The following is a 72,089-nucleotide window of genomic DNA, read 5'->3' as shown; positions in this document are numbered from 1 at the left end:
GTGGAACCAGGATGCATGGAGTATGGTGTACTATGAGCTTCTTCTAGAATCTTCTTTCTCAATTCCCCATCATTGGGGACACAAAGGAGGCTCCCCTGATAAAGGATTCCATTGTGTGATACCCAAAACTCTGAATTTTCTTCTTTTTGTATCCCTTGCTTGATCTTCTGGATATCTGGATCTTCACTTTGCTTTCTCTGTATATCCTCAAGCAAGGTTGACTCTAAGGTCAATGCAGAGAGTTGCCCATAAACAATTTCAACTCCAAAATCTATCAGTTCCTTTTGCAGTGGCAGTGCTAATGATGACAAGTGCATCAGAGTTGCACTGGACTTTCGACTTAGTGCATCTGCCACTTTGTTAGCTTTACCTGGGTGATAGAGAATTTCACAGTCATAATCTTTGACCAACTCTAGCCACCTACGCTGTCTCATGTTTAAGTCCTTCTGAGTGAAGAAGTACTTAAGACTCTGATGGTCTGTGAAAATTATACACTGAACTCTATACAAGTGGTGTCGCCAGAGTTTCAGCACAAAGACCACAGCTGCCAGCTCAAGATCATGAGTGGGGTAGTTCTTCTTATAGTCTTTGAGTTGCCTGGAAGCATAAGCTATAACTTTTCCTTCTTGCATGAGAACAGCTCCTAGGCCCATCTTAGAAGCATCACTGTAGATATCAAAACTCTTGTCACTCTCTGGAACTGTCAGGATGGGAGCACTGGTCAGTCTCTTCTTTAGCTCTTGGAAACTCTGCTCACATTTGTCTGACCATTCAAATTTCTTGTTCTTCCTAGTGAGGGCTGTCAGTGGAGAGGCTATCCTGGAAAAGTCCTCCACGAATTTCCTGTAGTACCCAGCTAAACCAAGGAAACTTCTGATTTCCCTAGCATTCTTGGATCTACACCAGTTGTTGACCGCTTTTATTTTGGCAGGATCCACCTGGATACCTTCTTTAGAAATGATATGACTTAGAAATGTCACCTGCTCTAACCAGAATTCGCACTTTGAGAATTTAGCATAAAGCTACTTTTGCTGAAGGGTCTACAGTACTATCCTCAAGTGCATGTCATGCTCCTCTGGGGTTCTTGAATAGATCAGAATGTCGTCGATGAACACGATGACAAACTTGTCAAGGTATTCTCTGAACACTCTGTTCATTAAGTTTATGAAGACTACAGGTGCATTAGTCACACCAAAAGGCATGACAACAAACTCGTAGTGTCCATATCTGGTCCTGAAAGCTGTTCTGGGTGTATCGCTTTCTTTCACTTTCAACTGATGGTACCCAGAGCGCAGATCTATCTTAGAGAACACTATTGCCCTCTTTAACTGATCAAATAGATCATCTATTCTGGGAAGAGGGTACTTGTTCTTAATTGTCACTTTATTCAGCGCTCTATAATCTATATACATTTGCATAGATCCGTCTTTCTATTTAACGAACAACACCGGAGCTCCCCATGGTGAGTGACTAGGACGGATGAAACCTTTGTCAAGTAGCTCCTGGAGTTGTTCTTGTAGCTCTTTCAGTTCTGCTGGAGACATCCGATACAGAGCTTTTGAAATTGGACTGGTACCAGGAACCAACTCAATTTCAAACTCTACTTCTTTGTTGGGAGATAGTCCAGGTAGCTCTTCTGGAAATACCTCTGGATACTCACAGACTACCCGAACATCTTCCTGCTTGGGTCCTTCTTGTTCTTCTATATTCACAATGTACACAAGAAAACCAGCACACCCTTTAGCTAACATTTTCTGAGTTGTTAAAGAAGAGAGGAATTTCTGGGTCTTCCTCTTCGGCACTCCCGTAAACTCAAAGGATGGTTCACCTTCTGGGCTGAAAATCACTTTCCTTCTGCGGCAGTCCACCGAAGCACTGTACTTACTGAGGAAATCCATACCTAGAATAACGTCGAAATCTTGCATCGCAAGGACTACTAAATTAACATATAGCTTTCGGTCTGAAATTTTGACTGGTACAGCCCGAAGCCACTGGTTGGACTCCATGACTTCCCCAGAAGGTAGGGTTGTCAAGAACTTAGAGTTCATGCTCTCTGTTACGACCATGGAGGCACTAGTAGCTTCCTCTTTAGTGAGGGAGAATACTCTAGCACTGGCTGGAACTGGTGGGGCTTCCAACCTTCCTTGACTGAGCTGAGGTCCATCCAGAGTTACAGGCATGTAATGTAACTGAGGCTTGTTCCCGTATTGCGCTGCCTGTTGCTGAGGTGCTTTAAGCTTGTTAGAACACGCCTTAGCCAGGTGTCCTTCTTGACCACACGAATAACATCCAGTCATACCCACGAGACAGGCTCCTGGATGTAGTCTCCCACATATAGGGCAGGGAGGGAACTTGGCTTGCTTGTCTACTGGACCTCCCTTTTGGCTGCCTCCTGTATTCCATCGTTTCCTTTTTGTTATCTTTTCCCTTCCAGTTCTGCTTACTTGCCTGGGGCTTCTGACTCCCTGCTGTCTTATCCTCTATCTTGACTAGCTTGAGTTGTGTTTGTTGTGCCTTGATGTTGTTCAGATAGTGCTTAGCGACTAATGCCCTGCTGACCAGCTCTTCACCAGTCTGTGGCCGGTGAGTTCCACTACTCACATTAAGTGCTATTTTTAGCCTTTCAAAGTAAAATATCTTAATTACTTCTTCTTTAAATGCCTTGGCATTTTAACAAACACCTTGTGTGCCAAAATCCCTAAAGTCTTAACTTTGGGATCTACTTAAGGCCTTGGCCTTTTTCTTTATTTTCTTTATCTTTCTTATACTTTTCTTAAACTCAAAATACTGATAGGGTATTTTTCCATATGCATCTATAAGTGAAACTAACTAAGTAACACACAATCATGCATAGAACACAAAAGAAATCTGCACATACAATATTTCTACGACGAGAAATCAACGGAAAACACCTCTTACTACAGGTGAGCAGTACTTCTAAACATTTCTCTATACTGCACATAAATAATAAAGGAAAACATTTATAGAAAGTATAAATACATTTTTACTTGAAGATGGCAAGGCTGATGTTGATGTGTGTGTGATGCTGGAGAATGGGGGCTGCTCTGATACCAACTTGTAACACCCCACCCTACCCTCTACTAGTCTGTGAGGATGGGACGTTATTGTACTACTAACTTGACTTAACTAGAGTTACTCACATGTAAACATCAATACTTAAAAATCTCAAAAATGAGAAACATGCAATTAGTAACAACTTAAACATAATTAACTCATCTTGTCATTCTACTCAAGCATATGTTCACAACTAAAACATATCAGTCTGTATATGCATGCAACAGTGATACAACTCAATTAGTGGAACTAATGTGCATAGCAAATAGAAGGAAGAATTCTAAAACATAAAATATTCAATAAGAAAATCCAGCAACATGAAAGAATAATTCCAACATTCTGAATACAAAATCTTAATGAATTTTTAAACTAAATTCCAAGGCTTCCCATAGTCCAGGCATCACACATCCATCCACACCTCCTTGTCGCCTTCCTTTGCTATAACTTTTCCTTTCCTTTATCTGCAGTAAGAGGAAAATGCAACTATAAGCAGAATGCTTAGTAAGCGCTATCTAACTCACAAAACTCAAATATGCATGTGAATAGGAAGAAATCTAAAAACTGAATGCTTTAAAAGAAATACTACACATGCTCATCTAATAATAAAGGAATCAAACATACTGAAATGCTTAACATGTATAGCTGCTCATCTAATAGTAAATAACAGTAAGCAAAACTAAACAACATGCTAACATAAAAGAAAACTAACTTGCTGATTTTTAAACTTATGTGAAACTTATTTCACTTATTCAAAAACTTATACTTTTTATACTTCAAAATAATAATCTTTTGGGCCTAGGCTTAGTACCATTGCGCGCTCCCTAATAGAAACTGAGGTAGCGAACCACCAGTCCTACAAAGGGTAAAGACCTTGGTCTTACCAGGGTCGAGACCTCGGAAACGGTCACCTGGATTTGTTTAACGACAACCTCGAAAGTCGAGTACTAGCCTTCTCAAGTAAAATACTTATACTTGTTAATACTTCTAATAAAAGAATACCTCATAAATTAAACAGTAAGCTAAAAAAAATATGTTGTTCATATTCATTGATTCAACTCAAAAACTAAATCTGCATTGCAACTAGTAAAGGATTTGCTACTGGAAACCAACAAAAGAACAATAATGATTCCTCATGCTCAGTGCCACGGTAAGGAAACAAAAGAAACCAAAAACGCTACACATAGCCATTCAAAACAAAAACCTGCTGAAGCTTGAAACCTATATAAAACTTATTCAAATCTTATACTTTATAGAACAACAGAAATCAAGACTGCAGGTCTAATTACACTACTAAGGGATCTAACTGAATGCTCCCAAAACCAAAGGTTGTTCATCTTCATTTCATAACACAAAAACCGAAAGCTAGCAGTAAGGAAGAAAACTAACTACATGCTCGAAATTTATCCAAGCTATCTTATGTTCACTGCCTAGTAGTAGCATCCAAAACCTACAAGGCTCTTACTGTTAGGATTTTCGGGCCGCGAAAACTGCTTTTCGCGTCGCGGAAACCCCGAATCTCCCTAGCCAACGGATCCGTTCGAAGAATAAAATTCGAAAAACTTACGAGTACGAGTTTCAAACTCTAGATCTACAGTAGATAAGAGTATTACCCTTCTAGCGAAGCCCTTCGCGTTCCCGCTTGTCCAAAGGGTGTCGAATCTCGAAGTTGTCAACATAGACAACTCTCTATACGTATCCACACGAATATGTAGATGAAAAAATCACACAAAAAGGTGTGCTAGCACCTTTTGATGATTCGGCCAAGTTGAGGAAGTGAGGGAGAGGGAGAGCTAGAGGAAGGAGATGAAGTGAATTGCCTTGAATGAAATGAATCCAATTCATTCCCCATAAGTGGCCGGCCACCTTCACAAGGTGTAACCCCCATCCTCATTAAATGTAGCCATTAAAGAGAATAGCTTTGTAACCCCCATGAGGTGGCACACTTTGATGATGTGGCACATCATCATTAGTCCTCCTAATGCCAAATCACTAATGATGTGGCAAATAGTCAAGTCAAACTTGACTCTTCCTCTTCCTCTCAAGTTAAGTCAAACTAGACTTAATCTCTCTCATGGTTGATCTAATCCAACCATTTAATTCAAGCCAATTTAATATAATGAATCTAATTCATTTAATTAAATTGATTCAATGAGTCATAATCTAAATTAGACTCATTGAACACATGAATTAACTTGAGTACAACTCAATTAGCCCAATTAGGATTACTCGTAATCCAATTTGATTCATCAAATGAATCTAATCCTCTTGGTTCATCATATGAACCTAATCTCCATCTAATTGTCCTAAGTGTGTGACCCTATAGGTTCTTGTAACGTTGGCAATGCCCTAAACCCATTTAGGAGCATAAGTAATGAGCGGTATCTAGCAACACATCATTACTACCCAATGTTACAAGAATGTCGAGATCCAACATCACCTTGTGATTACTAATTGAGACTCCTCACAATTAATAACAAGTGTCCTTCTATCCTAGACATCTACATTGATTAATGTGAGGCATAGACCGTGTCATCCTCTGATCAATCTAAATCCTGAACTCCAAGTAAACTCACTAAATCAAATAAGCTCAATATCTCATATTGACTCATTTGGGCATGGCCATGCACTTCGTGGTCTCACTCTATCAAGAATACCGATGTCTCTCCCGTCATATAGGAGGGATAGATCCCATCTACATCACTCACATCCCTCTGCATAATTCGTTACATACCCAGTAATCACCTTTATAGTCCACCCAGTTACGAGTGACGTTTGACGAAACCAAAGTACATAACTTATTATGTAGGGATCCATGATGACTTCAGGTCTAAGGACTAGTAGTCATACTAATAGCCACATGAGAAAGTATATGACACTCATATAATGATCCATGATACTTTCTCATGGCGGGTCATCAAGTATACATTCTCTAATGCATACCCATGTGTCAACTTGATATCTCTATATCCATGACTTGTGAGATCAAGTCATCGAGTTGATCTACATGCTAGTCTTATTGCATTAACATTGTCCCTGAATGTTAATACTCGACTAGGAATGATTAAGAGTAGTGTTCCCTATATCATCTCACTATCGATTCAACCAATCGATTGATATAGGTAAGAACCTTCTACTCAAGGACGTTATTATACTTAGTTTATTTGGCACCAATACAAGTAAGTATAATAACCAAAACCAAATGCCTTTATTTATATAGAATATGATACAACAAGTCCAAAATACAATCATCAAATGATTGTCTCTAGGGCTCTAGCTAACAATCTCCCACTAGCACTAGTGTCAATCAGTGTAGGCTCTAAGCCCCAATGACCTAGTGTGACCATCATGCTTCCTCTGTGCCAAAGCCTTGGTCAAGGGATCTATGATGTTAGCCTCTGTAGGTACTCTACAAATCTTCACATCTCCTCTCTCGATGATCTCTCGAATGAGATGGAAGCGTCGTAGTATGTGTTTGGTCTGCTGGTGTGAGCGAGGTTCCTTCGCCTGTGCTATAGCTCCATTGTTGTCACAATAGAGCTCAATAGGGTCAGCAATGCTAGGAACCACCCCAAGTTTAATGATGAACTTGCGAATCCAAACTGCCTCCTTTGCTGCCTCTGATGCAGCAATATACTCGTCCTCTGTCGTAGAATCAGCTAATGTGTCCTGCTTCGAATTCTTCCAGCTCACAGCACCACCATTAATGCAAAATACGAACCCCGACTGCGATCTATAGTCATCCTGGTCGGTCTGGAAGCTAGCATCACTGTAACCCTTTGCAGCTAGCTCATCATTGCCTCCATATATCAAGAAATATTCTTTTTTCCTTCTTAAGTACTTAAGAATATTCTTGACCGCTATCCAGTGACTTTCACCTGGATCTGACTAGTATCTGCTCGTCATGCTCAAAGCATACGAGACATCAGGTCGAGTACATAGCATGGCGTACATGATAGATCCTATGGCTGAGGCATAAGGGATCTGATCCATGCGGTCTCTCTCCTCTCTAGAAGAGGGACCTTGAGTCTTCGAAAGAATCATGCCATGTGACATCGGCAGAAATCCCTTCTTGGAGTTCTGCATGGTAAACCGAAGGAGTACCTTGTCAATATATGTACTCTGAATTAGGTCAAGCAATCTCTTAGATCTATCTCTATAGATCTGTATCCCTAGAATACGGGATGCTTCACCTAAGTCCTTCATTGAGAAACATGTCCCTAGCCAAGTCTTGACAGACTTTAGCAAAGGGATGTCTTTTCCAATGAGCAGTATGTCATCCACATACAATATGAGGAAGACAACTATGTCCCCTACAACCTTCTTGTAGACACAAGGCTCATCTTCATTCTTGATGAAACCAAACTGTTTGATTGCATCATCGAATCGAAGATTCCAGCTCCGAGAAGCTTGCTTTAGTCCATAAATGGACCTATGCAGCTTACATACTCTGCTAGTACGCTTTGGATCTACAAAACCCTCAGGTTGTGTCATGTACACATCCTCGAGTAGGTTTCCATTCAGAAACGTGGTTTTGACATCCATCTGCCATATCTCATAGTCATGATAAGCTACAATAGCAAGCATGATCCGAATGAACTTAAACATCGCTACTGGAGAAAAGGTTTCATCACAGTCAATACCATGAATCTGCTTGAAACCTTTAGCTACCAAGTGACCCTTATAGATAAGTCCAGCCATGTCAGTCTTTCGCTTAAAGACCCACTTGCACCCTATGGGTTTTACCCCTTCAGGTGGATCAACCAAAGTCCATACTTGGTTGGTGTACATGGAATCCATTTTGGATCTCATGGCCTCTAGCCATTTCTCGGAATCTGGTCTCATCACAGCTTGCTGATAGGTGATAGGCTCATCCTCTATGAGCACAATGTCATCATGGTTAGACAAGAGAAATGAGTATCTCTCAGACTGACGACGTACCCTATCAGACCTGCGAAGAGGTAGGTCTACTTGAATTGGTTGTTGTTCCTCAACTCTTTGTGGAACAACATCATCCACAACACTTTGTGGTTCCAGTTCAACTTCCATCGAGCCATCAGTGCTATTGTTCGCATCTTGAACTTCTTCAAGATCGAACGTGCTACCACTAGTCTTTCTAGAATCAAAGTCCCTTTCTAGAAAGACCCCAGTCTTTGCCACAACTACCTTGTGCTGACTGGGAATGTAGATGTAATATCCCTTAGTTTCCTTGGGATATAGAAATGAGTTCAAGAGATGAGTCGGAATATCCCTTAATCGAGGAAATGAGTTCAAGTTCATCTCTTCAAGCCTTGTAATATCCCTTAGTTTCCTTAATTAATATCCTTTAATTAAATTAGTTCATTTAATTAAAGAAATCATGATATAACGATGATTAGTTCATTTGTTCGGATGTATATAATAGTATTGATCAATGTTGATTTGATTGGACCATACAAATGATGAGTGAAAATGTAGTTATCACTTGATTTTGTAAACTAATTCAAATTAATATTGAGTCAATCATAAATTGCATGCATGTGAATTGCACTGAATACTAAATAATTTGTTTATTTATGTAAGATCATGATAAATAAGAACATCATAACTTATATCAGGATAACTACAAAATCTGGCAACTCAAGATATAATATGTTCTTGAGGAAAAAAAAGTTCTTAAGGCTATAAAAAAGGTTATGGAAGACCTGTAGATCCCACTACACAGAACAGACGAGATCTCAATGCCTACAGGGCATAAAAAAGGAATGACTCCATTGCTAAGGGAATATTGATTAGTTCAATGATGGATGACTTGGTATTTGGGTATGAGCCATTACCATCGGCTCATACTGTCTAGGTAGCCCTTAGAGAAAAGTACAGTGGAGGAAGTTTGAGCAAGTTTCGAAAGCTAATGATTAAGTTTGACAGCTACATTAAGCGTCTGAATCTTTCAATGGTTCAACACCTCAGGGAGATGTCAAACATGATTCAGGAGCTTAAAACTGTTAGTCATGAGTTGACCGATGAACAACAAGTTCAAGCAGTTATTCGTTCCCTTCTAGATTCTTGAGAGATCATGAAGCAGACCCTAACTCACAGTGAGAGTATTAAGACTTTCATTGACATCTCACGCCATGTAGAATTGGAGGCGGAGAGAGTTGAATCCGCAAGGATTTTTGGACTAGCCTATGTGGCTATTGGTTCTGTTGGATCATCTGGATCCAAGAAAAAGAAATGGTTCAAGAAGGGGAAGGGAAAGAAGAAAGAAGTTGCTATTGTGGGACAAGACCCAATCAAGAAGAAAGGAAAGAATACCAGATTGAAACAATGCAAGTGTGTCTTCTTTTCTTGAGCATTTTGTTGCTAGTCCAGTGTTGTTAGCTGATTCTTATCCTTTGTGGATTATAGATTCAAAAGCAACCAACCATGTAGCTCGGGAGTGAGTTGCATTTATGGAGTATTGTCGGGTACCAGCTGGCAACAAATGGATATATATATAGGAAACAATACAAGAATTGAAGTCAAAGGAATTGACACTTGCAAGCTCAACCTACGTGGTGGGCGTACCCTGTTTTTGTTGGATTGCGGCGACCGGCTAGAAGGGGGGTTGGATAGCCCTGTAAATACAAAAATAAAAACCAACCCTTCTCGAACTCTTAAGCTAATACTTGCATAAATAGATAAACAAAAAATAACTCAAAAAAGTAAAAGGCACACCGAGATTTACTTGGTTACAACCGGGGAGGTTGTTAATCTAAGGAAAGCGTAGCACTAGTATCTCTTTCAGGTGGAGAAGCCTTTTACAGTAATGAAGCGCACAACAGAAGCTAAACTACAGAAACAGCTCACAAGTGTAGAAAAAATACTTGAGTTCTGAATTGTTGAAAAGCTTCTGGACCAAGGCTAAATTTATAGCCTTGGTCGGGGCCCCCTGAGGGTTCCGGGCGCCCTGGGGGATAAAATTTTATCCCCCAACGTTCAGATCGAGTCAAAACTCGATCTGGTCAAAAGTCAACTCCGGGTGCCCCGGTACGGTCCGGGTGCCCCGGTACGGTCCGGGCGCCCCGATACGCTCCGAACGCCCCGGTACACTCCGGGCGACCCGGGTGAGAAAGTCAACCCCGTTGACTTTTTTCAGCCCGGGTCTTCTGCTCCGGTTCCGTTCGCCTCAGACCGAGTCTTTTGCTCGCTTGGGTGATCTCTGCCATCCGGAATAGGGCTCACCCGAACCCAACTTCCGGTCTTCTCGAGCAGACTTCCGCTCCGGCTTCTCGTCCCTCGGAATCGTTGCGTGGTTCCTTCTCGTCAGCCAGCGTGCTCATCCGTAGTCTTCGTCCCTCAGTCTCACCCCGTGCCGACCTTCTCGCTAGCTGCGTCTCTTTCTCCTCGAGCAGTCTTCCGCTCTGGCTTCTCGTCCCTCAAACCACCGCACGCTTCATTCTCGTCCACTAGTGTACTCTTCCGTAGCGCCTCGTCCCTCGGACGCACCGCATGTCGTCCTTCTCGCTATCTGCGTCTTCCGCTCGACTACCTGTGCTCCTAAGCTCCTGCACACTTAGACACAAAGTTAGAAAAACACAGGACCTAACTTAACTTGTTGATCACACCAAAACAACCTTGGGGTTCCAACAATCTCTCCCTTTTTGATGTGAGCAACCCAAGTTAAGTTAGGGTAAAATAGACATAAACATAAATAACTAATTTTGCAATAAGGTGCAAAAAAAGATAGAAAAATTTATTTTTGTCTACCTTCCCCTAGACTTGTACTTTTTCTTCTCCCCCTTTGATCACATAAAAAATGGGGTTCCAAAAAATCTAAGAGTTAAAAAAATATCTAAATAAATTCTAAGTTAGAGAATTTGTAAAAAAAAAAAATCTAACTTAAATTTTGAATTTTCCAAAAAAAATTTACGCACGAAAAATTTTTCTAAGTATAAAGATATTTTTTGAAACAAAATTTTCTAACTTAAAAAGAATTTAAGTAAGAAAATTTTCTAAAAGAAGTTCTAAGTAAAAAATTTGAAAGAAAAATGTTTAAAAGACTTTTTAAAGCATTATTAAATTTCCACCTTAATGCTTTTATCATAAAGTTAATTAAATATTTTTATTTCAATATTTTGGCTTCCAGGTTGTGGCGAGGCACTAGGCCTTCTTGGTTATTGGAGCAACACCCACATTCTTAGACAAAGTCTCATAAAGAATTTCAATGTTTAATTTTCTCGCTGAAAAGCTCTAAGTCTAATCAATAGTTTAATTTAAACAGGACTTGGGAACCCAATATAGGTTCCAACCTACTAGATTGATTAAAAATTTCTTAGGGACATATTTTCTAGAGATATTCCTAATTTGTCCCTGGTGATATCTATAATACCAATTCAAATTTTTTTAATTTTCTAAAATTAGATGAGCATGCATGGTTTTTCAAATTATCTACCTAAATTTTCAGATCTTTATTTTCTGATTTCAATTTCTCATTTTCTAATTTTGATTTGTCTAATTCTTTTAAGGGACAGGACTTAGCTAGAATTACTTTTAAATTTTTATTTTCATTTTCTAATTTGCAGCAATCTTTTGTTAAAAGTTTAACGAACTTAAACATTTTGTCGAGAGGAAGAGATCGTACCTGACTTACCTTATCGATCTCGTTGTCCGTTTCTCCCCCTGAACTGCTGCTTGCTTCCGACGTGGCTCCCCCTTCATCGATGCTCTCGATGCTCATTTCGGAAGAGCTTGACTCACAGTCGTCATCTTGATGACTTGCCATTAGAGCAAGTCCGGAGAATGTCTCGACTTCCGACTCCGACGACGTATCGTCCCACGTCGCCTTTAGGGTCTTTCGCTTTTGGATAGGCTTCTTACCCTTCTCCTTGTCCTTGTTCTTCAGCTTGGGGTAGTTGTCCTTTACGTGCCCTTCTTCGTCGCAGTGGTAGCAACGGATTGTCCTTTTCTTTTTCCCCTCTGAATGGTTAGTAGATCTAGATTTACAAAGTTTCTTGAATCTTCTTACCATCATTATCATTTCCTCATCGTCGAGAGAAGATTCCGACTCAAGTTCATCTCTTGAAGATACCATCATTATCATTTCCGGCTCCTTCATTCCTGCACATCTTGACTCGTGCACTTCAAATGTTGAAAAGAATTCTTCTAATGAAATTTTTTCTAAATCTTTCGAAATGTAAAAGACATCTACTAGTGATACCCATTTTGAATTTCTAGGAAAAGAATTCAGTGTGTATCTGAGCGAATCTCGGTTACTTACCTTTTCTCCGAGATTCAAAAGTCCAGTAATGATTTCTTTTATTCTCGAGTGCAGATGCGCGACTGTCTCATCTTCCCCAAGTCACAGGCTGGTGAGCTGATTGCGAAGCAGATCTCGTCTAGCGAGCTTGGCTTCGGAAATTCCTTCATTCAGCTCGAGGAACTTCTCCCAAAGTTCCTTCGCGAAGTTGTAGTTGCCGATTCGATTGACTTCTTGTGGCAGAAGAACGCTCAACAGATGGTATTCTGCTTTGTCGTTCGTCACGTATTCAACCTGCTCCTTTTTTGTCCATTGATATTTTTCCTTGCCCTCTGGAGCTACAAAGCCAAGTTCTATTGTTAAAATTAATTAAAATCTATTGTGAAAAATACCTGCATTAGTTTTTTCCAGGTAGTGAAATCCCCTTCATATTTCAGCAGGTGGATGCTTGGTCCGGCTATTATCTTTGCTCCGATTGGTGGTTAGTCCTCCTGAAGCACCTCGGCTCTGATACCACCTGTTGGACTATAGCGGCCAACTAGAAGGGGGGGGGGGGTTGGATAGCCCTGTAGATACAAAAACAAAAACCAACCCTTCTCGAACTCTTAAGCTAACACTTGCATAAATAGATAAACAGAAAATAACTCAGAAAAGTAAAAGGCACACCGAGATTTACTTGGTTACAACCGGGGAGGTTGTTAATCTAAGGAAAGAGTAGCACTAGTATCTCCTTCAGGCGGAGAAGCCTTTTACATCAATGAAGCGCACAACAGAAGCTAAACAAAAGAAAAAGCTCACAAGTGTAGAAAAAATTCTTGAGTTCTGAATTATTGAAAAGCTTCTGGACCAAAGCTATATTTATAGCCTTGGTCGGGGCACCCTGGGACGATAAAATTTTATCCCCCAACGTTCAGATCGAGTCAAAACTCGATCTGGTCAAAAGTCAACTCCGGTCGCCCTGGTATGGTCCGAGCGCCCCGGAACGCTACGGGCACCCCGATACAGTCCGGGAGCCCCGGCACGCTCTGAGCGCCCCAGTACGTTGCGGGCGCCCCGGGCAGGAAAGTCAACCCTGTTGACTTTTTTAGCCCTAGTCTTCTGCTCCGGTTCCGTTTGCCTCAGACCGAGTCTTTCACTCGCTTGGGTGATCTCTGCCATCCGGAATAGGGCTCACCCGAACCCAACTTCCGGTCTTCTCGAGCAGGCTTCCGCTCCGGCTTCTCGTCCCTCAGAATCGTCGCGTGGTTCCTTCTCGTCAGCGAACATACTCATCCGTGGTCTTCGTCCCTCAGTCACACCCCGTGCCGACCTTCTCGCTAGCTGCGTCTCTTGCTCCTCGAGCAGTCTTTCGCTCCGGCTTCTCATCCCTCGGAACCACCACCACACACTTCCTTCTCGTCCGCCGGTGTATTCTTCCGCAGCGCCTCATCCCTCGGGCGCACCGCGTGCCGTCCTTCTCGCTAGCTACGTCTTCCGCTAGACTACCTGTGCTCCTATGCTCCTGCACACATAAACATAAGATTAGAAAAACACAGGACCTAACTTAACTTGTTGATCACACCAAAACAACCTTGGGGTTCCAACAGTTTCTACATGATATCTTGTATGCTCCTGAGATTCGACGGAATCTATTTTCCATCATTTATCTTCTTGATTTAGGTTATTGTGTACATTTTTATAACCGTTGTATGGAACTTCGAATTAACTTTGTGTTAATTGGGCATGGTTATGCAACAAATGGTTTTATGGTTCTTGATGTAGAACCAAATAATAATGATGGTTGTTTTTCAAATATTGCTCTTACTAGTAATGCTGATATTAATGATAAAATTTGGCATGCTAGACTAGAACATATAAGATAAGAATGAATGAATAGATTAGCTAAGGAGGGCTTTTTAGGCACTCATGCTAAGATAAGCTTGTCTATATGTGAGCATTGTCTTGTTGGAAAGGCAACTAAGAAATCATTTGGTAAGGTTATTTGGGTTGAATCACCATTGCAATTAAATTATTTGGATTTTTGTGGTCCAATTAATATGAAGGCTAGAAATGGAGTTCTTATTTCATTACATTTATTGATGACTTCACACGTTTTGGTCATGTGTATTTGATTTCACATAAATCTGGAGCATTAGATTGCTTTATTCGTTACTTGAACGAAGCTGAGAATCAATCAGAAAGTAAGGTTAAAATCTTGCGCACTGACTGTAGAGGTGAATATTTGTCTGATCAGGTCAAGACAATATGTAATGAGCAAGGGATTATTAGATAGCTAACTATCCCTGGAACTCCACAGTAAAATAGGGTTGCTAAAAGAAGAAATAGGACTCTTCTTGAAATGGTTAGGTCTATAATGGCGCAGACTAATTTGCCAATCTCCTATTGGGGAGATGTATTACTAGTTGCAACCTATATACTTAACAAAATGTCTTCAAAATCAGTTCCATCTACCCCACATGAACGTTGGACAGGTAGAAAATTGGATTTAAGTAATCTGAGACCTTGGGGGGTAGCTGCCTTCGTCATGATAAGACTCATGAACATGGAAAACTAGGACCCAGAGGTAAGAAGTGTATCTTTATAAAGGTATTCTGAGACTTCTAAGGGTTATGTTTTTATTGGTAAACGACAAAATGGAACCATCTCTGAAATAGAGTTAAGAGATGCTACTTTTCTTGAAACTGAGTTTCCAACATGAGGTGAAGTTGATAAGACAATTCGTCTATATGAGATAGAGAAGTAGGATAATGTTTCATAATGTTCCTCTATAATAATTTTATCATTATATGTTGATGATATGCTAATAGCTAGAAATGACATAAAATGTGTGATAGAAGTCAAATCATGGATTTCATCACAATTTGACATAATAGACATGGGAGAAGAAGAGTACATCTTAGGTGAAGATCATTAGAGATCGTTCAAAAAGGTTTTTGGGTTTGTCTCAAAAAGCTTATATCACTAAAATGCTACAACACTTCAATATGTCAGATTGCAATATCGAATAGACGCCTATAGCGAGAGGTACTATTTTGAGCAAAATTATGTATCCCAACACTCCTGAGGAAATGGCTGAAATGAAGAAAAAACCATATGTCAGTGCTATTGGTAGTTTAATGTACATTATGCAGTGTACTCGTCCAAATATAAGCTATGGTGTTGGCTTAGTTAGTCGTTTCCAGTTAAACCCAAGATCAAGACACTGGAAAGCTATGAATGTTAGAACTTTCGAGCCGCAAAAACCGTTATTTTTTTACGTTGCGGAAACCTCGAAGATAGCCACGAATCCATGTGAAGATAGATAAATAAAATATTCATGTACATGTTTGTCTACACTAGATCTACCTTAGATCTACATGAAAAAGGAAATATTACCCTTGTTGTGATGCCCTTCGCTTATCCCGCTCGTCTAAATGGTTGTCGGATCTCATAGAGTATCAAGTGTACACTCCTCTACACGTATCCACACGGACAAAAGGTGGAGAGAACCACTTAGATGGTGCTAGCACTCTTGAGGGTCTCGGCAATAGAGGAGAAGGAGAGAAAAAGAAGAGAGGAAGAAGAAGAGACCTTAAATAAGCACACCCTTTCTTGTTCATTTTTTTTTTTTTGTGGTCGACCACTTATTAGAGCATTTTATACCTCCATGTAATACCATGAGTCATGGCTCTTGGTCTTCCTTATGAGGTGGCACACAATGATGTAGCCTTGATGATGTGGAATATCATCATTGGTCGGCCCATGCCAAGTCACAATGAGGTGGCATTTAGTCAAGTCAAACTTGACCCTTCATCTTCTCTCTCAAGTCAAGTCAAACTTGACCTCTTATCTCCCATGGTTGATCAAATCTACCCATTGATTCAAATCAATTTAATTTAATGAATCTCTATTCATTGGTTTAAATTGACTCAATGAATCATAGTCTAAATTAGACTCATTCGGCATATGAATTAAATTGAGTCCAACTCAATTAGTCTAATTTGAATTACTCTTAATCCAATTTGGTTCATCACATGAACCTAATCCTCTTGGTCCATCATATGAACCTAATCTCCATCTAACTGCCCTTTGTGTGTGACCCTATAATATCTTGAAACGTTGGCAATGCTCCTAAATCCATTTAGAAACATAAGCAATGAGCGGTATCTAGCAACACATCATTACTACCTAACTTACAAGAATGTTGAGATCCAACATCACCATTGTGACTACTAATTGTGACTCTCACAATATGTGACAATGTCCTTCTATCCTTGACATCTAAATTGATCAATTGAGGCATAGACCGTGTCATCCTCTAATCAATCTATGTCTTGAACTCCAAGTAGACTCACTCTAATCAAATGAGCTCAATATCTCATATTGACTTATTTGGGCATGGTCATGCACTTAGTGGTTTCACTCTATCAAGAATCATGATATCACTCTCGTCATATAGGAGGGATAGATCCCTTCTACATCACTCACATCCCTCCGCATAATTTGTTACATACCCAGTAGTTGCCTTTATAATCCGCCCATTTACGGGTGACGTTTGATGAAGCCAAAATATGCAACTCCTTATATAGGGAATCATGGTGACTTCAGGTCCAAGGACTGATAGTCATACTAATAGTCACATGAGAAAATATATTATACTCATATAACGATCCAAGATACTTTCTCATGGTGGGTCATTCAGTATACATTCTCCAATGCATACCCATGTGTCAACTTGATATCTAATATCCATGAATTGTGAGATCAAGTCATCGAGTTAACCTACATGCTAGTCTCATCGCATTAACATTGTCCCTGAATGTTAATACTTGACTAGGAATGATTAAGAGTAGTGTTCTCTATATCATCTCATTATCAATTCAACCAATCGATTGTTATAGATAAGAACCTTCTACTCAAGGATGCTATTATACTCAGTTATTTGGAACCAATACAAGTAAGTATAATAACTATAAAGAAATGCCTTTATATATATATAGGAATATGATACATCGAGTCCATACAATAATCATCACATGATCGGCTCTAGGGCTCTCACTAACAATCTGCCACTTGCACTAGTGCCAATCAGTGTAGGCTCTAACACCTAATAACCTAGTGTGACCATCATGCTTTCTCTGTGCCAAAGCCTTAGTCAAGGGATCAACGACGTTAGCCTCTGTGGGTACTCTGCAAATTTTCACATCTCCTCTATCGATGATCTTTCGAATGAGATGGAAACGTCGTAGTATGTGTTTGGTCCGCTGGTGTGAGCGAGGTTGCTTATCCTACGCAATTGCTCCATTGTTGTCACAATAGAGCTCTATAGGATCGGCTATGCTAGGAACCACCCCAAGCTCAATAATGAACTTCCGGATCCAAACTACCTCCTTTGCTGCTTCTGATGCAGCAATATACTCGGCATCTATGGTAGAATCAGCAACTGTGTCCTGCTTCGACCTCTTCCAGCTCACAGCACCACCATTCAAGCAAAACACGAACCCAGACTGCGATCTATAATCATCCTGGTTAGTTTGGAAGCTGGCATCACTGTAACCCTTTACAGCTAGCTCGCCATCGCCTCCAAATATCAAGAAATATTCTTTAGTCCTTCTCAAGTACTTAAGAATATTCTTGACCACTATCCGGTGACGCTCACCAGGATATGACTGGTATCTGCTCGTCATGCTCAAAGCATACGAAACATCAAGACGAGTACACAGCATGGCGTACATGATAGATCCTATAGCTGAAGCATAAGGAATCTTATCCATACGGTCTCTCTCCTCTCTAGAAGAGAGACTTTGAGTCTTCGAAAGACTCACACCATGTGACATCGGCAGAAATCCTTTCCTGGAACACTGCATGGCAAACCGTAGTAATACCGTGTCAATATATGTACTTTAACTTAGGCTAAGCAATCTCTTAGATCCATCTCTATAGATCTTTATGCCTAGAATACAGGCTGCTTCACCTAAGTCCTTCATTGAGAAACAATTCCCCAGCCAAGTCTTTACAGACTATAGCAAAGGGATGTCATTTCCAATGAGTAGTATGTCATCCACATACAATACAAGGAAGATAACTATGTTCCCAACAACCTTCTTGTAGACACAGGGTTCATCTTCATTCTTGATGAAACCAAACTGTTTGATTGCATCATCGAATCAAAGATTCCAACTCCGATAAACTTGCTTTAGTCCATAAATGGACTTATGCAGCTTGCATACTCTGCCAGTATGCAGTGGATCTACAAAACCCTTAGGTTGTATCATGTACACATCCTCATGCAAGTTTCCATTCAGAAATGTAGTTTTGACATCCATCTGCCAGATCTCATAATCGTGGTATGCTGCAATAGCAAGCATGATCCGAATGAACTTAAACATCGCTACTGGAGAAAAAGTTTCATCATAGTTAATACTATGAATTTGCTTCAAACCTTTAGCTACCAAACGACTCTTATAGGTATGCATAGGTTCATCCGTGTCAGTCTTTCTCTTAAAGACTCACTTACACCCAATGGGTTTGACGCCTTTAGGTGGATCAACCAAAGTCCATACTTGGTTGGTGTACACGGATTCTATCTCGGATCTCATGGCCTCTAGCTATTTCTCAGAATCTGGTCTCATCACAGCTTCCTGATAGGAGGTAGGCTCATTCTCAATGAGCATAACGTCGTCATGGTCAGATAAGAGAAATGAGTTAGCTTTGGCTAAATTGCCCAAGACTTAGTATGATCGGTAGATAACTAATTACCAATTGCATCTTCAATTGAGTTAACTAGTTATACTCAATCTAATTGAGTTTGTTCTCGCCCAAGCTTTTATAGGAGGGACCAAGATTGTCCCTCCGCACCCTACCAAGATAATATGCGTTGCTCTGCTTTGGCAGATTCAACAACAACAAATGATCGAGGTAGTGATGGGTATCAAAACTTGGTAGGCATTTCGAGCTGATTTGATTAAGATCTAATCTAATCATGAATGAGTATCATATACGCATTAAGGCATTAATTACCCTATATTTGCATGCATCACATACACACAAGCAATGATAGATACATATATATATATATATATATATATATATATATATATATACTGATTAATTAATTTGTGATGAGGTCATGGTCCTACTACGATCTTCTCAAGCCAATGAAAAGATCGGACGGTCAACCTAGGGTTAACGGCTTCTTCATGCGCCTCCTTTTGACCGTCATGTGTTGACAGCACCCTCCTTATAACTCCTTCTTGAGTGGACCTTCCACCGCTTCATTTTGTACATTATAAATATGAAACTCGAGTTACATTCGAGTCTAAAATCTATTTACAACGGGAACATAATAAGGGAGGCTCGACGCACATGTCACATATCATATACAACACGCACAATACTAAAATGGCGCGCAGGCCATATTATGAATTACAACACAATTTTAACCAACCACATTGGGGTTTTGGGCCATGTCCATCATAATATCATACATAATTATAAATTATGTTTTTTAGATAAATTTCTATAATTTTACTACTATTTTATCAATTTTATGATTCACAACTTCTCGACGGTCCTGTTTAGTGATTTTCGGGCGCGATCGCGAGACAATGCCCCTTGCGAGTTAGGGGCAGCGCCCTTTCTCGCGAAATGAATATCGCGAGTGTCCCAAACTGATCTAATAGCGCCTTAAGTCGCTGTCCCAAAAAAATTAATTTTGTTTGCACGAGACCTTGCCGTTTCGGAAGGTTTTTTCTCGGTATTTGAAGCCTACAGTGTCCAAGCACTTGTTGTTTCGCCTCTACAAGAAAAATACTCACAAAATCCATAAAAGTAGAAAAATTAGAGAAACTTACAGATCTGAAACTTTTTTCATAATAACAAATACAAACGTGTACAAGTTTCGCACGTGGCTCTGATACCACTGTAAGAACTTTCGAGCCGCAAAAATCACTATTTTTTTGCATTGCAGAAACGTCGAAGCTAGCTATGGATCCATGCGAAGATAGATAAATAAAATATTCATGTACATGTTTGTCTAGACTAGATCTACCTTAGATCTACATGAAAAAAGAAGTATTACCCTTGTCGCGATGCCCTTCGCTTATCCCGCTAGTCTAAATGATTGCCAGATCTCGTAGAGTGTCAAGTGTACACTCCTCTACACGTATCCACACGGACAAAAGGTGGAGAGAACTACTTAGAGTGTGCTAGCACTCTTGAGAGGTCTCGGCAATGGAGGAGAAGGAGAGAAAGAGAAGAGAGGAAGAAGAAGAGACCTTGAATAAGCACACCCTTTCTTGTTCTTTTTTTTTTTTTGTGGTCGGCCACTTATTAGAGCATTTTATACCTCCATGTAATACCAAGAGTCATGGCTCTTGGTCTTCCTCATGAGGTGGCACACAATGATGTAGCCTTTATGATGTGGAACATCATCATTGGCCGGCCCATGCCAAGTCACAATGAGGTGGCATTTAGTCAAGTCAAACTTGACCCTTCATCTTCTCTCTCAAGCCAAGTCAAACTTGACCCCTTATCTCTCATGGTTGATCAAATCTACCCTTTGATTCAAATCAATTTAATTTAATGAATCTCTATTCATTAGTTTAAATTAACTTAATGAATCATAGTCTAAATTAGACTCATTCGACACATGAATCAAATTGAGTCCAACTCAATTAGTCTAATTTGAATTACTCTTAATCCAATTTGGTTCATCACATGAACCTAATCCTCTTGGTCCATCATATGAACCTAATCTCCATCTAACTGCCCTTTGTGTGTGACCCTATATGTTCTTATAATGTTGGAAATGCTCCTAAACCCATTTAAAAACATAAGCAATGAGCGGTATCTAGCAACACATCATTACTACCCAAGTTACAAGAATGTTGAGATCCAACATCACCATTGTGATTACTTATTGTGACTCTCATAATATGTGACAATGTCCTTCTATCCTTGACATCTAAATTGATCAATTGAGGCATAGATCGTGTCATCCACTAATCAATCTATGTCTTGAACTCCAAGTAGACTCACTCTAATCAAATGAGCTCAATATCTCATATTGACTTATTTGGACATGGTCATGCACTTAGTGGTCTCACTCTATCAAGATTCATGATATCACTCCCGTCATATAAGAGGGATAGATCCCTTCTATATCACTCACATCCCTCCGCATAATTTGTTACATACCCAGTACTCGCCTTTATAGTCCACCCATTTACGAGTGACGTTTGGCGAAGCCAAAATATGCAACTCCTTATGTAGGGAACCATGGTGACTTCAGGTCCAAGAACTGATAGTCATACTAATAGTCACATGAGAAAGTATATGACACTCATATAATGATCCATGATACTTTCTCATGGTGGGTCATTCAGTATAGATTCTCTAATGCATACCCATGTGTCAACTTGATATCTAATATCCATGACTTGTGAGATCAAGTCATCAAGTTGACCTACATGCTAATCTCATCGCATTAACATTATGTTTGAATGTTAATACTTGACTAGGAATGATTAAGAGTAGTGTTCTCTATATCATCTCATTATCAATTCAACCAATCGATTGATATAGATAAGAACCTTCTACTCAAGGACGTTATTATACTCAGTTATTTGACATCAATACAAGTAACTATAATAACCATTAAAAATGCCTTTATAAATAAATAAATAAATATATATATATGATACATCGAGTCCATGCAACAATCATCACATGATCGACTCTAGGGCTCTCACTAACAATGAAGAGAATAATTAAATACCTCAAAAGGCTAACAGATTATGTATATGTTTTTCAAGGATCTAAGATGAGCCTGAGTGACTACACAAATGCAGATTGGGCAGGAGACCTTGATGACAGAAAATCCACATCAGGCTATACCTTCTTACTAAATGGTGGCACCATCTCATGGAATAGCAAAAAGTAGGCTTATATAGCCTTGTCAACATTGGAAGCTATGTGGCTTATGCATTAGTTGTGCAACAATCTGTCTAGTTGAAAAAGGTTTCTAAAGCATTTGAAGATTGTTGAGGACAGTGGGAGTCCTGTTACAGTGCACTGTGACGACCAAGCTAAGGATCCCAAATATCACAGCAAAAGTAAGCATATAGAATTAAGTATAATTTTGTAAGGGATATTGTGGACAAGAAAATGATAATTCTTGAGTATATCCCTACACGTACTATGCTTGTAGATCCTTATACTAAGTCATTGACTAAAGAGTCATTTCAAAGAATAAGAAGTCTTTGTGACTTCATAAAATGTAACACGTTGTAAAATGTCATGATCTATCCAGTGTATAAGTTGTTACATTTTGGATTAAAGTCTCGATGAGCATGTTGGTAGGTTGAGATTGGTCCACTCACATGGGCAATCATCTCTATTTGTTGAGTATAAATAGAGGTAAGATCGTTACTTATGGGACAACTTATGTAGCTGTGAATAGAGACATACCTATAAGTTAAGGTCGCCTTGATAATTATGTCAAGATGAGATCATTTATGTAATGATCGAAGTAAATGAACCCACCATTTACTAAACCTATTGAAAGCCAGATTAGAATTTATATGTTGAATTCAGGATTAGACATTAGGTATGCCTAGATCGAAATCTGTACGATGTTAAAATTTGATAAAAACATACAGTCTTTTTAGTAAAGAGAATAACATCATAGCATGTGATTCATACTACATGTGCTATGGCGACAAGAAGAGTAGTAGGAGAATGGATCCCTGTTTCTCTATTATGTGAGACCTTTGAGATTATAAGTTAATCTCAGATTTTGCCCTTAGTGACTATTTAGCTGTTTACTTGAAGTTTTAATCAGTGTCAGCTACTTTAGCATGTATCATATTATTATGGATGATTCGGTCTATGGAACAGAACTAGGAAAGTGACTGATTGAAATGAATAGATTCTAGCTAAAAAGGAAGATTAAATAGATTTACATCTATGGATGTTATTCACTGGTCGACCCATTTCTGTTATGTATAGAAATGAATATAAATATTGAATATGGAACATGCTCTTGACAAATGGTCATTATAAGGGATTAGAGATGTTCATATTGATGTAAATAAAGATTATTTAATCTGGGTAAAAAGTAAGATATGAAAATCTCCAAGATAATGGCTATGTGCCATTGGAAGATTGGATGTTTTCTGGATAACGGATATGCTCCGCAAGAAGAGAAGCTATGTGCCATTACGAGAGTGTCTCTAATTCATTTGAAAGAGCGGCTAAGTAAAGTGTAATAACTTTGTTAGCAGTGATCACTCAAAGAGCAGTTATGTAAGGTGTAACAATCTTCTTAGCAATAAATGCTTAGTGTGCTTGCTGTCGCACGAACCATTTTCCCTAAAGTATGAATTGAATGTTCTTATTTAGTCTTTGTGACTAATTAGTATTTTGCTCTAGCCTTCATATAGTCTATGTGACTTAGTTGGTCTTTGTGACCAATTAATGTTTGGCTTTAGCCCTGTGACACGATCATCTTGTAGTCTATGTGATTAATATTGGTCTATGTGACTAGATAACTTTTATGGATTGACTTGGGCGAGTGGGAGATGTTGGTGTTAAGAAGGTGAAAGGGTGTCTCTTCCCTTCGCCTTCCAACCCTTTATATTCCTCCATTAATGGAGGTAGAGGAAGATGAAGAGTCATCTTCCTCTATAAAATAGGCGTCCAAGGCAATTGGTGAAGGTTGGGGGAAAAATGAGATAAGCACAAGAGAGAAAGGAAGAGGGGACTTGCTATGTGCGAGTTTTTGGGCAAAGTCAAAGAGAATGTGTTCGCCCCATATGAAAGGTCTATGTGCAAGGTTCGTCCATATGCACAAGATTGAAAGAGGCATGAAGAACATTCAAGATTGGTTTGTCCAATCTCGTAAGAGGGATTTGGTTTGTGAACCATGAAGAGCTTTCCGATTCTGTGATCGTTCTTCCGTCAACAAGTCTTACCGGCGCCGATTGCAGACTTGTGGGAGATCGTTGTAAGTGTTTACAGTTTTTGTGTTTACTATTTTTCATGCTTAGAACTGTCAACACTGTCGACTTAGCTGAGCTTCTCCTGCACACTTAGTAAAAGTGTTAGATCACAATGAAACTAACTTAACCTACTTTGTCATTTATTAAAACCTGAGTTAGATTATTAGTACTGACCGTAGCAACATATACCATATGACCTCTTATATAGATTAGTACTCATAAGTTTTTACTAAAACATTACAAATCAAAAGAATGTTCTTCTTAGACATGTGTTTGAATAATTTGAATCCGCAAGATAAAGAACTATTACTTAGGCTAGATGTGACATAGTTAGCCTAGTGGAGACTAACATATAGACCATGTCTAGAATTAATTGGGTATAAGATGAGTGAAAGAAATAGACGCATTGATAATTGTAGTTATTGCAAGATTTTAGATTTAGTTATGAAATCAACTGTGATTTTTTGATTAATTAGGAATCATGATATACTACTAGGTATCATTCATGATTGATTCATTATTAATGGTTAATTATAAACAACCAATATAAACCAAGAACCTATTGGATCAGACGTACTACGAGTATATTAGAAAGACTTAAAATAAATCTGAGAATTGGATTAACATATTGAGAGAGATTAAGTCTAGTAGGACTAGATAAGGAGCAAATATAGAAATATTTGTTGGATGAAAGCAATGGTGGGTCATGCCTATTGTAGGCAAGGTTAGATTAATTATGATTTTATAATAAATAAAATTAGTTTGGTTTAGTTATGAATCAAAATTTATTTCGTTAAAAACAACGATGGTTAGATTTTGAACCAAACTTAATGCTAATGAATCGAGTTGCTATTGAGTTTTAAATTTGGGAGATGACTTGCTCCCCGAGTTATTGAGAAAAGATGAATATATACCGCTCATTGAGGAGAATTAATGAAAGGCATTAGCTTGATTGTGAATTAAGTTATCTCCTCTCTCTCTTTTTCCCTCTCCCTCTTTGCAGTCGCAGGACAGAAGGAGGTGTCACTCCTTGTGCGACCGCCTTAAAGCCTAGCAAGTGCCACCTATTGTCGTTGGTCACACTAGCTATCAACCCAAGCCAATGGCAGCAGCCTCACATTGTCGGATAGTAGCAAGAGGAAGCTGCCCTCTTGTTGGCGTCGCCCAAAACTCCACCATCGACAATTGTAGTTGCTGTCGAACCTTTAGGCCACCAACCACCCACAGTTTGTTGGTCTCCCAGCCACCGGATAGCAGCCACAACTACCAAATAGTGTGCAAGGGGTTGATGCCCCTTCTTTGTGTGCCGCCAACCAAATTGTTTAGTCGAACCTTGTTTGGCTGAATCCTATGGTGTGCCACTCATCCAGCATGTATAATTTTGTTTTTGAAATGTTATTCTATGTATATGTTTGCACATGTTGTATCCTGTATGTGTGTGATGCGCGTGTTGTAATAATTTAGAAAACTATTATATTTCTCCTGCTTATTTATGAAATAAAAATTTTAAATGTGCATATAAACACCCAACAACTCGATTGTTCCGTATAAACGTCCTAGCCGAGTAGCAAGGAACATGATCATGTAAAAGCACTACTAGGCCATGTTCTATTCTAGAAGCTCTAATTTGATGCTTTTTGACTGCCTCTTCTTCTTGGATGATCCACAGTCATGTTGGACAATATGGGATGGTCATGGATCATGTTGTAAGATGTATTTCTTTGATTTTCAACTTCAAATTCACTCTAAACGTCAAGATCTTCACATCTTATTAATGTAAAACACAAACCATAGTCATCCAAACAAATATGATGAAATGGATGCGAAAGTATGAAGGCAACGACCTAAATAATACTTGAGGATAAGAAATACCAAAATGATTGAAATTCAATAAATTCATGTTAAATAATACTGAAAACATATGCATGAATCACACACATCAATTTTTTACTTCAGGATAAGCAAAAGCTCAAGTTTGGGAGTATTTGATGTATGTGAATCATGCATATATTCTCATATCATTTAGCATACATTTATTGTATTACATAAATATATTTTGCATAGGCTCCTATCTTTTGCATTGTTCATCTGTTTAGTTCGAATAACTACTCTTTGTGTATTTTATTAACTAGACATGAAGATCTTGGCTTAGAGCTTGTTTGGAGATGAAAAACTAAAGGAGGGTGTATTTTAGTTCTCGTCCCTCAGAACCACCACCACACACTTCCTTCTCGTCCGCCGGTGTACTCTTCCGCAGCGCCTCGTCCCTCGGGCGCACTGCGTGCCGTCCTTCTCGCTAGCTGCGTCTTCCGCTCGACTACCTGTGCTCCTATGCTCCTGTACACTTAGACATAAGATTAGAAAAATACAGGACTTAACTTAACTTGTTGATCACACCAAAATAACCTTGGGGTTCCAACAGTTTCTACATGATGTCTTGTATGCTCCTGAGATTCGACGGAATCTATTTTCCATCATTTATCTTCTTGATTTAGGTTATTGAGTACATTTTTATAACCGTTGTATGAAACTTCAAATTAACTTTGTGTTAATTGGGCATGGTTATGCAACAAATGGTTTTATGGTTCTTGATGTAGAACCAAATAATAATGATGGTTGTTTTTCAAACATTGCTCTTACTAGTAATGCTGATATTAATGATAAAATTTGGCATGCTAGACTAGAACATATAAGATAAGAATGAATGAATAGATTAGCTAAGGAGGGCTTTTTAGGCACTCATGCTAAGATAAGCTTGTTTATATGTGAGCATTGTCTTGTTGGAAAGGCAACTAGGAAACCATTTGGTAAGGCTATTTGGGCTGAATCACCATTACAATTAAATTATTCAGATATTTGTGGTCCAATTAATATGAAGGCTAGAAATGGAGTTCTTATTTCATTACATTTATTGATGACTTCACACGTTTTGGTCATGTGTATTTGATTTCTCACAAATCTGGAGCATTAGATTGCTTTATTCGTTACTTAAACGAAGTTGAGAATCAATTGGAAAGTAAGGTTAAAACCTTGCACACTGACTGTGGAGGTGAATATTTGTATGATCAGTTCAAGACAATATGTAATGAGCAAGGGATTATTAGACAGCTAACTATCCCTAGAACTCCACAGTAAAATGGGGTTGCTGAAAGAAGAAATAGGACTCTTCTTGAAATGGTTAGATCTATAATGGCACAGACTAATTTGCCAATCTCCTATTGGGGAGATGTATTATTAGTTGCAACCTATATACTTAACAAAGTGTCTTCAAAGTCAGTTCCATCTACCCCACATGAACGTTGGACAGGTAGAAAATTGGATTTAAGTAATCTGAGACCTTGGGGGATAGCTGCCTTCGTTCATGATAAGACTCATGAACATGGAAAACTATGACCCAGAGATAAGAAGTGTATCTGTATAAAGGTATTCTGAGACTTCTAAGGGTTATGTTTTTATTGGTGAGCGACAAAATGGAACCATCTCTGAAATAGAGTCAAGGGATGCTACTTTTCTTGAAACTGAGTTCCCAACACGAGGTGAAGTTGATAAGACAATTCCTCTATATGAGATAGAGGAGTAGGATAATGTTCCTTTATCAACAAATCAGGAGATGCCTAAATCTAGTCAACCTAGTGGGAGTAATTTGCCACTGAATGAGTCAATTTCTCAACAATTTAACCTACGAAAAAGTAGTCGTCAGATTATTCCTTGGAGAAGGTTTGATATTGAGAATAAGACATTAATGATTCTCTCAGTTGATGATGAGGAACCTCGAACAGTTGATGAAGCTTTGAGAAGCTCAGTAAGAGAAAAATGGAAAATTACAATGGATGAGGGGAAATAGAGTCAATGAGAAACAATCAAGTTTGGGATTTAGTCGATCTTCCTTCGGGCCGAAGGGCTATTGGGAATAAGTGGATTCTCAAAATAAAGAGGAATGAAGATGGATCGATTAATCGATACAAAGCTCAATTAGTTGCAAAAGGATATACCCAAATGGAGGGTATTAACTTTGAAGAGACATTCTCCCAATTGTGAAGTTTGTGTCAATACGTGTCATCCTAGCTATAATAGCACAATTTTACATGGAATTACATCAGATGGATGTAAAAACAACTTTTTTTAATGGTAATCTTGACAAAGAAATCTATATAGTACAACCAGAAGGTTACATTGCTGAAGACCAAGAGAAAAGAGTATGTGGACTTAAGAAGTCTATATATGGGCTAAAGCAAGCGTCAAGACAATGAAACATAAGATTTAATGAAGTCATTTTATCTTATAGTTTCGAAATGATCGATGAGGATCATTGTGTTTACCTAAGAAAGGAAAAAGGAAAGTTTGTCATTTTATAATTATATGTTGATGATATGCTAATAGCTAGAAATGGCATAAAATGTGTGATAGAAGTCAAATCCTGGATTTCATCACAATTTGACATAATAGACATGGAAGAAGAAGAGTACATCTTAGGTGAAGATCATTAGAGATCGTTCAAAAAGGTTTTTGGGTTTGTCTCAAGAAGCTTATATCACTAAAATGTTACAACACTTCAATATGTCAGATTGCAATATTGAACAAATGTCTATAGCGAGAGGTACTATTTTGAGCAAAATTATGTATCCCAACACTCCTGAGGAAATGGCTGAAATGAAGAAAAAACCATATGCCAGTGCAATTGGTAGTTTAATGTACACTATGCTGTGTATTCGTCCTGATATAAGCTATAGTGTTGGCTTAGTTAGTCGTTTCCAGTTAAACCCAGGATCGAGATGCTAGAAAGCGACGAATGTTAGAACTTTAGAGCCGCAAAAACCGCTGTTTTTTTACGTTGCGGAAACCTCGAAGCTAGCCACGAATCCATGCGAAGATAGATAAATAAAATATTCATGTACATGTTTGTCTACACTAGATCTACCTTAGATCTACATGAAAAAGGAAGTATTACCCTTGTTGCGATGCCCTTCGCTTATCCCGCTCGTCTAAATGGTTATCGGATCTCATAGAGTGTCAAGTGTACACTCCTCTACTCGTATCCACAAGGACAAAAGGTGGAGAGAACCACTTAGATAGTCCTAGCACTCTTGAGAGGTCTTGGCAATGGAGGAGAAGGAGAGAAAAAGAAGAGAGGAAGAAGAAGAGACCTTAAATAAGCACACCCTTTCTTGTTCATTTTTTTTTTTGTGGCCGACCACTTATTAGAGCATTTTATACCTCCATGTAATACCAAGAGTCATGGCTCTTGGTCTTCCTCATGAGGTGGCACACAAAGATGTAGCCTTGATGATGTGGAATATCATCATTGGCCGGCCTATGCCAAGTCACAATGAGGTGACATTTAGTCAAGTCAAACTTAACCCTTCATCTTCTCTCTGTCAATTCAAACTTGACCTCTTATCTCCCATAGTTGATCAAATCTACCCTTTGATTCAAATTAATTTAATTTAATGAATCTCTATTCATTGGTTTAAATTGACTCAATGAATCATAGTCTAAATTAGACTCATTCGACACATGAATCAAATTGAGTTCAACTCAATTAGTCTAATTTGAATTACTCTTAATCCAATTTGGTTCATCACATGAACCTAATCCTCTTGGTCCATCATATGAACCTAATCTCCATCTAACTGACCTTTGTGTGTGACCCTATAGGATCTTGAAACGTTGGCAATGCTCCTAAATCCATTTAGAAACATAATCAATGAGCGGTATCTAGCAACACATCATTACTACCTAAGTTACAAGAATGTTGAGATCCAACATCACCATTGTGACTACTAATTGTGACTCTCACAATATGTGACAATGTCCTTCTATCCTTGACATCTAAATTGATCAATTGAGGCATAGACCGTGTCATCCTCTAACCAATCTATGTCTTGAACTCAAAGTAGACTCACTCTAATGAAATGAGCTCAATATCTCATATTGACTTATTTGGGAATGGTCATGCACTTAGTGGTCTCACTCTATTAAGAATCATGATATCACTCCCGTCATATAGGAGGGATAGATCCCTTCTACATCACTCACATCCCTCCGCATAATTTGTTACATACCCAGTACTCGCCTTTATAGTCCACCCATTTACGGGTGACGTTTGATGAAGCCAAAGTATGCAACTCCTTATGTAGGGAATCATGGTGACTTCAGGAACAAGGACTGATAGTCATACTAATTGTCACATGAGAAAGTATATTACACTCATATAACGATCCATGATACTTTCTCATGGTGGGTCATTCAGTATACATTCTCCAATGCATACCCATGTATCAACTTGATATCTAATATCCATAACTTGTGAGATCAAGTCATCGAGTTGACCTACATGCTAGTCTCATCGCATTAACATTGTCCCTGAATGTTAATACTTGACTAGGAATGATTAAGAGTAGTGTTCTCTATATCATCTCATTATCAATTCAACCAATCGATTGATATAGATAAGAACCTTCTACTCAAGGATGCTATTATACTCAATTATTTGGCACCAATACAAGTAAGTATAATAACCATAAAAAATGCCTTTATAAATATATATATATATATATATATATATATATATATATATATATATATATATGAATATGATACATCGAGTCCATACAACAACCATCACATGATCGGCTCTAGGGCTCTCACTAACAATCTCCCACTAGCACTAGTGCCAATCAGTGTAGGCTCTAACACCTAATAACCTAGTGCGACTATCATACTTTCTCTGTGCCAAAGCCTTAGTCAAGGGATCAAAGACGTTAGCCTCTGTGGGTACTCTGCAAATTTTAACATCTCCTCTATCGATGATCTCTTGAATGAGATGGAAGCGCCGTAGTATGTGTTTGGTCCGCTGGTGTGAGCGAGGTTCCTTAGCCTGTGTAATTGCTCCATTGTTGTCACAATAGAGCTCTATAGGATCGGCTATGCTAGGAACCACCCCAAGCTCAATAATGAACTTGCGGATCCAAACTGCCTCCTTTGCTGCTTCTGATGCAGCAATATACTCGGCCTCTGTTGTAGAATCAGCAACTGTGTCCTGATTCGAACTCTTCCAGCTCACAGCACCACCATTCAAGCAAAACACGAACCCAGACTGCGATTTATAATCATCCTGGTTAGTTTGGAATCTGGCATCACTGTAACCCTTTACAGTTAGCTCACCATCGCCTCCAAATATCAAGAAATATTCTTTAGTCCTTTTCAAGTACTTAAGAATATTCTGGACCACTATCCAATGACGCTCACTAGGATCTGACTGGTATCTACTCGTCATGCTCAAAGCATACGGAACATCAGGACGAGTACACAGCATGGCGTACATGATAGATCCTATAGCTGAAGCATAAGGGATCTTATCCATGCGGTCTCTCTCCTGTCTAGAAGAGGGACTTTGAGTCTTTGAAAGACTCACATCATGTGACATCGGTAGAAATCCTTTCTTGGAACACTGCATGGTAAACCGTAGTAATACTGTGTCAATATATGTACTTTGACTTAGGCCAAGCAATCTCTTAGATCTATCTCTATAGATCTTTATGCCTAGAATACAGGCTGCTTCACCTAAGTCCTTCATTGAGAAATAATTCCCCAGCCAAGTCTTTACAGACTATAGCAAAGGGATGTCATTTTCAATGAGTAGTATGTCATCCACATACAATACAAGGAAGATAACTATGTTCCCAACAACCTTCTTGTAGACACAGGGTTCATCTTCATTCTTGATGAAACCAAACTATTTGATCGCATCATCGAATCAAAGATTCCAGCTTTGATAAACTTGCTTTAGTCCATAAATGGACTTATGCAGCTTGCATACTCTGCTAGTATGCAGTGGATCTACAAAACTCTTAGGTTGTGTCATGTACACGTCCTCGAGCAAGTTTCTATTCAGAAACGCGGTTTTGACATCCATCTGCCAGATCTCATAATCGTGGTATGCTGCAATAGCAAGCATGATCCGAATGGACTTAAACATCGCTACTGGAGAAAAAGTTTCATCATAGTTAATACTATGAATTTGCTTGAAACCTTTAGCTACCAAACGACTCTTATAGGTATGCATAAGTCCATCCGTGTCAGTCTTTCTCTTAAAGACTCACTTACACCCAATGGGTTTGACGCCTTCAGGTGGATCAACTAAAGTTCATACTTGGTTGGTGTACATAGCTTCCATCTTAGATCTCATGGCCTCTAGCCATTTCTCAGAATCTGGTCTCATCACAGCTTCCTGATAAGAGGTAGGCTCATTCTCAACGAGCATAACGTCGTCATTGTCAGATAAGAGAAATGAGTATCTCTCAAGCTGACGACATACCCTGTCATTCCTGCGAAGAGGTAGGTCTACTTGAACTGGTTATTACCCCTCAACTCCTTGTGCAACAATCTCATCATCTACAACATTTTGCGGTTCCAGTTCAACTTCCATCAAGGCTTCAGGGCTATGGTCCATATCTTGAACTTCTTCATGATCGAACGTACTCCCACTAGTTTTTCTAGAAACAAAGTTATTTTCTAGAAATACCCCAGTCTTAGCCACAAACACTTTGTGGTGACTGGGAATGTAGAAGTAATATCCCTTTGTTTCCTTGGGATATCCTATAAAATAGCACTTATCGGATTTGGATCCCAGTTTGTCCGAGACTTGACGTCGAACGTAAGCCTCACAACCCCAAATCTTCATAAAAGATATCTGGGCATCTCTCCTAGTCCATATCCTATATGGTGTCTTTATCACAGCTTTGGATGGAGCACGGTTAAGTGTGAAGGCTGCTGTGTCTAGAGCATATCCCCAAAGAGATATAGGAAGATCTGTGTGACTCATCATAGATCGTACCATATCTAATAGGGTATGATTCCTCCTTTCGGATACACCATTCCACAGTGGTGTTCTAGGAGGAGTAAGTTGGGATAGAATCCCACACTCAGCTAGATAGTCACGAAACTCATGGCTAAGGTATTCACCACCACGATCTGATCGAAGTATCTTAATACTCTTGCCTAGTTGGTTTTGTACTTCATTCTTGAATTCTTTGAACTTTTCAAAGGATTGTGGCTTATGTGTCATAAGATACACATAACCATATCTACTGAAGTCATTACTAAATGTAATGAAGTACATATAACCACCTCTGATAGTGACATTGAAAGGGCCATATACATCACTATGTATAAGTCCTAACAAGTCAGTTGCTCTTTCACTGTGTCCACTAAAGGGAGTCTTGGTCATCTTGCCCAGTAGGCATGACTCACATGTCTCATATGATTCAAAATCAAATGAGTCCAGCAAACCATTTTTATGGAGTTGGGATAAGCGATTCTCATTTATATGACCTAAGAGACAATGTCAGAGATAGGTTCGGTTCATTTTATTTGACTTGAACCTTTTGGTACTTATGTTATAGATGGAGTTTTCTAAGTCTAGAATGTAGAGTCCGTTCATCAGAGGTGCACTACAATAGAAGATATCGTTTAAATAAATGGAACAACATTTGTTCTTTATTATAAATGAAAAGCCTTTCTTGTCTAAACAAGAAACTGAAATGATGTTCTTTGTGAGAGCAGACACATAACAACATTTATCTAATTCTAATCCAAGCCCATAGGGTAGAGATAGAAAGTAAGTTCCTACAACAACAACAGCTTCCCGTGCTCCATTACCTACTTGTAGGTCCACCTCACCCTTCGTCAATGCCCTGTTATTTCTCAGCGCCTGTACACTAGTACAAATGTGAGAAGCACATCCATTATCTAATACCCACGATGAAGAAATAGAGAGATTGACTTCTATAACATATATACCTGAAGTAGAAATCTCATTTCTCTTCTTCTTAAGATCTTCCAAGTATCCTTTGCAGTTCCTCTTCCAATGCTCGGTCTGACCGCAGTGGAAGCAAGTAGCATCCTTGGCAACCCCTCCTTTAGGTTTCATTACCTTGCCTTTGCCCTTGGCTTGGGACTTTCCCTTACTTTTAGGCTTGCCCTTGCCTTTATGCTTTTGCACCATCAAAATGGAGTTGGGCTTTACCTTCTTAAGGTTGAGCTAAACAGTTCGCAACATGCTTAGCAGCTCAGGCAGTGGCTTATCAATTTCGTTCATGTTGTAATTTATGACAAATTGACTGTAACTTTCTAGCAAGGATTGCAAGATCAAGTCAGTGGCCAGTTCTTGGCCAAGTGGGAATCCCAACCTCTGTAAGTTCTCTATGTACCTAATCATCTTGAGTACATATGGACCACCGGGAGTCCCATCTTACATCTTGCACTGAAATAGTGCCTTCGAGATCTCGAATCTCTCGTGCCTTGCTTGTCCTTGATATAGTTGACGAAGATGTTCAACCATATCATAAGCAGTTATCAACTCGTGTTGTTTCGGAAGCTCAGAGTTCATGGTTGTGAGCATGAGGCATGCCACATTTAATGCATCATCTTAATGCTTCTTATAAGCATCTCGGTTGGCTCGCGTGGCAGTGGCAGGAGGTGCCTCCGGAATGGGCTGCTCCAGAACATACAGTTTTCTTTCTTGTGTGAGAACGATTCTTAGATTCCTATACCAGCCCAGGAAATTAGCTCCATTGAGCTTGTCCTTTTCAAGGACATAACGCAGGGAGAAAATGTCCGTGTTCGTCGACATGGCAATCTACAACATAAATAAAGCAGAAAGTAAATATCATATTCTACTTATCATTTAATTAGGCCTTTAACTAAATGATGCTTCCACTGAATTATAGGGCTTTTGTAGAATCAAGTCATGGATGTGGTCAAACCACACTACTAGATTCATACCAATTAGCTATAATTTTCGCGGGACAAGATCCACATCATACTATGCCTTGAGTTAGCTTTGGCTAAATTGCCCAAGACTTAGTATGATCGGTAGATAACTAATTACCAATTGCATCTTCAATTGAGTTAACTAGTTATACTCAATCTAATTGAGTTTGTTCTCGCCCAAGCTTTTATAGGAGGGACCAAGATTGTCCCTCCGCACCCTACCAAGATAATATGCGTTGCTCTGCTTTGGCAGATTCAACAACAACAAATGATCGAGATAGTGATGGGTATCAAAACTTGGTAGGCATTTCGAGCTGACTTGATTAAGATCTAATCTAATCATGAATGTGTATCATATACGCATTAAGACACTAATTACCCTATATTAGCAAGCATCACATACACACAAGCAATATATATATATATATATATTGATTAATTAATTTGTGATGAGGTCATGGTCCTACTACGATCTTCTCAAGCCAATGAAAAGATCGGACGGTCAACCTACGGTTAACGACTTCTTCAAGCGCCTCCTTTTGACCGCCATGTGTTGACAGCACCCTCCTCATAACTCATTCTTGAGTGGACCTTCCACCGCTTCATTTTGTACATTACAAATATGAAACTTGAGTTACATTCGAGTCTAAAATCTATTTACAACAGGAACATAATAAGGGAGGCACGATGCACATGTCACATATCATATACAACACGCACAATATTAAAATGGCGCGCAGGCCATATTATGAATTACAACACAATTTTAACAAACTACATTAGGGTTTTGGGCCATGACCTTCACAACATCATACATAATTATAAACTATATATTTTACATATATTTCTATAATTTTACTACTATTTTATCAATTTTATGAGTCACAACTTCTCGACGGTCCCGTTTAGCGATTTTCGGGCGCGATCGCGAGACAATGCCCCTTGCGGGGTTAGGGGTAGCGCCCCTTCTCGCGAAATGAATATCACGAGTGTCCCAAACTGATCTAATAGCGCCTTAAGTCGCTGTCCCAAAAAAAATTAATTTTGTTTGGACGAGACCTTGCCGTTTCGAAAGGTTTTTTCTCGGTATTTGAAGCCTACAGTGTCCAAGCACTTGTTGTTTCGCCTCTACAAGAAAAATACTCACAAAATCCATAAAAGTAGAAAAATTAGAGAAACTTACAGATCTGAAACTTTTTTCATAATAACAAATACAAACATGTACAAGTTTCGCACGTGGCTCTGATACCACTGTTAGAACTTTTGAGCCGCAAAAATCGTTATTTTTTTGCGTTGCGGAAACCTCGAAGCTAGCCATGGATCCATGCGAAGATAGATAAATAAAATATTCATGTACATGTTTGTCTAGACTAGATCTACCTTATATCTACATGAAAAAGGAAGTATTACCCTTGTCAAGATGTCCTTCGCTTATCCCGCTCGTCTAAATGGTTGCCGGATCTCGTAGAGTGTCAGTGTACACTCCTCTACACGTATCCACACGGACAAAAGGTGGAGAGAACCACTTAGAGTGTGCTAGCAATCTTGAGAGGTCTCGGCAATGGAGGAGAAGGAGAGAAAGAGAAGAGAGGAAGAAGAAGAGACCTTGAATAAGCACACCCTTTCTTGTTCTTTTTTTTTTTTTTGTGGCCGGTCACTTATTAGAGCATTTTATACCTCTATGTAATACCAATAGTCATGGCTCTTGGTCTTCCTCATGAGGTGACACACAATGATGTAGCCTTGATGATGTGGAACATCATCATTGGCCGACCCATGCCAAGTCACAATAAGGTGGCATTTAATCAAGTCAAACTTGACCCTTCATCTTCTCTCGCAAGTCAAGTCAAACTTGACCTCTTATCTCTCATGGTTGATCAAATCTACCCTTTGATTCAAATCAATTTAATTTAATGATTCTCTATTCATTGGTTTAAATTGACTCAATGGATCATAGTCTAAATTAGACTCATTCGACACATGAATCAAATTGAGTCCAACTCAATTAGTCTAATTTGAATTACTCTTAATCCAATTTGGTTCATCACATAAACCTAATCCTCTTGGTCCATCATATGAACCTAATCTCCATCTAACTACCCTTTGTGTGTGACCCTATAGGTTCTTGTAATGTTGGAAATGCTCCTAAATCAATTTAGAAAAATAAGCAATGAGCGGTATCTAGCAACACATCATTACTACCCAAGTTACAAGAATATTGAGATCCAACATCACCATTGTGATTACTAATTGTGACTCTCATAATATGTGACAATGTCCTTCTATCCTTGACATCTAAATTGATTAATTGAGGTATAGACCGTGTCATCCTCTAACCAATCTATGTCTTGAACTCCAAGTAGACTCACTCTAATCAAATGAGCTCAATATCTCATATTGACTTATTTGGGCATGACCATGTACTTAGTGGTCTCACTCTATCAAGAATCATGATATCACTCCCGTCATATAGGAGGGATAGATCCCTTCTACATCACTCACATCCCTCCAGATAATTGTTACATACCCAGTAGTCGCCTTTATAGTCCACCCATTTACGAGTGACATTTGACGAAGCCAAAATATGCAACTCTTTATGTAGGGAACCATGGTGACTTTAGGTCCAAGAACTGATAGTCATACTAATAGTCACATGAGAAAGTATATGACACTCATATAACGATCCATGATACTTTCTCATGGCGGGTCATTTAGTATACATTCTCCAATGCATACCCATGTGTCAACTTGATATCTAATATCTATGACTTGTGAGATCAAGTCATCAAGTTGACCTACATGTTAGTCTCATCGCATTAACATTATGTTTGAATGTTAATACTTGACTAGGAATGATTAAGAGTAGTGTTCTCTATATCATCTCATTATCAATTCAACCAATCGATTGTTATAGATAAGAACCTTCTACTCAAGGACGCTATTATACTCAGTTATTTGGCACCAATACAAGTAACTATATTAACCATAAAGAAATGCCTTTATATATATATAGATATATGAATATGATACATTGAGTCCATACAACAATCATCACATGATCGGCTCTAGTGCTCTCACTAACAATGAAGAGAATAATTAAATACCTCAAAAGGATAACAGATTATGTATATGTTTTTCAAGGATCTAAGATGAGCCTGAGTGACTACACAAATGCAGATTGGGCAGGAGACCTTGATGACAGAAAATCCACATCAGGCTATGCCTTCTTACTAAATGGTGGCACCATCTCATGGAATAGCAAAAAGTAGGCTTATATAGTCTTGTCAACATTAGAAGCTGTGTGGCTTATGCATTAGTTGTGCAACAATCTGTCTAGTTGAAAAAGGTTTCTAAAGCATTTGAAGATTGTTGAGGACAGTGGGAGTCCTGTTACAGTGCACTGTGACGACCAAGCTGAGGATCCCAAATATCACAGCAAAAGCAAGCATATAGAATTAAGTATAATTTTGTAAGGGATATTGTGGACAAGAAAATGATAATTCTTGAGTATATCCCTACACGTACTATGCTTGTAGATCCTTATACTAAGTCATTGACTAAAGAGTCATTTCAAAGAATGGGAAGTCTTTGTGACTTTATAAAATGTAACACGTTGTAAAATGTCATGATCTATTCAGTGTATAAGTTGTTACATTTTGGATTAAAGTCTTGATGAGCATGTTGGCAGGTTGAGATTGGTCCACTCACATGGGCAATCATCTCTATTTGTTGAGTATAAATAGAGGTAAGATCGTTACTTATGGGACAACTTATGTAGCTGTGAATAGAGACATACCTATAAGTTAAGGTCGCCTTGATAATTATGTCAAGATGAGATCATTTATGTAATGATCGAAGTAAATGAACCCACCATTTACTAAACCTGTTAAAAGCCAGATTAGAATTTATATGTTGAATTCAGGATTAGACATTAGGTATGCCTAGATCGAAACTGTACGATGTTAAAATTTGATAACAACATGCGGTCTTTTTAGTAAAGAGAATAACATCGTAGCATGTGATTCATACTACATGTGCTATGGCGATAAGAAAGGGTAGTAGGAGAATGGTCTCTGTTTCTCTACCATGTGAGACCTTTGAGATTATAAGTTAATCTCAGATTTTGCCCTTAGTGACTATTTAGCTGTTTACTTGAAATTTTAATCAGTGTCTGCTACTTTAGCATGTATCCTATGATTATGGATGATTCGGTTTATGGAACAGAACTAGGAAAGCGACTGATTGAAATGAATAGATTCTAGCTAAAAAGGAAGATTAAATAGATTTACATCTATGGATGTTATTCACTGGTCGACCCATTTCTGTTATGTATAGAAATGAATATAAATATTGAATATGGAACATGCTCTTGACAAATGGTCATTATAAGGGATTAGAGATGTTCATATTGATGTAAATAAAGATTATTTAATCTGGGTAAAAAGTAAGATATGAAAATCTCCAAGATAATGGCTATGTGCCATTGGAAGATTGGATGTTTTCTGGATAACGGATATGCTCCGCAAGAAGAGAAGCTATGTGCCATTACGAGAGTGTCTCTAATTCATTTGAAAGAGCGGCTAAGTAAAGTGTAATAACTTTGTTAGCAGTGATCACTCAAAGAGCAGTTATGTAAGGTGTAACAATCTTCTTAGCAATAAATGCTTAGTGTGCTTGCTGTCGCACGAACCATTTTCCCTAAAGTATGAATTGAATGTTCTTATTTAGTCTTTGTGACTAATTAGTATTTTGCTCTAGCCTTCATATAGTCTATGTGACTTAGTTGGTCTTTGTGACCAATTAATGTTTGGCTTTAGCCCAGTGACACGATCATCTTGTAGTCTATGTGATTAATATTGGTCTATGTGACTAGATAACTTTTATGGATTGACTTGGACGAGTGGGAGATGTTGGTGTTAAGAAGGTGAAAGGGTGTCTCTTCCCCTTCGCCTTCCAACCCTTTATATTCCTCCATTAATGGAGGTAGAGGAAGATGAAGAGTCATCTTCCTCTATAAAATAGGCGTCCAAGGCAATTGGTGAAGGTTGGGGGAAAAATGAGATAAGCACAAGAGAGAAAGGAAGAGGGGACTTGCTATGTGCGAGTTTTTGGGCAAAGTCAAAGAGAATGTGTTCGCCCCATATGAAAGGTCTATGTGCAAGGTTCGTCCATATGCACAAGATTGAAAGAGGCATGAAGAACATTCAAGATTGGTTTGTCCAATCTCGTAAGAGGGATTTGGTTTGTGAACCATGAAGAGCTTTCCGATTCTGTGATCGTTCTTCCGTCAACAAGTCTTACCGGCGCCGATTGCAGATTTGTGGGAGATCGTTGTAAGTGTTTACAGTTTTTGTGTTTACTATTTTTCATGCTTAGAACTATCAACACTGTCGACTTAGCTGAGCTTCTCCTGCACACTTAGTAAAAGTGTTAGATCACAATGAAACTAACTTAACCTACTTTGTCATTTATTAAAACCTGAGTTAGATTATTAGTACTGACCGTAGCAACATATACCATATGACCTCTTATTTAGATTAGTACTCATAAGTTTTTACTAAAACATTACAAATCAAAAGAATGTTCTTCTTAGACATGTGTTTGAATAATTTGAATCCGCAAGATAAAGAACTATTACTTAGGCTAGATGTGACATAGTTAGCCTAGTGGAGACTAACATATAGACCATGTCTAGAATTAATTGGGTATAAGATGAGTGAAAGAAATAGACGCATTGATAATTGTAGTTATTGCAAGATTTTAGATTTAGTTATGAAATCAATTGTGATTTTTTGATTAATTAGGAATCATGATATACTACTAGGTATCATTCATGATTGATTCATTATTAATGGTTAATTATAAACAACCAATATAAACCAAGAACCTATTGGATCAGACGTACTACGAGTATATTAGAAAGACTTAAAATAAACCTGAGTATTGGATTAACATATTAAGAGAGACTAAGTCTAGTAGGACTAGATAAGGAGCAAATATAGAAATATTTGTTGGACGAAAGCAATGGTGGGTCATGCCTATTGTAGGCAAGGTTAGATTAATTATGATTTTATAATAAATAAAATTAGTTTGGTTTAGTTATGAATCAAAATTTATTTCGTTAAAAACTACGATGGTTAAATTTTGAACCAAACTTAATGCTAATGAATCGGGTTGCTATTGAGTTTTAAATTTGGGAGATGACTTGCTCCCCGAGTTATTGAGAAAAGATGAATATATACTGCTCATTGAGGAGAATTAATGAAAGGAATTAGCTTGATTGTGAATTAAGTTATCTCCTCTCTCTCTTTTTCCCTCTCCCTCTTTGCAGTCGCAGGACAGAAGGAGGTGTCACTCCTTGTGGGACCGCCTTAAAGCCCAGCAAGTGCCACCTGTTGTCGTTGGTCACACTAGATGTCAACCCAAGCCAACAGCAGCAGCCTCACATTATCGGATAGTAGTAAGAGGAAGCTGCCCTCTTGTTGGCATCGCCCAAAACTCAACCGTCGACAATTGTTGTTGCTGTCGAACCTTTAGGCCACCCACCACCCACAGTTTGTTGGTCTCCTAGCCACCGGATAGCAGCCACAACTACCAAATAGTGTGCAAGGGGTTGATGCCCCTTCTTTGTGTGCCGCCAACCAAATTGTTTAGTCGAACCTTGTTTGGTTGAATCCTTTGGTGTGCCACTCATCCAGCATGCATAATTTTGTTTTTGAAATGTTATTCTATGGCTATGTTTGCACATGTTGTATCCTGTATGTGTGTGATGCGCGTGTTGTAATAATTTATAAAACTATTATATTTTCCCTCCTTATTTACGAAATAAAATTTAAAATGTGCATATAAACACCCAACAACTCGGTTGTTCCGTATAAACGTCCTAGCCGAGTAGTAAGGAACATGATCATGTAAAAGCACTACTAGGCCATGTTCTATTCTAGAAGCTCTAATTTGATGCTTTTTGACTGCCTCTTCTTCTTGGATGATCCACAGTCATGTTGGACAATATGGGATGATCATGGATCTTGTTGCAATATGTTTTCCTTTGATTTTCATCTTCAAATTCACTCTAAACATCAAGATCTTCACATCTTATTAATGTAAAACACAAACCATGTCATCCAAACAAATATGATGAAATGGATGCGAAAGTAAGAAGACAACGACCTAAATAATACTTGAGGATAAGAAATACCAAAATGATTGAAATGCAATAAATTCATGTTAAATAATACTGAAAACATATGCATGAATCACACACATCAATTTTTTACTTCAGGATAAGCAAAAGTTCAAGTTTGGGAGTATTTGATGTATGTGAATCATACATATATTCTCATATCATTTAGCATACATTTATTGTATTACATAAATATATTTTGCATAGACTCCTATCTTTTGCATTTTTCATCTGTTTAGTTCGAATAACTACTCTTTGTGTATTTTATTAACTAGACATGAAGATCTTGGCTTGGAGCTTGTTTGGAGATGAAAAATTAAAGGAGGGCATTGCAGCATGATAAAATGGCCTACCTGTGGAATAGGACATGGTCGTGGATCATCCTTGGAGGCAGAATTGACATTAGAGCATCAACTGGAACTTCCATAATAGAACACGACCAAGCTGTGACACTTGCCATGTCCATGTTTCATTCTGTACCTTGACGGGAACTTCTCCAGCATAAACCATGACCATCTCGTGGTGTTCGCCACGACTGTGGATTGTGAGGAAACCAAGACAACACTTTCCTTTAATTTTAGAAAAATTTGTTAGTCTCCCCTTATTTTTAGGAAAATTAAGTCACTCATTCTTTTTAGGAAATTATATTAGTCACCCTTTTATTTTAGGAAATTATGTTAGAGTTGTCCTTGATGTTAGGAAACTTTGTAAGGGTTTTGAGGCTATAAAAGGAAGCAAAGGGCGGTGGTTTAGAGATATATGGTGATCTCGGGATTTCTTTGATCCCATGACAGGGGATCAAGGAGGAGGTCACATCCATGACATCAAGAGAGCTATGACAATATCAATAGCCAATATTTCTAACATTATGGAGTAGTTTTTTTAATTTTAGGATTAAGGAGTAACCTGGCATGGAATTAACAATTGTAGGTTGTTATTATCCTATTTTATTGTGTGATATATTTTATCCTTGATTCAGTTCTTAGCGTACTTAACATGTTAATGTGGGATCGTTGCGGCCGGCTAGGAGGGGGTTGTTGGATATCCTGCTAACACAAAAAGAAAACAAACCCTTCCTCGAACTCTTTAAGCTAACACTTGCATATATAAAGTAAGCTGATAAATTAAAAGCATAAAGAAAAAGCAAGGCACAAAAGGTTTACTTGGTTACAACCGATGTGGTTGTTAATCCAAGGAAGATTAAGCTCACTAAAAACTCCTTCAGGCGGAGAAGCCTTGTACAGCAATGTAGTGCAGAAAACAGAAGCTAAACTAGAACTGAAGCACATAAGTATTTGGAATTACAATTTAGAGTTCATTGAAAAGCTTCAAGACCAAGGCTATATTTATAGCCTTGGTCAGGACGCCTGGAAGGGTTCCGGGCGCCTTGGGGGGATAAAACTTATCCCCCAACGTTCAGATCGAGTCAAAACTCGATCTGGTCAATTTTACTGCTCAGGGCGCCCCGGAGGGCTCCGGGCGCCCCGGAGGGCTCCGGGCGCCCCGGAGGGCTCCGGGCGCCCCGGAATGCTCCGGGCGCCCCGGAGCCCAAAGTCAACAATTGTTGACTTTTTCGTCCGGGACTTCTTCTCTGGTTCAGTCCCGCCTCGGTCCGGTTCTTCTCCTCGGGATCTGCTCACTTGGGTGATCTCTGTCATCCGGAATAGGGCTCACCCGAACCCAACTTCCAGTCTTCTCGAGCGTGCTTCCCTCCGGCTTCTCGTCCCTCGGAATTGCCGCGTGTTTCCTTCTCGTCCGCCAGCGTACTCATCCGCAGTCTTCGTCCCACGGTCGTCGACCTTCTCGCTAGCTGCTGTTAGGATCGATGATCGCGGCTAGAGAGGGGGGGGTGTGAATAGCCGACCCCAAATCGTTCGTTTCTTTCTACAAATCAGGTTAGCGCAGCGGAAATAAACAATAGAAACGACAACGGAGAATAGCAAACCTCAAACTCGTCGATGTAACGAGATTCGGAGATGAAACTCCTACTCCTCGGCGTGTCCGTAAGGTGGACGAAGCCTATCAATCCGTCGGTGGATGAGTCCCCGGAAAACCGGCTAATAATCACTCCTTCTGGGTGGAGAAACCTCGCCACAATGTCTTGCAACAGCAAGATAAACAGGAGTACTAGAATACAGCAAGAAACTAAGTACAATACAAAAATGTAATAACTCTAACTTGCCTTCTTGTCGACTGAATGAAGCAGCAACTTCACGGGAATCCAACCACAGCACCAACTGTCCAGTTGAAGTCCCAGCCGAGGGAAGCTCACGCGAAGCTTCAGCGAAGAAGAGCTCAACAAAGCTCAAGTAGAAAAACTTTAGCAGTCAGTAAGAAGAAGAGGAAGAAGAAGAAGGAGTTCTGTAGTGCCTCTCGATCCTTTTATAACTTGCAAAGAAGACACAGAAGAAACTAGCCGTTGCTATGCAACGGCTAGGATGTGGACCGATCAGGCTTCATCCTGATCGGTCCACAAGGGTCCTGATCGGTCACAAGACCGATCAGGCCCTTCCCTGATCGGTCATGGAGACCGATCAGGTCCTTCCCTGATCGGTCCCATGACCGATCAGGTCCTTTCCCTCCCGAAGGTGATCTCCTTCTGATCGTCTACTGATCGATCACTGATCGGTCTGCTGACCGATCAGATAAGCAACAGAATACTTCTGTTTGGTTACTGATCGGTCACCAGACCGATCAGATAACCCAGCGTATCACTGGATCGGTCACCAGATCGATCCAGGTTTAGAGCTCCCAGCCCTAAACCCTACTTGGTCCTGAGAACGAGCTACCGAGCCCTCTCCGACTTCGTCCGGTCCAGAGAACGAGCTACCGAGCCCTCTCTGACCACAGTCCGGAGAACGAGCTACCGAGCCCTCTCCGACTTTCCGTGCCAAGTCTCCATCTTGGTCTTCTCCGTGCCAAGTCTCCATACTTGGACTTTTCCCGTGCCAAGCTCCCTGCTTGGACTTTTCACCAGATGTCTGGTCAACCTTGACCCATTTGGATTTCCCTTGCCTGGCTTCACTCACCAGGACTTCCAAACTGCCTAGCTTCACTTACTAGGTCTTTTACCTGGCTTCACTTACCAAGGTTTCCCATCTGCCTGGCTTCACTCACCAGGACTTTCTCCAACTGCCTGGCTTCACTCACCAGGACTTTCATTTTCACCTGGCTTCACTCACCAGGACTTTCTCCAACTGCCTGGCTTCACTCACCAGGACTTTCATTTTCACCTGGCTTCACTCACCAGGATTTCCCGAACTGCCTAACATCCCAGTTAGGACTTCCCAGTCAAGTATCCGGTCAACCTTGACCTACTTGACTCTTCTTCATCCAACCTGATCAGACCCTGATCAGTATCTCTCCGCATGGACAACTGCACCTGCATTGTCCATGTCTACATGTCTTTCTGTATTGTCAAACATCGAAACCATGACCAAGATTTACGCTTGGTCAACTAGGTCAACCTCAACCTTGACCTAGTGGAAATTGTACCAACAATCTACCCCTTTTTGATGTTTGACAATACCTTTAAGTTAGGCTAATCCAATAGCCTCAACTTTCCTCATGCCACTAGATAATGAAACATAAGTTACAACCTTACATTCTTCTTCTAAGAAGGCAACCTCCTTCTTAGATAATGAAGGTCTAACTTAAACCCTTCATTCTCCCCCTATTGGCACACATCAACAAACTCTCCCCCTGAAGAGTAAGTTATCGTTGTTCACAACTTCACTCGTCGTGATCAACAGAACTCTCCCACTAACTCCAATGTTCTTCCTTGAACATTCTCTAGACATTCTTCCCCTTTTTGACACACATCAAAAGGAGTGAATCAAGGTCAAGAGTTTCTCCCTAATGAAAGTCTCATACCTTTCATTGAAACCCTTAATTTCCCCCTTGATACTAAGGTCAACAATTAACTTAGTGATAATCCCATATCACTCATCCTCAAAGATTTCGACGAGTAAAAACTCCCCCTAAAAGTCAACTCCTCCTTGACTAATGGGTAAAACTCCCCTTAAAGGTCAACTCCCCCTTGACCATTGCACCAACAATGTCTTGGTGAGTTTCAAACCTTTAGAAACCTAAAACACCACTTCCCGAGCTGCAATTTCAGACAAACAGTCGAAATTCAGCAGGTTGGCACGCCTGATCGGTCACCAGACCGATCAGGGATTCCCTGGATCGGTCACGGTGACCGATCCAGGCACCCCTGGACCGATCAGAATCCCCTCTGATCGGTCCACAACTCTGATTTCTAATTCCTTCTCCCGAAATTCAGAAACCTCTAGAAAATCACAGAAAATTCTAAAAAATTATAAAATTTTGAGGATACACTTCTCATAACATATACTATCATGGAAAAATAGTTTTCTATGAAAATAAGTTCCATTTTCAAATCTTGATACAAAGTTCAAAAGTCTTTGAAATAGCTCAAAGTTACTTATCTTTGTATCAACTTGTTCAATGATGAATGCTATCACTAGAAAAGCTTCATCAAGGTTTTTCAAATCAATTTTGAAATGATTTTAAACCCTTCAATTTAGGATCATAATCTTAGGGCTAAACGTACATGACTTGTACATAAGCTTTCCCTATGATCCCCAATTAGAATTAGGCTCATCTATGTACAAGAACTATGTACCTTGATCCTAACTCACAATCCTAATATCTCACACACATCTAAGGTGTATCAAACACATCCAAGTCAATTTTGATGTGAGATATGGGTTTAGGTCATCTTAGGCTAAGTTCTCATGCATTTTTTAAACAACAATTTGATCTCCATATCAAATTGTGTTTTTGTCCTTAAATCAAATTAATTGATTATAAATGCAAAAGATGATGACATGGCATATAATGATATCATAAGTGAAACATGTGCCAATGTCATGATGTCATGGCATAAAGTATGAAACTTAAATAAAGCATGACATTTAACTAACCTAAGCATTATCATGACATTTTAAATGATCATAAAATAAATATGATGTCATGACATGGCATATAGCAAACAATATATGACAAATAACATATAAAGGTATAGAAAATACCTAATTCTAGCCTTAGTTGCCATTTTTGATAGTTTTGATCATTTTGCCATAGGTTCTATATTCCTAAGTGTAATAGACCTAAAATCACATACCAAGGATGTTTAGATCACTATGTGCCAATTAAATTGACCTAAGAGAACTCCTCAAATGTGATTGGCACATCCTAATCACCTTAGGAATAATTTTCAATTTCATTTTCAAGGCTTGATTGCACCTTGAAAATTCCTAAAGTGCCACCTTTTGCCATGATTAGGTTAACTACCTATTCAAGTAAGGTTGGCACACCCTAACTCATCTAGCGTGATGAAATCACGCTCCTAGGAACCCAATACCTATTGGAGCTCATTGGGTTTACTAAGTATTCACTATGGATGACTTCCCTAGCAACCCTTCTAATGACCCTCCTAGGCTTTAAAGCCTTGGTCATTTGGGACTCATCAAGATCAACTCTAGGGGTGACTCCCCTTGTGACCTTGGTGATGGTCTTTCTAGCCCTAGATTTTGTTCCATAATCGAATGGAACATTGTGATAAGTGGGCTTGACCATTTGGGACTTAGGTTTGTGACCAAAACCTTTCTTGTCCTTGGACATTGGTTTTTGACCCTTAAACCCTAGAGATGACTTCTCCAAGTTCTTAAGAGTCTTTTCCAAAGTATCAAGTCTTGACCTCAAGACTTGATTCTCCTTCTCTAATACCTCAATTTTTAATTTTTCATTTTTCTTTGAGGTATTCCTAGGCATTTGTCTAGTTGATTTGGGATTCCTACCTAGGTTTTCCTTAGCCTTAGATGGGTTAATTCTAGGGTTGGCTTTCCAAGTGTTATCCTTATCTAGGCTCACATGTTTGGCACCTAAGCATGTGTATCGATTTCTAATGTTATCATGCTTACCATTATTAACAATAGCAATAAGACTACTAGCATGTGTCTTATTATTATTGCAATAATGTGCCTTAGAGATTACCTTAGAGTTTGCCTTAGCTCCCCCTATCAATATGCTCGTCCTCTTGTCCTTGTGAGGTTGCCTCCCCCTCGGACATTGGCTCCGATAATGTCCCCTTCGCTTGCATTGGAAGCACACCACGTGCTCCTTGCCCTTGCGTGTTGGGACTCCGGCTTCCTTGACCTTTGGCGCCGGTGGAGTCTTTCTAACCCTCTTTAGACACTTACTCTTGTAATGCCCAAATTCCCTACACTCAAAGCACATTATGTGTAATTTGCTAGAAACTAAATGGCTTGAGTTACCTAGAGTTGGGGATGGATGAACACTCTCTCCTTCATCCCTTCCGGAGGTAGAAGCTTCTTCTTCTTGCTCCGAACTTGAAGAAGAACTCTCCTCCTCTTCTTCTTTAGATGTTGAGTGACCCTCAACTTCTAAATCCATTCCTCCATGAAGTGAGCTACTTGGCTCACTTGAATCCTCTTCATGACTTGAAGTGGAGTTCTCTTCATGGAACTTTGCCAAGTTGTTCCACAACTCCTTGGCATCGTTATATCCACCTATCCTACACAAAACATCATTAGGTAAAGAAAATTTAAAAATTTTCAATACCTCATCGTTGACTAGGGATTGGTGGACTTGTTCCTTGGTCCACTCCTTCTTCTCTAGGGTTTCTCCTTTCTTGTCCATCGGAGGCTTGAAACCTAATTGAACACAACTCCAATTTTCAAGGTTAGTCATAAGAAAGTACTTCATTCTTACCTTCCAAAATGCGAAGTCGTCGCGATCGTAGAAGGGTGGAATCGTGACATCTTCTCCAAATAGATCCATTCTCTAGCTCGTGCTCCCCCGGGTGTTGATCCAACGAAGAGCGACCTTGCTCTGATACCACTTGTTAGGATCGATGATCGCGGCTAGAGAGGGGGGGGTGTGAATAGCCAACCCCAAATCGTTCGTTTCTTTCTACAAATCAGGTTAGCGCAGCGGAAATAAACAATAGAAACGACAACGGAGAATAGCAAACCTCAAACTCGTCGATGTAACGAGGTTCGGAGATGAAACTCCTACTCCTCGGCGTGTCCGTAAGGTGGACGAAGCCTATCAATCCGTCGGTGGATGAGTCCCCGGAAAACCGGCTAATAATCACTCCTTCTGGGTGGAGAAACCTCGCCACAATGTCTTGCAACAGCAAGATAAATAGGAGTACAAGAATACAGCAAGAAACTAAGTACAATACAAAAATGTAATAACCCTAACTTGCCTTCTTGTCGACTGAATGAAGCAGCAACTTCACGGGAATCCAACCACAGCACCAACTGTCCAGTTGAAGTCCCAGCCGAGGGAAGCTCACGCGAAGCTTCAGCGAAGAAGAGCTCAACAAAGCTCAAGTAGAAATACTTTAGCAGTCAGTAGGAAGAAGAGGAAGAAGAAGAAGGAGTTCTGTAGTGCCTCTCGATCCTTTTATAACCTGCAAAGAAGACACAGAAGAAACTAGCCGTTGCTATGCAACGGCTAGGATGTGGACCGATCATGCTTCATCCTGATCGGTCCACAAGGGTCCTGATCGGTCACAAGACCGATCAGGCCCTTCCCTGATCGGTCATGGAGACCGATCAGGTCCTTCCCTGATCGGTCCCATGACCGATCAGGTCCTTTCCCTCCCGAAGGTGATCTCCTTCTGATCGTCTACTGATCGATCACTGATCGGTCTGCTGATCGATCAGATAAGCAACAGAATACTTCTGTTTGGTTACTGATCGGTCACCAGACCGATCAGATAACCCAGCGTATCACTGGATCGGTCACCAAATCGATCCAGGTTTAGAGCTCCCACCCTAAACCCTACTTGGTCATGAGAACGAGCTACCGAGCCCTCTCCGACTTCGTCCAGTCCAGAGAACGAGCTACCGAGCCCTCTCTGACCACAGTCTGGAGAACGAGCTACCGAGCCCTCTCCGACTTTCCGTGCCAAGTCTCCATCTTGGTCTTCTCCGTGCCAAGTCTCCATACTTGGACTTTTCCCGTGCCAAGCTCCCTGCTTGGACTTTTCACCAGATGTCTGGTCAACCTTGACCCATTTGGATTTCCCTTGCCTGGCTTCACTCACCAGGACTTCCAAACTGCCTAGCTTCACTTACTAGGTCTTTTACCTGGCTTCACTTACCAAGGTTTCCCATCTGCCTGGCTTCACTCACCAGGACTTTCTCCAACTGCCTGGCTTCACTCACCAGGACTTTCATTTTCACCTGGCTTCACTCACCAGGATTTCCCGAACTGCCTAACATCCCAGTTAGGACTTCCCAGTCAAGTATCCGGTCAACCTTGACCTACTTGACTCTTCTTCATCCAACCTGATCAGACCCTGATCAGTATCTCTCCGCATGGACAACTGCACCTGCATTGTCCATGTCTATATGTCTTTCTGTATTGTCAAACATCGAAACCATGACCAAGATTTACGCTTGGTCAACTAGGTCAACCTCAACCTTGACTTAGTGGAAATTGCATCAACAGCTGCGTCTTTTGCTCCCCGAGCAATCTTCCGCTCCGGCTTTCGTCCCTCGGAACCACCGCGCGCTTCCTTCTCGTCCGCTGGTGTACTCTTCCGTAGCGCCTCGTCCCTCGGACACACAGCGTGCCGTCCTTCTCGCTAGCTGTGTCTTCCGCTCGAGTACCTTTGCTCCTAAGCTCCTGCACACTTAGACATAAGGTTAGAAACAACGCAGGACCTAACTTAACTTGTTGATCACACCAAAATAACCTTGGGGTTCCAACAATCTCCTCCTTTTTGGTGTGATCAACCCAAGTTAAGCTAGGGTCAAAACTAGACATAAAATTAAAACAAGTTATTGCAATAATGTGCAACCAGATAGAAACAATTAAATTTAAAAAATTTTTAATTTTCAATTTGTACCTCCCCCTAGACTTATACTTTCATTCTCCCCCTTTGATCACAAAAAAAATGGGGTTCAAAGCAAGATCTAAAGGTTAATATAATGAAAATATATCTCAATGATTTTCAAGGAAAATATTTCCAAGTTATGGAAAGGAAAATTTCTAAGTTAAAGAATAAGTTTTGAAAAATTTCTAAGTTTTCACCATCAGAAAAAAATCTTTTCGAAGCCCAACAATTTATGCAAGAAAATTTATGAAAATTGATAACATTAAAAAAAATTTCTATGCATTTGTTTATTTATTTTATTCTAATACTTATATTAGAAAGTTTTAAATTTCCATTTCAATTTTTCATAACTTCTTAAATCATAATTTTTCATATTTAAGGCAACAAATATTAAACATGCTAAAAATTTTATTCGATCTTTTAACATGTTATTTTCTGTTATTTTTTGACTTTCTACTTCACAAAAATATTTCAATAACTTGAAAAATTTTTTCGACAATATAATTTGTAAAACTTCTTTCGGCAATGTGCAAAATTCGTTTGAAGAAATATTTTGTAATTTGCAAGAATTTTTTAACAAAAGTTCTAATTTGCAGGAATCTATTAATAACATATTTCTTAATCCGAAAAACTTTTTCGATGACTCAATTTTTAATTCACAAAACTTTTTCGAGAAGGTAATTTATAATTCGAAAAAATATTCGAAGAAAGTTTTCGACAATTTTTCTGATTTGCAAAATTCTTTTGACAAAATAATTTGTGATTCATAAGAATCTTTTGTCAAAGCATTTTGCGATTTGAAGAATTCTTTCGATGAGTTAATTACTTGTTCAGAAGGTGGAGACCATACCTGACTTACCTTGTCAGTAGTTGATTCTCCCCCTATCAAGTTGCTTTCTTCTGAAGTCTCTCCCCCTTCATCGATGCTCATCTGGGATGAGCTTGTAGCTTCGGGATGAATTTCGACTGTTGAGACTGTCTCGGTAATTTCTTCCGTCTCGGATTCTTCTGATGATGGCTTGATATCTATTGAGGGGACGACTTCAACCGGTTCTTCGTAGAGTTTTAAGAACTTTTCCCAAAGTTCTTTTGCGCTTTTATATTCTCCGACTCTGTCGAAATCTTTATTTGGTATCGCGCTTAGAATGTGAAACTCTGCCCGACCGTTTGCCATAAACTAGTCGCGTTGCTTCTCGTTCCAGAGGCGTATGTCGATCTTTTCTCCGTTTGCTTTCTTTGGTGCTTCATAACCAGATTTCATTATTAAAGAAATACCAATATCACAGTTAAGAAATACCTTCATTTGTTGCTTCCAAGAAGCAAGCTCCCCCTTAAATGCTGGTGGGTAATCGCTAGCTCCGGCCATTGTTTTGTTGCTTCAGACGGCGGTTAGTCCTTCTGAGGCGTCTTGGCTCTGATACCACTTGTGGGACCATTGCGGCCGGCTAAGAGGGGGTTGTTGGATATCCTGCTAACACAAAAAGAAAACAAATCCTTCCTCGAACTCTTTAAGCTAACACTTGCATATATAAAGTAAGCTGATAAATTAAAAGCATAAAGAAAAAGCAAGGCACAAAAGGTTTACTTGGTTACAACCGATGTGGTTGTTAATCCAAGGAAGATTAAGATAACTAAAAACTCCTTCAGGCAGAGAAGCCTCGTACATCAATGTAGTGCAGAAAACAGAAGCTAAACTAGAACTGAAGCGCACAAGTGTTTGAAATTACAATTTAGAGTTCATTGAAAAGCTTCTGGACCAAGGCTATATTTATAGCCTTAGTCGGGGCGCCTGGAAGGGTTCCGGGCGCCCTGGGGGGATAAAACTTATCGCCCAACGTCTAGATCGAGTCAAAACTCGATCTGGTTAATTTTACTGCTCAAGGCGCCCCCGAGGGTTCCGGGCGCCCCGGAGCCCAAAGTCAACAGTTGTTGACTTTTTCGTCCGGGACTTCTTCTCTGGTTCAGTCCTGCCTCGGTCCGGTTCTTCTCCTCCGGATCCGCTCGCTTGGGTGATCTCTGCCATCTGGAATAGGGCTCAACCGAACCCAACTTCCGATCTTCTCGAGCGTGCTTCCCTTGGCTTCTTGTCCCTCGGAATTGTCGGGTGTTTCCTTCTCGTCTGCCAGTGTACTCATCCGCAGTCTTTGTCTCTCGGTTGTAGACCTTCTCGCTAGCTGCATCTCTTGCTCCCCCGAGCAATCTTCCGCTTCGGCTTTCGTCCCTCGGAACCACCGCGCACTTCCTTCTCATCCGCCGGTGTACTCTTCCGCAGCTCCTCGTCCCTCGGACGCATAACGTGCCGTCCTTCTCGCTAGCTGCGTCTTCCGCTCGAGTACCTGTGCTCCTAAGCTCCTGCACACTTAGACACAAGGTTTGAAACAACGCAGGACTTAACTTAACTTGTTGATCACACCAAAACAACCTTGGGGTTCCAACAGTTAATATGTCTTCACGAATGTTAGCATAGATCTTAGGGAAATGAGGAAGAACTGAAAGGTGAACTCTAATCTCGAACCTATAAGAACGTGACTTGAGAGTTTATTCACAAAAGTAGTTCAAACTCTCTCGAAGAAACAATAGGCTATTACAGAGCATAGTGAGTCTATCTTAGTTTGAGTACCATAAAAGTAGGGGTCACATTATGGTAGATATATTGGTATATTCTCAAAAGGGAGCATCGAGTACTTTATGATAGACCATTTTCAAGTATGATTTAACATTATGGTAAGAGAGGGATTCGAAATTACATTGTCAACGATCATCATAGTGAAATCAAAATCCTCAAATTATCTGAAGAACTATTTTCTCTCCTGTCTTTTAATTCTATTTTCTTAGTTCACTTGCTTTTACAACAACTCTCTCAAATTTGACTTGTCTAGATAACCTCTATTGCATGTAAACTAATACTCAACAACAAAATTTCATAGGACAATAATTTTTACTAGTTTATGATGATTATGCATTTGTAGTTAGTACACATCACTCCTCTCTCTAGAATTTACTTCATGTTAGATTTTCAATCAATTGAATGCACTAAGAACCCTAACCACATTGAATACCATTCAATCCTCCTTGCTTAGGAGTCTATGTCATAATGGGACCTTGAGCCATCAATCCCATAATCACATTCGCAAGTCATAAGCATTTTTTTTTTTGTGTTTCATGTATATTATTTCAAATTTATAATCACACCTAATATATATTTGAGTAGCATTGATGTTAAGCCTAATTTGATTCCTTTATCAAATATATAATCTACTTAAACCTGATCACTTGCTAGCAATGTTTCTTCAGCAGAAGAATAGAAAAAACTTCATATAATAAATTCCAACGTTTAAAATATTTAGGTTCCACATTTGTCTCAAACAGAGTGTAAGATGTCCATTAAGAAAGCAAATTTTGTTGGAGAGGACTTTGATCAATTATCAAATACTAAGACTTATGCTTGCTTACTCGGAGGGAAGGAAAGAAATTAAAGGAAAAAAAATCCCTGAGAGAAGAGAAAAGGAAAAGAAAGAAAATCCTTCGGGGAGGAGGGAAGGGAGAAGAAAAGGACATGTTTGAGAAAGAAAAACATACAAAAGGAAGGAAGGAAGAAGAACAAGAAGAAGGAGGAGAAGGATGATGAAAAATAATCCAATGAAGTCGTTGGTGGCATGGGGTGGCTGTGCAAGGCTGCTCATAACTCGTGAACACTGAGCAAGGCCGCTTGCAACTCACAGCAGGGTCGTGCATAGCTCACGATTGGTGAGCATTATCTGCCTCACATGCACTCGCTTGAGGGTCGTTGCCAGTTGTGCAAGGCTGCTTGCATAGTGTCGAGCAAGGCGACCACCCCGCAAGAAGTCGTCGCATGGCAGTGTAGGTTGCATCAGGTTGTGCAAGGTCGCTCATGTGGTTGTGGGCGAAGACGGAGACATGACAGTGAGAAGGAAAGGAATGTCGTTCTGTTCAATTTTGAGGGGATAAAAATATTTGTTCACAAATACTGATAAAAGGAGATTCGTTCATCCCTAACACCTCCCATCCTTAGGTCAACACGAAAAAGATAAATCATGGATGACTACTAGCTTGTACAGTTAAATAGTACATGGGGGAGGGTAGATACCCGACTACTGGCTAAAATTTAACTCCCAGATCTCATAATGGCAATATCATCATGCGTTAACCAACTATCCATCCCGAGAAAACTAATATTTGTTCACAAATGAATTTATGGATGAATTCATAGATATATCCGTAGATCATTTCTTAATTAGTAATAGAGGGAATGCATAAATAATTTATCATTTTCTATGAAATAAATAGTGATTTTTTTTCAAAAATATTTTTAAAATTTTTGAATCCATCCTCTTAAATAATCAAGGCATTAGTGAACCGAAAATTTAAATAAACATAAGTTCTAATAAATTAGACTGTTTGTTTCTTTAGCCTAGCAAATTTCAATGATGTGTGAAGTGCAATTGCTAGCAGTGGTGATTGGTGAATCCCTCAGAATTTAAGAATTAAAAAAAAAACCTTTACAACTGCTCCCCTTATATCCTGTTTATTCTAAAATGCAGATGAAGAACAGAAAAAAATATGATAAAAAATTATTCTTAGAAGAGAAAAGAAAGGAAGAAAAATTCTTTTTTTATATGCTTGTAACTTGTTTATCTTATTAGAGAAATGTAGATACATGTGATGTAATTTTATAAATAAAAAAAAGATATATGTGTCATTTTTTTAGGTATATAGTATAATTTTATAAGTTAAAAAGAATATATACATCATTTTTTTTATATATAGTATAATTTTATAAATGAAAAAAAAAGAATACGTGTATTATTTTTTTTTTATCTATTTTCGTCTAATTTTAAAGTAATTAATTTTTACTTAAAGTTATTCATTGATGAATTATATTTTTTTTTCATCTAAAATTTTAATAAAATAAATAACAAAAATTTTATTTTATTTTATTTTTTCTTCTCCGAATTAAACTGACATTACTGGGTCCCAAGCTATCCCTCCTCTCCTACCCTAATCCAAGGTTTGACCTTGTGCCGGCGTCATCAATTGTCTCCATCCATTCTTCCCCGCTACATTGCCAAGCGATGACAAGATCAAAGGAAGTAGAGATCTTCCGGAGATGGGGATACAGATGGTGATGGGTAACTCCATCCCCTCCTAAATTCCAAAGTTCCTATGTTTATCGCACAATTTCCCAGAAGGCCGAATAGGAGCAGGTAAGCCTACGAAAGCTAGAACATTATTTCCCATGTCGAGAGCATTACGAGAACGCTGCCGGCGGCCGTCGTCGGGCGTGGCCGGAATGGGAGCTGCGCTGCTGACGTGATGCTGCCGTATCGCGAAAATGACTCACGTCTGAGAACGATGCCAAGCGGGCCCCGAAGCGAACGACGGAGAAGATGTACGGGGTGGGTTTGGGGTAGCGAGAGCGCCCGACAAAAAGCTGTGGATCCGACGGCCGACGCAACTGTTCCCAGCTTTCGCGTGCGGTGTTTCCCAACCGTGCCGTGGCAACACTACCCTTTGTGGGCCCCACCCCTACTCTCCTATTTTTAATTCCAAGCATTAATTTGCATGTATCTTACGGAGAGAATTTTTTAGTTAGCGAATTACTACTTGCATTTTCTACACGTTCCAAAGCATGTGCATGATTCCGGTTTCCACGCAGCTTTTTATGCGGACCTAAACAACTCATGTATTTAAATAAATAACATTTCATATGTTTTACTGCATTTTGACGCTTTCAGCTTCTTCAATTCAGATAAGTTAACCAAATTCTCATTAAGTTTTTTTTTTTTCACCTTGATCATTACTTCAGCTGATAGAATATTACTGAAATGACAATTTCACCCCTTTTCTTCAAGTTTTAAGTCTAAATATTGTTGTTGTAATTTAAGTGATTAATAACGTGACAAAAGTCGACGGCGACACCTCTTTTTTTGTACCTGCCCTCCCTCCTTCCAAATCCCTTTCATGTCGCCCCAACCCGAACCAGTAGCGCACGGAACCCCATCTAAAATCCACGCCCCCACTCCTCCCACCTCATCCGGCGGGTTTCGGCGTTCCTATCGTCGTCGGGAAACCTCTCCAGCTGTGGCACGGCAAGCAACCTATCCTCTCCGCCGCTCACCTGGTCTCTGAAGCAAAGTCCTCGTCTGTGCTAGGCGTATATGGGGATTGGCGTTGAGCGAGGAGAGGCCGGAGAGTAGTGTAGAGTTGGGTGCCTGTGGAGCTCAAGGTTCGTAGTATGGCTAAAAGGTGCCTTTTTGGTGGTTCCTCCGCGGCGCAAGCGCACTGGGAATAATTTTCTAATGAGCGGAGGTTGGGTAAAATAACTATAAAGAGAGCGAGAGGTGGAAAGGTGCAAGCTTTCTTGCCCTTAAAAGAAGAATGGCGAGTGTGGGCCGAGGAAGAACCTTTCTTGCTTCAACGCATTTCAGATCGGCTGTGTGATTTTTGGGGATTCACCTAGCCTAAATTAATGAAGCTTCCTGCGGCTTGTGGATTAGTGGGGGATTCCCTCGAAGGTGCCCTTTTCGTTTTTTCATCATTGATCGTAGCTGTTCCGGTTTTTGGTTTTGAGCACAATTCTCGTGTTTTTTGTTTTGGGAGTATATGTTTGTTAATTTGTTGTCCGTTTAGTACTTGTTATTGATTTCCGTCGTTTCTTTCTAAAAGAAAAACCGGTGCTGGTAATGGAACTGCGCAAATTTTCAGCTATCCCTAAGTATAAATGCTGATGCTTTCCGCTTATAAACAAAAGCCTCCAGTTTTAACGCGCCAGCAATCTACTAACAAAAGGAGTCTACATCTCCTTTGTGACGAACTTCATCTTCTTGCCCTTGGATTTTTTTCTCACTAACTCGGTCAACCTCGCTATCTGCTTTATCCAAAGGCACTATTTTGTCTTTATTGGCTTATTTTTGTCAACTCGTTCGGCCAAGTCGGTGGTCAAGTATTGCGACACGACGATTGGCTGCTCATAGTGAAGCATAAGGACGGCAGGACCGCCCGCTTGGCCGCTTCACAATATTCCAGTAGGATATTCACATTTTTTTTTGTTAAATGGTCCAGGCATTATTGCTACCTTTCAATTTTTGTATTTAACTTTTGAACTTTTGGGGTGTATTAATTCTGGGAGGGAGAGTGATAATGTTCTTATGATGTCTGCTTCCGATACCTGTGTGAAGCAGGAGAAAAGAAGAGAATTGATTCTGAGCTATGGCATGCTTGTGCTGGACCGCTGGTATCTTTGCCGCCAGTAGGTAGCTTGGTGGTGTACTTTCCCCAAGGTCACAGCGAACAGGTATACCCTCTTACTGGTTTCAACGTGTTACTTATTTGTGACTTCTAACTGAAATCATTATTTCTCTCTAATTTTAGGTTGCGGCCTCAATGCAAAAGGAGGTTGATAGTATACCAAACTATCCCTCGCTACCTTCTAAGCTGATTTGTGTGCTTCTAGATGTCACTTTGCATGTGAGGTTCTAGAGAAATTGCTCATCTTTCTTATACAACTTTTTGGTGGTCTAACTACAAAGTTCATATATCAATTCCAGGCTGACGCTGAAACTGATGAGGTTTATGCACAAATGACTCTTCAACCTGTTAACAATGTAAGATTTGATGACTTGCAGTAGTTATATGCTGTTTCTACCCGTTATTTTTGCTGGCATAGATTTTTTCTTTTATAATTGTTTGATTATGTCACAACAGTATGACAGAGATGCAATGATGGCATCTGAAATGGGTCTGAAACAAAACAAGCAACCAGCTGAGTTTTTTTGTAAAACACTTACAGCTAGTGATACAAGCACTCATGGTGGATTTTCTGTACCCCGCCGTGCTGCAGAAAAAATATTTCCACCTCTAGTATGTCTAATTGACATTCAGTTGACTACTTCCTTATTTGTTTTTGATCCAAAAGCATAAAGATGTCCTATGAATATAAATATTGATAGGATTTCACAATGCAACCACCAGCTCAAGAATTGGTTGCCAAGGATTTGCATGGTGTGTCTTGGACTTTTCGGCACATATATCGTGGTAATGTATCTCTCCTTTCCCAATCTTATGATATATACTCACTATGTATTACTGTAGTTATATTTTAGGTATGGAAAATGCTCTCTCAAAATTTGTTATTCAGTATCACTCTATTCAATAAATTAATTAGGTTCTCATTAATTTATTTGCCAAATTTTTTATTTGTTTTGCAATTATGCATGTTAATTAAATTTTATCATTGTAGGATATTTAGATTCATCTATATCCATGTATCGTCATGTCTAGAGTGTTCTTTTTTACTCTTGTATTCTAATTAAAACATTCCTCTTTCCTAGGTGGAACAACCTCATACAAAAATGTTTAATATAAAATGAACTACAAGAGGAACTACAAATGTAAAATAAAAGAAAAGTGGATTGACAGAAATTGACACACAAAAGAGAGTAGTAGGCACGATCAATAATCTTTGTTCGAAGTGGCTTTGCTCGCTATTTATAGAGTGAATATAATGATCAACAGCCTACTTGAATGTCCCAAATAGTAGACTTCCACCAATCTTGGAATCTTATTTGCAATGATCATTTCACAACTAGTTGACTCCATTCTACTATCAGTCGACTCAAATGCCTTCTAGTCAATTCCTTTCGATGAACCTTCAACTGGGTCTTTTGAACTAAGTCATTGGTTGACTCCTTCAACCTATAGTCGATTCCACTCGAAGATTCATTATCGAATCTTGAGGTGACTATGTCATTAGTTGTCTGCCTACACCATCAGTAGATTCACTTGGATAATTCTTCGACCTTTTCACAATTGACGAGGTTCTATTCGGCTTCAAGTGCTTTTAGTCAACTTATATCTTCTTCCATGAGCTTTATCCTATAAAGAGAAAGTCAACCAACCGTTCCTGAGAGATTTCAAATTCAACTTACAAATTAATATACTTAGCAGTCGATTCATCTAACGTTAGTTGTCTGTTTTGCCATTTACTTGATTTAAGCAGAAGAGAAACCCTTGCATGCTCAAACAACTGGCTGATAGTTGACTATAGTGTCAACTTTGTTAATCAATCGACTAGATATAAATATTAGTTGATTGAACTAGCTTGGTCACAAGCTAATGCCTTGACTTTGACCTAGAAAATTTGTTCTTTGGCCGAGTATGGGTTTGAGTAGAAACTTTTACCACAACAGTCAATTATATTTCACTCAATCCACTTATTTCACATGTCTCCATGCTTGATCATTCTCTTCCCTTGAGACCACCTAGACAAGCCTCCATCCATAGAGCTCTACTTTTGAGTCATGCTTGATCCAAGTCACTTGAGCGCTTCTTTAGCCACATAAATGACCTTTGACATCCGTCAAACCTCCCAGAAGTTCTACCTCTGCGGCTTCTTTAGCCACATAAATGACCTTTGACATCCGTCAAACCTCCCAGAAGTTCTACGTGTGCGACTTCTCATTTCTTAGGAGTTCTACCTCTAGGGCTTCTCATTTGCCGAGATCCACTTACTATGAGTTCACTCCTGATTTGTTGTTTTCTAGGAGTTTCACTTCTTGAACTTATCTGCCAAGACCTTTTGGACTTCTTTTGCTAGAGTTCATTCCTTCGAAATTTTTTGTTTACCAAGATCCACTTGTACTCCCATCTTTCATTTTTCAAGTGTTCACTCCTCTGGCACTTCTCAGCTATTAGGGATTCCACTTCCAGGACTACCTTGAACTTCCAACTACCAGGAGTTCATTCATTTAGGACTTCTCGTCCACTAGGAGCTCACTCCTTTGGGACTTCTCGTCTGGTTCTTCACTCCTCCGACACTTCTCTGTCAAGATTCACTTGGACTTCCATCCGCCAGGGGCTCACTCTTTCGAGACTTCTCTCCACACTGCGACTGCAATTTCAATCTGCGCATTTCTGCACACTTGACATAAGTATGCATCTACACACTTGACATAAGTAAGAATATCAATTTGGTGCAACTTAAACATATTGCCAATTATTTAGCTAACTACATCAAATCCAATCCAACTTAAGTATGGTTGCATCAACAATCTACTCCTTAAGTCAATTCTCCTAAGGATTGATTGCACTAACACCTATCATGCACAAAAGAAATGAAAAATATGTGATAAAATTTGTCTCCTTTGTAACACTCTTTATTGCGTTTGCTCTGTTGATTACTAATGTTGTCATTGCAAATGCTTTTGATATTTGAAATATTTTATCTCAAGGCATTCCCTTTCAATTCATGCTACTTTGTTCAGATGCATATCCTTGGCTTTAACATATCTGTAATAGTATAAAACCTTTTTGCATTAGAAGCCTTTGGCATATAGGATGAGACAACTCAACAATTGTTCTAACCAAAAAAATCTTCACGCTAATTTAAAATACAAATGCACAGGCATAGAGTGATTGTGATTTTATGTAAGAACATGCATTGCTCAAGAATGCTTGTCATTTAATGAATGTCTATATTTGTTTGTCAAAGCTGACATATATTTAATTCATTCCAAAATTGCATAACTGCTGTTCCAGATTTCAATGATTGTTCTGGCTTTTCACTTGATTTGACTACTCATGAGTCATCATTGCAGGTCAACCCAAACGGCATCTACTCACTACAGGATGGAGTGTGTTTGTTAGCACAAAAAGGCTTTCTGCTGGTGATTCTGTTCTCTTTATCCGGTTAGTATAATTAGCTGATATGTAACCTTTCTGTCTAACACATTCCATAAGAAAGAATATCATTCTCTTGAATTTCAGAGATGAGAAGTCACAACTTTTGTTGGGTATACGGCGTGCAAATAGACAACAACCTGCTCTATCATCTTCTGTCTTATCTAGTGACAGTATGCACATAGGGATCCTTGCTGCTGCTGCTCATGCTGCTACAAATAATAGCCCATTTACTATTTTTTACAACCCCAGGTGTTGCAGGTTCACCAATATTTCATGCTCTTATTTTGTTATGTTTTCTCCGCAGTTTGGATAATAATGGAGTTTTTCATTGTCTGTATAGGGCGAGCCCCTCAGAATTTGTTATCCCTTTGGCCAAGTACAATAAGGCAGTATATACCCAGGTGTCTCTTGGCATGCGGTTTAGAATGTTGTTTGAGAGTGAGGACTCTGGAGTCCGTAGATATATGGGTACTGTTACAGGTATTAGCGACTTAGATCATATAAGGTGGAAAAATTCACAGTGGCGCAATCTCCAGGTTAGTGCATATTTACAGATTTACATTGCAAGAAAGGAAATTATCCTTTCTATAATGTGTGATCTCTAGTAAAGCACAAATTATCTTCTTTGAATCAACAGGTTGGCTGGGATGAATCAACTGCAACTGAGAGACGGAGCCGAGTTTCAGTTTGGGAAATTGAACCAGTGGCAACCCCTTTTTATTTATGCCCACCTCCCTTTTTCAGGCCCAAATTTCCTAAACCAGCAGGAGTTTCAGGTAAACAACATCCTTCCAAAGGTTGCCATTTAATCAAGATGGCTTATCCACATTTTGAAGTTATTCTACTGACTTTTCTCTTAATCTATACAAGTACTGGCAACAACTGTTCTGAGTTCTAAATATCTTTTAAAGAATACCAATTGAATTGCTTCTCAAGAATATTGCTTAACAGTCTACAAATTTGGTTAATGATGCTCTACATCTGTAAGATTGATTCCTTTGTACTGCGTTGTACATGTCCAAAATATCTTTTATGTGCTAACCAGTCACAATGTAACTTTAGTTTATTCTTTATTTTTTCTAGAGAAAATCAATTTCCCTTTGTCATATGGAGATTAATAACCACTTGCAAGACAAACTACAGAAATAAAATCTCATGATCATGACAGTAACTACCCTTGTCTTTTAATCAAACCAGTGAGCTCTTGCCAACAACACTACTTTTCGTGCAAGTATCAGGGACTCTGCCTTAGCTTACCCATGTTTCTTTTGAAAGAGATATCTTCCAGAGAAATTTTATAGAGTTTAGATAGAAAAAATTGCTTTAAATTGTATATAATGTACGAGAGAAGTTGAAAGAAAAAAAAAAAAAATTCAAAGACGATGATATTTACAGGTTTTGACTGAATGACTATTTAGATCAATAGATTAGGTGATTAGGAAATAATCCTCAATCTGCATATAGTCTCATGAGATAGGATTGTTAACTAACACTCTACCTCACCATCAGGCTAGGACATGCATTCCGAGAGAGCAAAATGGTGAGAGTTAGCTTGTGAAAAACAGGAGAATAAATTTGGGCAGCATGACGATACTCTAATACTATATTAATAATTGGTATGTATCAAAGTCTTAAGTTATTAGGAAATGACCCAATTAGTATGTGCAACATTAGTATGTTGGTTTTGTAAACAATGTGAAAGTTAATCACTGATAAGTATCTGTGCAATAATTGAAAATATGAATTTGATAGCTAGCATCACTAATGTAATTGAAACATAGAAAACCTTTGGACTATTTCTTGTTCTTCTGCATTTCTACACATTATCCATTTGTTACTATTAACTAATTCATCCTCTACATATATGCTGATAATTCCTCATTTTACAGATGAGTTTGATGTGGAAAATGGTTTCCAAAGTGTTATGCCATTGCTGAATGATGATTTTGGCTTAAGAGATTCTCAGTGTGCAATGTTTCCTGGTCTTAGCCTGGCTCAGTGGATGTCTATGCAGCAGAATTTGCAGAGAATGACATCAGCATCTCAACCAGCATGCTTACCCACAGTGCCATCTATGCATGATGGGGCTGCGATAGAGGATCCAGTAAAAATGTTAAGTTTCCAAACGCATCCAGCATCTGCCCCCAGTTTGAGTTCCAAGAATCCTCAAACTCAACAATTGCACTTGCCTCATCAACTGCAGCAAACTCAGTTGCCACCTCACACATCTGTTTCTTTAATGCCCGTACTGCAACAAAAATTTGTCCATCTGCAACAACTTCAACAACAGGGGCAACTACAGCAGCCTCAACCTCAAAAACAAAAAAGTGTTGTTAATCAAGAACCTGAAGATGATATGCAACGTCAGGAATCCAGCGGACAGATTGTACCTCAAAATCATTTACCAGGTCAACATTTGCAACTTACCTATTTACAACAGCAAGGATTACAGGACTCTGCTTTAACAAGCCTGGTCTCTCTCCAACCCTCAGCTTTACCTCAGATTTTGCAGGCTCAACAACCACTAGAGTATCAGCAATCTCTCTTGCAGAAACAGCAAGAGCAAATTCTTCAAATGCAGTTGCTACAAAAGATTCAGCAACATCAGTTACTTTCTCAGCTTAGTCCTCAAGTACAATCTCAGTTACCACAGCTAATAGCTCAGCAGAATCAACATCTTCAAGAGCGGCAAGATTTGCAAACCTACCTAGATGGGTCCAAACTCCTGCAGCTACAAACAAAGCAATTGCACCATGTGCAAAATAACAATATCCTAGATAACCATAAGTCTCTACTTTTCACAAGTCAATCCATGCTCAGGGGTACTGATGGTCCATCTTCAGCAAACTTACCCTCAACTGATGACCACATTGCTTCTTTTAGCTTCCATGGAAAATCTCAGCAAGGGGCAGCAATTTTGGTTGACGAGACTGCTGTGCCTCCTATGGATAATTTACTGCAGGAATTTCAGAGGAAACCTCAAGCTCTGGTCAAGCATGAGCAGTCAAAAACAAAAGAGTCAATCCAGCTCCCTAACCAATTACCTGTTGCTGATCAGCTAGATGCTTCTTCTACAACCTCCTTCTGCATAGAAGGTAGTGAGCAGGGTTTACCACTTCCTTCAAATTGTCCAAATGGTAATGATCGAGATCATAGGGATAGTTTTCTTCTGGGAGTGATACCAGATGCCTTGCTCTCAAGAGGCCTTGGTACAGGGAAGGAGATACAGAGTATAGTTTCTGGTTATGGCCAGCAGAAAGATGTAGATACCGAGCTGTCTACTGCGGATATCAGTTCCCAGTCATTTGGCATGGCTGATATGCCCTTTAATCCTGGTTGTTCAACTGATGTAGTCAATGAGGGTGTTCTTAGTAGAGTCTGGACAAACAAACCATCTCGGATGCGAACTTACACTAAGGTTTGCTATTTGTTCTCAATACTTAAATTATGTAGCATGCATGCTTCTTACTATATTGCTTTTAAAATAATGAATATGAATGTTCTTGATTCTAGTTAAGTTTGTTCAATTAATCCTGAACATGAAATAGCTTACATGTTCAAAGGATCACAGAACACAGATGGATCAGTGAAGACTACTGACCTCTGATAGGTGAAATTTTCTACCCAACCATACTTTCAGCATACTAGATTCATATGAAAGTCAAATAGAAAGGTCATGTACGGAAACTTGACTATTTAATTCTTGACTTTTATAAATTAATATGCAACTGCATAGTTGACCAACATGAGATACGATCACCGACAATTGTTGGTCTAGTCTTAAACAAGCTAGATCTGTAAAGCATTTGGTCAAAGGTTGGGAGTTTCAATCTGTACAAGGGTACTATTGGAAGGGCTTATACCTATGTCGCTCCTCAAATGAGGATTCTCTCTCATCCATTGTGGTGTGAAGCCTCATAGGCAAAGATAAAAAAAAATATGACAACTCTTTGAACTGATATATATTTTTCTCTTTGTAATTACTAGTTTTGACTATTACTTTGAAGGTTCAAAAGCGGGGATCTGTTGGAAGATGTATTGATGTAACACGCTACAAAGGTTATGCTGAGCTGCGACGTGAACTTGCGCGTATGTTTGGGATAGAAGGGCAATTAGAAGAACCACACGGAACAGAGTGGAAGCTTGTATATATAGACCATGAAAAAGATCCGTTACTTGTTGGTGATGACCCTTGGGAGTAAGGCACCTACATTGAATTGTTTGAAATTTTATCTCGCTTCTATTATTGACACTAATACCTTTTTCATGTGACCGCAGGGAGTTCATTACTTGTGTGCAGAGCATTAAAATATTATCAGCAGCAGAAGTCCAGCAGATGAGTTTGGATGGTAACTTGACGTGCTTATCTGTGCGAAACGAAGCATGTAGTGGATCCAACAACGGCAATGTCTGGAGAGGCCAATTGGATGATGCCTCATTTCCATCTTTGCGTCATTAGGTAACACTAATACAAATTGACGTGTTTAGCTTTATGCTGCTTCAAGGTGGATTATTTTTAGGTTTATGACGTGCTTCAATAGGTGATTAGCTTGGGAAAGGAATTTCTGTAGATCCGTTGCAACACTTTGACTAGCTTGGTACTCTTGCGTAACACATGAAGCTTCAGTTTTCCTCATGGCGCACTATCTTGAAGTTTGCCTGGTTTTTTAGTTTTTCTTAGAACTACTATTTGGTATAATTATGAAGAGAACTAGTGGCATTACCTGTACATAGTATGGTATGCCTAAGAAATAACATTAATCATTTCCTAGTCTACAGCTTTATGCATAATTTTGCAACAACAGAGGTATATTGTGCAGGAGATTAACTAGTTTGATTATATCATTTTAACATTATGAGAAACAGCAATAAAAAATGCTTCGATATGGAAATGAATGTATTTGACTAAAAAGGATTATAGGCTTGGATGTTTGAGTGTTGAATAAAAAGATTGTGTGCAGTGCTGATGGTTTTGCTTAACCAAGGGCGCATTTATTATATGATAGAAGAACGGCAATCAAATGAGATCGTAGCATTCAAGAGCCCGTGGAAGTATTATTTCCGTTTTTATGGAAGTTGTGATATTGATACACCCTTTAGGGTGCGTTTGGTTCAAGTCATCATGTATAACCTTTGTTATGTGATTACCAGGTAATCACATAACCAAGGTTATAGGAAATAAAACATAATCAAATGTTGTTTGGTTCAACCTAGGTAATGCAATAAAAACTTGTTTGTTTGAAAGTTTTAATAAAAATACCCTTGTTTAATATTTTACCGTATTATCCTTAATTACAAAATCAATTATACATAATATTATTATTATTATTATTTATTTATTTATTTTTTTAATGTTTTTTACTTTTCTTTTTCCTGTATATTTTTTTTATTTTTTATGTGTTTTTTTTAATTTTTTTTTAATGTTTTTATATTATTTATATTTATATTTCTTATTTTTTTACATTTTTTAAATTTTAAATTTTATTTATTTATTTTATTTTTAATTTTTTAATTTTTAAAATTTTAAATTTTTTTTTAAAATTTTTTAAAATTTTTAAAATTTTTAAAATTTTTTAACATTTTTAAAAATTTTTAAATTTTTATTTTTTATTTTTAAAATTTATATTTTTTATTTATTTTTTATTTTTTAAAATTATTTATTTTTTTAAAAAATAAATGTTTAAATTTTTAATTTTTTAAAACATTTTATATTTTTTTTACATTTTTTCTCTTTTTTTTCATGTTTTTTCTTATCGAAGGGTATTTTTGGTAAAAAAAAATCGTTAACCCCGGAATCAAGAAAAACATTAGTTTTCTGATGTTTTTCGATTATGGGCTGCATGATCCTTTTGCTGACGTGTCGGGAATAGAGCATTACTCGGGAATCATCGAATACCTAAACCAAACAAGGTTTTTGTTGATACATTATATGGATAACCAAGGTTATCAAGAATAACCCCGAAGCAAACGCACCCTTAAAGTAATGGTGTAAAGAATTCAGGATTCACTTATGTTGTAATTTGTATGAAATGTGTTGATTCTAATTGTATGATTCACAAAACTAACATCTGTAAAACTCAAGTGATATCTTGTGGTAAATCTTGCTCTTCATTTGTCGTCGGAAGAATAATCACGAACGAATTAAAAATCTCTTCAAGATTTATAAACTAAATCCCATAGAGATGTTCTTTGCCAATTATTTACTCACATCCTCTTTCCTTTTAATTTTTTAAACGCCTCTTATATAAAGGCAAGCAACAATAATGTCGCTCATAAAGGATTAAGATGAAAGGGAAGATGCACCATTTCATCTTCATAACTCCGGCATTTCTCACCAGTCCAAGTCAATCCATAAATGTTAACTAGTTACAAAGGCTATGTAAGTCATATATATTATATTATAATCAAGTAACAAAGACCAAAGCAAAACACTAATTATTATCAAATAAGAACATTTAATCCGTACTTTAGGAAAAATAATTCGTACGATAGCAAGCACACTAAGCAATTATTATTAAGAAGATTGTTACATCTTACATAACTACTCTATAGAATAAATTAGAGACATCAATAACTTGTCTTAATACCAGATTAATCATTTACATCAATACGAATATCGTTAATCTCTCATAATGATTATTATGTCAAAATATATTCTACATTTTTAATCAATACAATTATTCATAATCACATTTTACGTACTTAATAAAAAAAATATAACTAGTTGACTAGTGAATAAATGGAAAATATGTAAATCAATATTAATCTTACTTTTTAGCTACAATCTATTCATTCTAATCAGTTTCTTTCCTTGTTATGTTCCATAGACTGAATTATCCATAGCCAATAAGAAACATGCTAAAGTTGCAGATACTAATTAGAACTTTAAGTAGACAGTTAAATAGTTACTAAGGGTAAGATTGAGATTAACTTATAATCTCAAGGGTCTCACATAATAGAGAAGAAGAGATCCATTCTCTTTCTACCCTTATTATCGTCATAACACATGTGATATGAATCACATGCTATGATACTATTCTCTTTACTAATAAGAGCACATGTTAATATCGAACAGATTTTGATATAAATATATATAATGCTAATCTTGAATTCAATATATGAATTCCAATATGGCCTTAAGCAAATTCAGTAAATGGTTTATTCTGATCATTACATAAATGATCTCGTCTTGACACAATTATCAGAAATGGTTTATAATCAAAGGAACATGAATGCAACAGCAGGAAATAAATTACAGTATGCTCAGGTAATAGATAATGACATACCAATGCAGAAATGAACATAAATATTACTACTCGTTAAATATTACTATGCATATCAATATGACATATCAAAATAGATAAATCAAGGTACCCCACCTTCAATAAAAGGATCGTATCCGAAATAGATCCCTCGTCGAGACACCATCTCAAATCAAAGTCCTGTACCAATCAATGTGTATATTTTATTTAGCTAAATTCAAATAAATTTAACAGCTAAACAAAATACCCAAACCTAATTAGGGAGAGCTCTAATCGATCGTAGACATTACCCCTTTTTAAATTATATCCTTCAGTCAACTAGGGTTAATTTCCTTAACCCTAGTCGTTCCACCATAAACCCAACTATCCTTTAATCAATTAATATCGTTACGACAAAATGATGAATTGATCTCCAACAAACCATAAATTTCTAAAAGGTTACCTGCTTATTCACTGTCGGAGCGCGATCACTGCCGATATAGTGGTCGAACTAGTGCTGTTTGGGAATTTGGCCCAGGCTTCACGTTGAACTAAAGGAGAAGTCCAGTACAGACCCTAGAGCTAGGGAACTAGCCGGAGCAAAGGATCTGGTGGTAGCGGCTATCCACGAATGGCCAATCTCCTTGCCAGAGCTACAACAATAAGTCGCATCGCTATGCTTAACATCCCAAAACAGAAAATACATCCAAATCCTACTAATCTAGAACCAAACACATCTTACTCGAATTCCAACTTGAGCTTCCTCTCTGATGCATCCCGGATGTTGTTCGGATGTAGGAAGAAAGGCTCAACACCAAGAAACTAAGGCATGAGAAGTAGATGGAAGAGGATCAATTGGCAGTCGGTGGTGGCTGCGGGCAGATCAACTAGGCTTGATAAGGGAAGATCGCCGATGGTGGATCGTCGGCTAAGGTTCTGCTCAGCGAGGTCTGTGGGCAGTCGACACGTCAACCGACTCTTGGTGAGACCGACCGGGAAGATTAGGGCAGAGGGGGGTCGGCGTTGGGTTGAACGAAGCCGATGCGATCCTCTTGTGCCGTTGAGCGGTAGAGTCGGAGAGGGATCAGGCTGCCAACGCTAGGGCAGAGGGAAGAAGAAATGCTGTGGCCGGCGCTGCGTTGCTCGGCGTCGTGAGAGGGAGAGGGAGAGGAAGGGGAAGAAGAGGATCGGCTCGGGGAGGAAGAAGTAGAAGAGAAGAGGCGTGAGGCTTCCCTTGTCCACGACTTTAATTGCGAGGAGAGGAGGAATCGTTGCGTGCAGCGCCAGTTAGGAAAAGGAAGAGACGGCGTGAGAGGAGAAGAAGGAAAAGGGAATGACGTCGGGGACGGCTTGGGCACGCGGGGGAGGAAAAGAAAAAGAAAAGGAAAAATAAAAAGAAAATCAAACATTTCCTCGTTAAAATGGGGTAATCTAAACCAGCTTTCCCGGGGCCCAATATTTGATCCCCTTAAACTTGTCATACGAGCTCCGAAAAATTTTCAGAAAATTTGTAAAAATTCTGAAAAATTCCCTTATGGTAATTCGCCCTTTTTTGGTATTTTACATTCTCCTCCACTAATAAAAATTTGGTTCCCAAATTTTCGTTATTACATCAGCAAGTACTAACAATAAATAGATAGTATAAATGCTGAACGAAAATTAACTCACATACCTCAAGTGAAAAGATGGGGGGTATCGAACTCGGATTGTATCCTCGAGCTCCTAGGTAGCCTCCTTGTCCGAATGATGCTGCAATTCGACTTTAACCAGCCGGATAGTCTTGTTCCATAGTTGACGCTCTTTCTGATCCATAATCCGTATTGGAACCTCCTCGTAGGTAACGTCAGACTTAATAGGAACTGAGATATCTGTCAGCACATGTGCCGGGTCGGATATATATCTCCTCAGCATAGACACATAGAATATATCGTGAATGCCTGCCAGGAACGGTGGTAGTGCCAGATGATAAGCTACTGCTCCAATCATTTCCAAGATCTGGAAAGGTCCAATGTATTGCTGAGCTAGCTTACCTCTGAGGTCAAATCTCTTCTCCCCTTTCGTGAGTGAGACTCGCAGAAAAAACATGGTCGCTAGTAGAGAACTCCAGGGGTCTCCGTCTTTGATCAGCATAACTCTTCTAACGGTCCTGCGCCTCTGACATCCTCCGTCTGATAGTACGGACCAACTCTGCCTCCTGCTGAGCTCTATGAGGCCCTAGTAACTGGGCCTCTCCAACCTCCTCCCAGAGGGTGGATGTCCGACAAGGCCTACCATACATCGTTTCAAACGGTGCCATCTGGATAGCCGAATGAAAGATGTTGTTGTAGGCGAACTCTACCAATGACAAATGGTCCTCCTAACTACCTCCGAAATCCAATACACAAGTCCTCTAGAGTCTGAATGGTCCGCTCTGACTGTCCATCTATCTGCGGATGGAAAGCTGTACTGAAACTGTAACGCCCGCCCCTCCCATGCTAGTACTACTCTAAGAAGGGACGGATGTTACTTGGACTACGTGACATACAGTTGCATATGAATTCATGGCAGCGGAAGGTGTATTTAAAATTTTCTAATTTATCATATGCATTGTACTAAACATGGCATGTGACTAATATAACCATATAACATGATGGATATGCTACATACTAGTATTATGCATAATACTTGAACATAATTCATAATTCCATAACTTAAGCATAGGCATACCAACATGAAATCAAAACATGGTTCACATGTAAGTTTAGACATATATAGGTTCTAAAACATAAATGGACCTATTCCACCATGCCACTTCCACACACATCATCATTGCCTTTCCTGCTGCTCCCCTTAGTTTAGCCATTCTTTACCCTTTTCTGTAGTACAAGGAAATATAAACTATAAGCACATAGGCTTAGTAAGTTCCTTTCCTACTCACAAAATCCATAAATCATAAACATAGCATATGACAAATCATAAATAGAACATGTGAGGACATAAGATAAATCATAACATATCATGTGAGAGCATAAGGTAAATCATA

At 39.0% G+C, this 72,089-nt stretch overlaps 1 protein-coding gene across 3 annotated transcripts; it reads left to right on the top strand.

The window, feature by feature from the left end:
• The first annotated feature begins 57,035 nt into the window (after positions 1 to 57,035).
• LOC121969988 (auxin response factor 16-like) lies at positions 57,036 to 66,738 on the top strand. Of its 3 annotated transcripts, none has more exons than XM_042520369.1 (14): positions 57,036 to 57,661; positions 58,328 to 58,440; positions 58,518 to 58,613; positions 58,694 to 58,750; positions 58,851 to 59,006; positions 59,096 to 59,180; positions 61,742 to 61,832; positions 61,911 to 62,084; positions 62,167 to 62,362; positions 62,464 to 62,602; positions 63,716 to 65,244; positions 65,834 to 66,024; positions 66,105 to 66,285; positions 66,347 to 66,738. In XM_042520369.1, the coding sequence occupies exons 1-13, from the start codon at positions 57,616 to 57,618 to the stop codon at positions 66,283 to 66,285; spliced, it is 3,054 nt and encodes a 1,017-aa protein (XP_042376303.1). In that variant the 5' UTR covers positions 57,036 to 57,615; the 3' UTR covers positions 66,347 to 66,738. The 3 variants fall into 3 exon arrangements, with proteins under 3 accessions (XP_042376303.1, XP_042376304.1, XP_042376299.1); XM_042520370.1 differs by having other exon boundaries at positions 57,037 to 57,661; positions 61,911 to 62,075; positions 66,368 to 66,738; XM_042520365.1 differs by having other exon boundaries at positions 57,037 to 57,661; positions 66,368 to 66,738.
• The last annotated feature ends 5,351 nt before the right edge of the window (positions 66,739 to 72,089 follow it).

The sequence above is a fragment of the Zingiber officinale genome, chromosome 4A (assembly GCF_018446385.1).
Source record: "Zingiber officinale cultivar Zhangliang chromosome 4A, Zo_v1.1, whole genome shotgun sequence".
Classification (NCBI taxonomy): domain Eukaryota; kingdom Viridiplantae; phylum Streptophyta; class Magnoliopsida; order Zingiberales; family Zingiberaceae; genus Zingiber; species Zingiber officinale.
This window is presented reverse-complemented; position numbering and strand designations above follow the sequence as displayed.

What these genes read in the sequence shown, in the direction of transcription:
- LOC121969988 (XM_042520369.1), top strand. Translation starts at nt 57,616, where the DNA reads ATGAAGCTTCCTGCGGCTTGTGGATTAGTGGGGGATTCCCTCGAAG. An exon ending in CCCAAGGTCACAGCGAACAG is followed by an intron (nt 58,441 to 58,517) that starts GTATACCCTCTT and finishes CTCTAATTTTAG; the next exon opens with GTTGCGGCCTCAATGCAAAA. An exon ending in GATTCTGTTCTCTTTATCCG is followed by an intron (nt 61,833 to 61,910) that starts GTTAGTATAATT and finishes CTTGAATTTCAG; the next exon opens with AGATGAGAAGTCACAACTTT.